The sequence below is a fragment of the Mauremys reevesii genome, linkage group 3 (genome assembly GCF_016161935.1).
Source record: "Mauremys reevesii isolate NIE-2019 linkage group 3, ASM1616193v1, whole genome shotgun sequence".
Taxonomy (NCBI): Eukaryota; Metazoa; Chordata; order Testudines; family Geoemydidae; genus Mauremys; species Mauremys reevesii.
Window position 1 is genome coordinate 184,592,068 of NC_052625.1, and position 72,089 is coordinate 184,664,156.

General features: G+C 40.8%; 1 long non-coding RNA gene across 2 annotated transcripts; it reads right to left on the bottom strand.

Moving 5' to 3' along the window:
* Positions 1 to 4,233: 4,233 nt before the first annotated feature.
* On the bottom strand, positions 4,234 to 60,489 carry LOC120401819. 2 transcript variants are annotated; one of them, XR_005596762.1, is made up of 4 exons: positions 60,282 to 60,489; positions 55,805 to 55,885; positions 22,422 to 22,633; positions 4,234 to 4,517 (listed from the first exon to the last, which is right to left on the bottom strand). It is a non-coding gene; the product is annotated as an uncharacterized LOC120401819 (long non-coding RNA). The 2 variants fall into 2 exon arrangements; XR_005596761.1 differs by lacking the exon at positions 4,234 to 4,517 and having other exon boundaries at positions 22,060 to 22,633.
* Positions 60,490 to 72,089: the final 11,600 nt, after the last annotated feature.

Below are 72,089 nucleotides of genomic sequence, written 5' to 3' on the forward strand. Positions count from 1 at the left end.
CAGATTCCTAGAAACTAGACTTCAAAGTCACCTTTTAGTCCCTTCTCCCACTACATCAGGACAGGATTATTTCCTACAGTATACTTTCCAGTGTGTTTCCCCATCCAGTTATAAATTACTGTCTCCATTGCTCCATCTTTTCTCGTACTCAGTGATATTAATTCAACCAAAAATACCGGGTTAATCATTTATGAAAATGATGCTGATTATTCCAGTGTAATCACCCAAATGTCAGGGATTAAGAACACAGTGTTTTTCTAAATTAAATTACATTTCATTCTATTATTTAGAAAAGTCTTCTGAATATTCACAATGAAATGTGTAAATTGGCTTGCAGAATTCAAGTACACATTTATTGACATGTAAATAAGGCACCTGAACACAAGAAGTTTTCATAAGAGTATTAGCTTCTTTCTAAATTCAAATTCATTTACAGTGCTCCATAGGTCAGTGACTGAAACAGCTTGAATTTTCACCTGTAGTTCATTTGCCTTGTTTCATTTTGGGTCTTTTTGAAGTAAATTCAAGTGCTCAGTAGAAATTTATATTGATAGAAATAAACTTGTGATTGCAGTAATCAAAGCTGCTTCTCAAGCAGGAGCAGTTTTGTCTATGGCATAAATGATAAAAATAGTGACAGATAGCACTACTTTGATTCAATGTGATTTCATTGACACTGGTGATCTTTTGAATGTAGAAATAGTTATATATTTTTATGCTGGGACTCAGTGACATGCAGCCATCCATAAGAAAGCTGTGGGGCTGGATTGGTGTTATGGAATGTTGATTTTTCTTGTTCAGCACGGGCAAATAAAAATATTTAATCCAACAAGATGTCAGTGACTGATAGTAGGACTCAGTCTGGAAAAAACCACACAAACTAATCAGCTAGATATTGGAGAAGGGAGGAATAGGTTAACTGGCTAAGGGTGCAAATCAGTGTAGCTGCATAAAATAGAAGAGGGGGTAGCCCAGTAGCTTGAGAAAAAACAGAGCCAGCATTTCAGAGAGGCTCTGTACTAGGGCCTGATCCAACTCCCATTAAAATCATGGAAAGTCCCCCATAGTTCAATTACACTTGGAATGGGCCTTAAATAAGGAAAAGTAAGCGTAAAATAACCCAGAATTCATGGTCAGCTCTAGTTAAAGGGATTATCATCATGAAAGAGAACGGTTAGAATCAAAGTCAGGATCATTAAAGTCTCCAAGTCCCCGGCGTGCCTAATGTATTGTTAGTGTTTTCTATGTATCAACCACCAGTTTTAAAGCCATCCAGTTTTACAATTAAATCCCCATATCTGCATACTTGTCTTGGTCTGTGTATGTGTTCATTTGTGAACTTTGGGTCACAAAATCACCGTTTGGATACACTGGAACCATACTGTACTTTCCCCTCTTATGTTTACACTGCACCATTCCTCAGCAATTGGCTCACGGGCCTGAACCATTTACAATAAATGAAATTAAAGGTCAGAGTTTTCACGCTTCACCAGTGATGATTCTGCAGGCAGCAGCCTACTATGTCTGGGTGAAATTCACCCCTTTGCGAGGACAAGGCCTATACCACTCTTAGCCCTATGTTGAGGTTTTAAAGGAGACTGAAGTGGTGCCTCACCCTTGTGTTGGCTGTCTGCACAGAGAGGGATTTCACCGTTATTGCATATAGGATGTATAAATAACTAGATTATTTGAAGGTCCGTACTTGCTTTCCAAACCCTTATTATCCATCCAATATTTTAGTTATATTCATGGCAGTTTTTTATTTAAAACACTGTTTTAAGTAGCCTGCCATTGACCTTATATTATATCTTGTTCTGAGCCTTCCTGGCCCCCCTGTATCAGACAAGTAAAGTAGGGCAATGTTTGCATGTTCAGAGCATGGGCTCAAACAGAACTAACTGAGCATTTCATTAAGTCTGAACACCAGGAGGTGAATCTGCTGTTAAGAGATGGCCTGAGGCTGACCCCAAAAAGTAAGAAACTCCTAACAAGATCTGGGAATTGAGATACCATGTGGCTCACTAGCTCACTTGTAAACCAACCTAAACTAAAATCTCTTTACGTGGTGTATTGCAGCATTTACTATAGCTCCCCTGATTTGGCTGTTCTTTTCTGACAATCAGTGGACCAGAATTGTCAAACCGAGTCCCTAAATCACTCTTTGTTGTAGAGAGGCCACACAAGTTCCACTTAAAACTCACATACCGTTATTTTGAAAGTCTGTGTCTATCTAAGGTCTCCATTATCATAGTACCTGAACACATCATACCCTAGCAAAGCAGGGAAGTGTTATTATCCCCATTTTGCAGATAAGAGGCTCAGAGAGATTAACTGACTTGCTGAAGGATACATGGGAAGTCTGGGGCATAATAGGGAATTGAAACCAGATCTCCAAGTCCCAGGCCATCTTCCCTACCCTGTGCCTTGCTCTTGTACATGTGCTCTCTGCAGATGCCTAAAGTTAGCCATTTAAATTTGAAAGTGTTGATGGAGGTCCTTATCTTAAGGACCTCTCTCTGTGTTCCATGTATTTAAACAACTAACACTAAATGAAGAACAGACTGGACAAGACAGAAAGCTTATGAACCCTGTGCTTACTCATAAGGGCCAAATTTGGCTCCTAACCTGATCGATCAATGTGTGTACCTTATAACAAATTCCAAAGAATCACATCAGCTACTCCAATAGCCTCTATTTTTATTTCTTTCATTTTACCACTCTTTTAAAATAAATATACACAAAAGAGGGGTATGTAGTCTGCACATACAACTATAGATATAAATATGAAGAAGCAAAAGAAAAGACACCATACTAAAGTAAAAGTTAACTCCCAATGTGAGCATATCCTTAAATGCTTTGCTGAATAGGATGGACTTTAGCATATACTTTAAAAATCTGGCCCTTAAGTATGTGTTTGAATTTAGGCACATATGTATGAATTTTATTCCACAAGAAAATCACATTGATATAAACTATAGTACATAACAAACTAGGGCATTTCAGATGCAGTATGTTAGACAAAAAGAAGGAAGGATATAAATATTGTGGAAGAAACAAAACTTCACTCTCAGGTTAGAAGCAACAAAATCAGAGACAGCTTTATTCAAGCAATTGCAAGGGAAGAATACAGCTGGCTGAGAGCATCTCTGCCTCAGTTTCTCCAAAGTACAAGAAAAATCACACAAGCATTTATACCTCTTTATGACATGCATTCATTAAAAAACATCTGCATTTTATTTAGACTACTTGCTATCTATTCCAGTATTTTCTCACTTTCTCTTCACAAAACATCATTATCTCAGGGCTAGGTCACACTGACTATTCTGCTGTTTTCCACTCGCTTCTGACGTGAGCCCTGCTTCTACAGGTCTCGCGATCTTAGGCTAAGACTTAGCTCAACAGTTGTTCTGTCTCTGACACTTAAATGGCTGCACTTAAACCCTCTCTTTCTTTCCCTGCTTCCACAATAGACAGAGTTAAGAAGTCCACTAACAGTGCCAAATATTTTGTGTGTGTTTGTATGCAACTGTGGCCCCAGTTTGACAAAGGACTTGTTTGGAGAAGGAAGTGATTTGGCTAGCGGAAGGGATTTGGCAATTTTTGTAGTTGTTCAGACATCCTGGGGCCTACACGTGTGGGATACATAAGACCTTGAACCCTGGCTAAATCTGGGAAGGTTTGAGGTTCAGCATGTGTGCTTCTAAGTTCCAATATTGGCCTTTAGAAAACAATGACAGTTTGTAAGCAGTTGTAATAATAGATTAACACTGGGTTACATGAAAGCTATTTTTTCTGATTGCTATTGTGTATTAGAAACAATGGGTTACTGGAGACTGAATTCACACTGTTTGAAACTTCAGACTGGAAGGTAAAACACATCAAATATTGACCATGCAATGATGATTTTATTCCTTTGGTAACTTTAATTTTACATGAATCTCTGTGTTTTTTTATTTCTTTTATGATCAAATTCATATGCAGATGCCATTTCCAGGCAGCACTTCTGAGAGCCATAGCCATCAATCTCCATTTTTACTGCATGTCACTATTAAAAACCATGGAGAGACATGACAAACGTCTGAACTAAACATCTGCTTAGTTTGGTTGTGCAAAATATTCTGCTACAAATTCATTTAAATCAGCCCACTTCTTCCTTGCACTATCTTGTATTACATTGCTATTACTGACTGAATAAAAACAAAGTGTACACACAGAGTGATTGCCACGAAAACTGTCAGCATTTGCCAGTTGGCACCCATTAGCCTCTGAAGTGCCACATTTATGCTTAGAACAGGTTATAGAACGAAAGTGATTGTGTGGTATCTTGGTAACTGCTGACTTTCTTGACAACCACTGCATAATCATTTCTAAGACAAGTCTGAGATGATTTACCTCTTTTTTGAGACGCTGTGCTCAATTTCTTGACATCAGGATGGATTGCTCATATTAATCAGTCTTTGCTTGTATTTTGTAAAAGCGTTTGAGCAGAGGAACAAGATTTCTGCTTGCTTGCATAGCTATGAAAAAAGAAAATAACATTTGATTAAATTAATGTAAGCATCCCCACAAACACACAATATTCTTTTAAATGGCTGTCTAACTCAGGGGAGGGCAAACTACAGCCCACAGGCTGAATCCAGCCCGTCAGGGTTTTCAATCCGGCCCACAGGACTCCTAGCCCAGTGGTGCAGCAGGATTAAGGCAGGTTCCCTGCCTGCCCTGGCCCTGTGCTGCTCCTGGAAGCAGACGGCACCACATCCTTGCACCCCCTTGGAGAGTGGGGGGCAGAGGGCTCCGTGCACTGAACTTGCCTGCAGGCACCGCCCCCTGCAGCTCCCATTGGCCAGGAATGGGGAACCGCAGCCAATGGGAGCTTCAGGGGTGGTAACCTCTGGCGAAGGCAGCACGCGGTGGAGCCACCTACCTCACCCCACCCCCAGGAACCACTGCCAAACATGTTGGCCACTTCTGGGAGCAGCATGGGGCCAGGGAAGGCAGGGAGCCTGCCTTAGACCTGTTTTGTGCTGCTGCCACCCCAGAGCCGCTTGAGGTAAGTGGCACCAGGCCAGAGCCCACACCCCAAACACCTCCTGCACCCCAGCCCTCTTCCCTGAGATCCCTGACCCCCTGCCCTGAGCCCCCTGCTGCACCCCAACCCCCTGCCCTGAGCTCCCAATCCTGTCCTGAGCCCCCTGCCACATCCCACACTTCTCCTTCACCCTAATCCCCTGCCCTGAGCCCCTTCCTGCACACTGCACTCCCTCCCACACCCCAATCCCCTGCCTCAGCCCTACATACAATTTCCCCACCCAGATGTGGCCCTCGGGCCAAAATGTTTGCCCACTTCTGGTCTAACTGGTATAATATCAAAATTTTTCAATTTTCTCCCATCAACCCCTCACAGTGTAGACCCCACAGTACCTTGACCTATGGTATGTTGACTCCAGCTACGTTATTCATGTAGTTGGAGTTGCGTAGCATAGGTCGACTTACCACGATAGTGTAGACATAGCCTCACTCTTCTATGCAGAAGTGAAAATGGAGAGAAATGAGAATAGGGAAAACCTTCCAAGAACTTGACATGATTCCAAAATGTAGTTGTGATCTTTGTATTCATGACTTTTGGATAATATTTCACACCCACTCTACTATCAGCCTCACTGCATTGCATTTTCAGGTGTATAGTATTTTTTACTCTGTAGTACCACAAAACAGAATTTTATGGAATTTAGCTGTGTAGTGAGGGAAGACTTTGATTTTCTAGATATTATTATAATTTGTATTGCAATAGAACCTAAGAACCTCAGCAATGGACCAGACTCCATTGTGCTAGTTACTGTTCAAATGCAGAACAACAATGGTCTCTGCCCCAAAGAGTCTTACACTTGTATTGAAAACAGGAGTCAAAATGTGGCGACAGATGGGGGAAGCACAAATTAAAATGTGATAATATTGTTCGGCATAATAGGGAGTGAGCTTAGTACACCATCTACTTAAGCATTGTCAACCTTTTTGTAAGCATTGTGGTGAAAGAGAGTTTTAAAAGAAGGATGTGCAAATGCTTTAGGAGAATTCTTTCCAAACATGAAGAGCAGCACTGGAGAAAGCACAGAAGTGCTTGTTTAAAATTTTAACAAGGGGTGATGAAGGTTGAATGAATCAAAGGGACATTTTTCATTTTAAATGGAGATGTGTCTAAGCTATAAAATTCAGAATGGAATGCAGAGTATCTCTTCCTAGCATTTGATCAGCATCTGGATACAAGCACTCCAATCTTAAAACTGAGTCTTGAGTCAACCTGACTGTATAGGGCCGTGGTCCTCAAACTTTTTACCTCATGCCCCTCCCCTCCCCTTCCCCTTACCACTATCCCCACCCCAACCAGCTGGGACCAGGAACGGGGTCACAGCTCTGGGAGGTGGGATGCAGAGAGGGGTAAGGGGGACAAGACTGGGGCCAAAGCTGGGGGCGGGGTGGGATGGGAGCAGGGCAAGGAGTGGAGCCTCGGCCAAGGGCCGAGCCTAGCAGCTGGGGCCCCAGGCCAGCATCAGGGGCCAGGAGCAGAGTTGGTGGGTGGTGTTCCCTCCCTGATCCTGTGTGGGCTGGCCTGGGTCCCAGTCACCCTGGTGGGGGGGGTGCACCCCACAGTTTGGGAACCTCTATCCAGTATTAATGCATGCAGATTTCTTTCTTAAAATATACAGTGAAAAGAATGGTATGTTTTAAAATATTGTCCTAAGCTTGATAATCAATATATACTTAATCATATTGATTTTTTTTTAATTAATCTAAATACCCAGGGAAGATATTGCCCTGTGGAGCTGCTCTAATAATAAAATCAAATGGCTAAGCATGAAGAGTTTTTTATAAGTGAACAAAATTGATTTAAGTTGAACTGGTAAGCTCAATGTCACTCAAAGTTTAACAGACTTTTATCACTTTTGGACTTGACAAATGAGACATTGTTTAGATTTCTCCAAGTTTATATGATATAGTTTGAAACTTCACTTGGAATCCTCTCAGAGTAAAAGGGATGCCCCAGGAATCTAATTTTGGGCCTAGTCCAGCACCCTTTGCTCAGGCAAAACTCCCATAAATTCAAGATTTCTCCCTTTCTTTGTATTGTGCTTTAATGTGAAAATCAATATGGTGGATTGATAGTAGGTCAGCAAAGATAATTAAATGAGCACCTCAGGATTTCCCCAGTAGCAGGAAAAATAGCTTGTGTGTTATATTGTTTTATTTCAAATCATCAGCCACAGCAAGGGTTCTCTACTCTGCCATTATTATTTTTGTGTTGTCAACATATGAGAGGAGGATTAGCAAGCATGCGTGAACAATACAAGGCAGGCAACATAATTGCAGTTTATAACATATAAGAGTCCCCCAGTAATAATATACAGTTATTGTAGCATTTTTTATGCCCTGTCTTTAAGACCTTGCAGCTAATTCTGCTCATCCTACTCTTTTGAAAAGGATGGGGCTATGCTACTGGTGTCTGAACCCCCAACCTCTCTGATATTGGGCTTGGTTCGAAGCCCAGTGAAATCAATACAAAACTCCTTGCTGACTTAAGTGGAATTTGGAGCAGGCCCATAATGACTTAAATGAGTCCCAGTTCAGTACTTAAGCATATGACTAACTTCAAATATGTGAGTAGCTCCCATAAAGGGAATAGGGCTACTTACACGCTTAAGTTAGGTACATGCCTGCTGATCTGGAGCACAGATTAGCATTTGCATTACTTTTATCTTCTCTGGTCCCCAATGACCCTTCGATAGCAAAACAAATGAAAAAAAAGAGTCTATTTCTCCTTATCAACCAATTCATCACAGGAGTACTATAAAGGCTGACTGTGCACAATATGTGAGATTGTAGAAAAAAATATATCGTGGCTCACAAAGCACTTCACTGAAATGCAGTATTCCTGCTGCAAGGGGCTGAAGGCACCTTTTTCAGAAGGACCCACAGCCCATAAGTTACATTGATCATGGTGTCAGAGTTGTTCAGCTAAACTAACATAACAGACTCCATAGAGGCAACATCTAGATGAAACAGGTACTTCATTTGTTCTTGGAGTCCTCAACCATGCTGGCTCAGTGTTGTCTAGGGGGCTGCAGTTCTCTGCCCATCTATTATTTTTCCATGACAAAGGATTGGTTGCGCACACATACCAGGAAAGATTTAGCACAGCTGTTAGTGTTCCTTTGTGTTGGGGAGATGCCTTTCCTGACAGCACATATTTATGACAAATAGCACTCTTGTATCCTAGCATTGTATTTATAGTGCAAGAGAAATGTCTTGCTATTTGAACAAAATGTGCTGTAAATCAGAGATTTTTGCAGTGACAGAGGTTGGTCTCTGCTGCCATTGAAGTCAATGGGAGCTTTCCAATTGACTTTAATGAATACAGGATTGGTCCCTATGTGGAGGTTAGTTATTCCATTTAAATCATGAATAAATTTGAAACACTAGTATTCTTTTGTGGTGCAGAGGTCAATTTGGGGGGGGATGGGTGAGGGGGATGCATGTCGCAATTATAAACACTAATCCTCTCAGACACCTATTACCAGAACCTTGGTTTTACTCTGTCATGTCTTTTCCTACGCTTTCACATGCTTCCTGTCCTCCATAGCTAAGTGTATACTCTGATTGCTGTCACTATGATATTTCTCTGATACAGAGGAGAGAGGTTGCATGAGACTGTTTTGAGACTCAACATTTCAGAAGAAAGAGCGATAATAAGCTCAAGGGTGGCCTTTGCTGGGTAAATATTATTAGAGGCCATACTGAGTCAGACCAATAGTCCATCTAGTTGGGTATCCTGTCTTCTGACAGTGGCTGATGCCAGATGCTTCAGAGGGAATGAACATAACAGGACAATTATCAAGTGAGCTATCGACTGTTGTCCACTTCCAGCTTCTGGCAATCAGAGGTTTAGGGACACTCATGGTGGACCTATCCTCCATGAACTTATCTAATTCATTTTTGAACCAAGTGATATTTTTGGTCTTCACAACATCTCCTGGCAACAAGTTCCACAGGTTGAAGAAATACTTCCTTATGTTTGTTTTAATTCTTCTGCCTATTAATTTCATTGGGTGACCCCTGGTTCTTGTGTTATGTGAAGGGGTAAATAACACTTCATTATTTACTTTCTCCACACCATTCGTGATTTTACAGACCTCTATCTTATCCCTCCTTAGTCATCTTTTTTCTAAGATGAACAGTCCCAGTCTTTTTAATCTCTCCTCAGATGGAAGCTATTCTATACGCCTAATCATTTTTGTTGCCCTTGTCTATATTTTTTCCCAATTCTAATATCTTTTTTGAGATGGGGCAACCAGAACTGCATAAATTATTTAAGGAGTCAGTGTACCATGGATTTATATAGTGGCATTGTGATGTTTTCTGCCTTATTATCTCTTTTCTAATGGTTCTTAACTGTCTGTTAGATTTTTTTGGCTGCTGCTGCACATTGAGCAGATGAATTCAGAGAACTATCCATAATGACTCCAAACTCTTTCTTGAGTAGTAACAAGTAATTTAGACCCTCTCATTTTGTATGTCTAGTTGGGTTATGTTTTCAATGTGCATTACTTTGTGTGATAGGTTCCCCTTAGGGTGCCATTTGGAACTGGGGTACCACTTGTTGCCCATTCTTGGAACCAGCCAAGAAATAACCACAGACAAAGGTCAAACTAGAGCAGAACTGAGAGTTGACTTATTGATTTCCTTATTTGTGCAATTATACTCACACACACACAACTCATTCATGCTGGCAGGCTGCAGGCATAGGTGTTGGTATCGATTTCACAGGTGGCTGAGGGTGATCAGATGACAGCTGCCCAGAGATCGGCCTATTAGGGAACGAGAGTCCCTGAAGTCCCTTTGGATCTGCAGAAGGGCTGTACTGCTTCTGATCTGGTCCTGAGTTCTTGCTGTCATTGGTTACATTTCTCGCTGGGTGCTACTGCCATATGTTTATATACAGTCCCATATACACCTTGATTATCCTTACATGATAATATTTTGGTTCAAGCCTTGTGATGGGTTTCTTACGCTATCTCACTCATTCCTTACATTAATCGATTACATTTTAATAAGCATGAATACAGTTGCTAATATAGAGCAATGTAGCTTTTAAGCAAGCATCTAATGTCTTTCCACTGCTTGTGGTTTTGTAACAGCATAACAGGAAACTGTACAGACTGCACTTGAAAGGGCAAATGCGTGGGGGGCGCATCTGGCTACATTTCCTGCCCCTTGATCAGTGGATCACAATAAGGATCGTCAGACAGCGGCCCCCCAGAATGGCTGGTGGAACTTGGTGACTCGCTGAACCAACGACCAAGTACAAAAATACAATGAAAAGTATACCAAGAATAATTAATAAGACAACAATGGGGTGCATTAAGACCATTTAGAATTCCCAAAGCTCTGGGGGACCAGCCCTTGAAAATGTACCACCACTGATGCTTGGTTAGGTTGACTATTTCTCCACACAGTTGTTCAATCTGGAAGCCTTTAGCTAAAACACGAATTTGGGTGGTAATCGCAGACTGGGCCACCAGTTGGGCCACGTTGGAACTCTTGTTTAAGAGCTTGGTCCCAATAGATCAGTTCTGGGAGGGGGGAACGGGCAGGTCGTGTGTGGGAGCCAAAACATCAATGGTTTGGGGTGGGGATGGCACCCAGGCACTATGATAGGTGCCATTGACTAAAACACCAGATACACTGTGGATACATTGAGTATGGTTATTTGTAAAATTACATTCTTGGCCGGAGGGCAACCAGTAGCAAGAAACATTTTTGCGTGAGGTTGTTACACACATAGATGAAGGTCCCGTGTTAAGAACAGATACCCTATTTTGCAATGGTAAGACCACACAGAGACCCGCCTTCTTGGGACCTGGCTCAGAGAAGCAGGTATCCTGGAGCACCATTCGCCACTGCAGCTATGTCAGAGGAGCTGTCAGGTGTCACCTTCGCCCATTCCCCTAGGCGTGACCCCATGGCTGCCAATTTGTTAGCGAGGACTTCTACCTCTATAGAATTGAGAATTCCAATTCCAGCTCCAGCTCGACCCAGGATTGTTTCTCTTAACCCTCGTTTGTATTGGGAAAAGGGGGATCTCCATTTTTGTAGATTTTTAACAGCTTGGGAGCAATTGGGATACAATTGGGATGCATTTAGAGCCTCCGCGCTAATCACAATAGTGAGTGGTATCATGTCGGGGGACAGCGCTACCTGCTCTGGAAATCCAGGATTGGTCTGGCACATTAATGGTGGTGGTAAGAATACCACGGGTGCTACTGAGACCTCCTGGGGATTCCCTCTGATCCGCATGAGAAAGTAATCCCCCAAAATCATTCCCCATCCCTGTGTGGGAGACACTAAGGATCTCCAGTGTCCTCAGCAATGGGCAGAAGGCATTCCCAGGGCATCCCATCCACGTGGTGATAGAAACAGGGAGGGGTATGCAGGCCACTATCCGGGACTGATTCCATGGATACAACATTGCATTGGTGATGTTAACTGATTCTACTTCTATAAGGTTTGTCAGAGTGCCCCACAAAGGGTTCTGTCCCCTGGTCTCCTGATGGGTCATGATATATATACATTCCATTTAATGCAGGGCTATCGAGGGGGGTCAACACCACTCCCACTGGGGTACTGCCATCGCAGCCGGATGGTAACATTTTGTACTGTTTCTGACCAGGGAACCTGGGGCGCACAGAGTGTGTGATGTTTTCCCCACCAGGTTAATCATAAATTACAAAGTATCCATGGGTCATCATCAGAATGTGGGGCCATCATATCGCATAGGTCATGGATCAGCAAGGGGTCTCCTCTGGGTGTAAGCAATTGGAAACGGAGGAAGGGGGCGTCTGGTTGTTTTGAATAGGATCTTGTGCCTTGACACATGAGAGACCTGTTGAGTTTAGGGTGGTAAATCCATTGACCAGTGGTCATATTAAACTATGGCATTCTCTAGTGAGGTGATGAGTACAGCTGGAGGGCTCACGCTGCCATGGTCAGTCCCAGAAGGCCTCTTACCAGTGACCTATGGAGGGGAGACTGAAAAGCGATATTTTAGTTCTCTCCCTTCCCCTTTCCCACTGGACTTCATTTATGGCAGCCCAGGTCCCCCCACCAAATCCTTAAGGAGGCTAACATGTGCCTTTAGATCCCTGTGTTTTTCCTGCAATTCCTAGATCTAACCTATCTTCCAATTTCACTGCTGATATGGCAGCGGAGGTAGAAGTCGCTGAGGCTGTCTGAGCCTGAGATTTCCATAGGTTGTACTTCGTGCGGGCCTCGGTTAAGTCCTGACGGGGAGCCTCTAGTTCCCTGGTGCACTCTGCTCTAGGGGCTTGCCAAGCTCAACATGTTTGCCACAGAAGCCACTTTCCCACAGTGGTCTGTCCCCTTTTATCAGGTTTGTACAATGCTAAATACTTCTCATAATTATTCTCCAGGTCCGGGATCGTGTCCTCTCTTGAGATCACCCCGGGACTCCAGGGATCTGTGCTTAAATTCTGCAGCGATGCCAAAAAGGGCGAGGGGCAGCTCACCATGCCCCACTCGCGTTTTTCCTGTCTTTTCCTTCTCACTCTTGTCCTTGCCAAACATCGGCATGGTGACCTCCTTTCCCCTCCCGCAGAGACTACCCGGGGTACATTGACCAACCAACCCACTGTGGTACTCAAGAGAGCAAGATGGGGAATGCCTGACACTATCTGGGACTCCTAGTCTACCTGTGTGATGGTCAGGTTCCAGGAAAACACCAAGCCTGTTCGTCAGATGCTGCTTGAGTTAAATTTAACCCTTTGCTGCCCTCATTCTCCACCACTGAATGTTGCCCATTCTTGGAACCAGCCAAGAAATAACCACAGACAAAGGTCAAACTAGAGCAGCACTTATTGCTTCCCTTATCTGTGCAATAATACTCAAACACACACACACACCTCATTCATGCTGGCAGGCTGCAGCCACGGGTGTTGGTTTTGATTTCACAGGTGGCTGTGGGTGATCAAGCGACAGTTGCCTGGAGATCAGCTCATTAGGCGACAAGAGTCACCAAAGTCCCTTTGGATCTGCGGGAGGACTCTACTGCTTCCAGTCCGGTCCTGAGTTCTCGCTGTCATGGGTTACATCTCTCTCTGGCCGCTACTGCTGTAGTTTATATAGAGTCCCATATACACCTTGATTATCCTTACACGGTAATATTTCAGTTCAAGTCTTGTGATTGGTTTCTCACACTATCCAACATTATACTGTCTTGCACTGCACAGGGAACTCAGCGTAAGCTCATAAAATTTGCTCACTCCCTACGGAGAGGCATATGCAACAGGTTTCTGCCCCAAGTTATGATTTCCACACATTGATTTTAGACAAAATAAACAAAAAAAGTTTAACTACAAAAGATAGCTTATAACCACTTAAAATCTAACAGATCAAAGTAGATTACTTTAGTACATAAACAAAACCGCAATCTGAACTTAATACACTAGATAGATAGGATATGAATTAGCACATTCTCACCTTGAGTGATAAACAGGCTAGCAGATTCTTAAGGCACAAGCTGCCTTGTCTTTCCCATGTTTTCACATACAGTCTAAAAATCCCTCTAATCTGGAACCATCACTTCCCACAGTTCAGTCCTTGCCTCTCAGATGTTTCCAGGTATGTTGTTGTAGGGGGAGTGAGGTACACACATGATGTCATTTTCCCCTTTTATACCTTCTTCCCACTTGCTGGAAAGCTCTTTTGCTGTGACCTGGGTAAAACCATTCCAATTGTGTAGTGCTATCTCTGAGAGGTTTCCATTGTACACAGTTCCTGTGGGTAATCCTTGTGCTTGTGCCAAACATACATAGCCAAACTTCATAACTTCCCATACGATGATAGCACATACGATCCAAGGAGATATTAATGTCTAGCAGATCAAGACTTTTAGAATGATACAGCATAAGGCATACTTTGTACAAAAGATATCCTAATTACAGGACAGTAGTGAATATTGAGATGCCAGGGTGTCACACTTTGCACTTACCAACATTAAATTTAATTTGCCATTTTGTTGCCCAGTCACCCAGCCACCCTTTGTAACTCTCTGCAATCTGCTTTGGACAGAACTATCTTCAGTAATTTAATATTGACTGCAAAACTTTGCCACCTCACTGTTCACCCATTTTCCAGACTATTTTTTAATATGTTGAACAGCAATGATTCCAGTACAGATCCTTGCAGGCCACCAAGATTTACCTCTTTCCATTGTAAAAACTGACCATTTATTCCTATTCTTTGTTTCCTATCTTTTAGTCAATTACTGAACCATGACAGGACCTTCCCTCTTATCCCATGACAGCTTACTTTGCTTTAGAGCCTTTGGTGAGAGACGTCATCAAAGGGTTTCTGAAAGGCCAGGTACACTATATCCTCTGGATCACTCTTGTCCACATGATTGTTGACACCTGCAAAGAATTCTAATAGGCTCTTCAATCTATCGAACAAAAGTCTCATTTCTCTAAGGGGGCCAGTCCTGAAATGGCTTAAAGAACAGTGGTCAGCATAGTTTTCCATAGTAGGGTACGTGGATATTCAGCAACCTTAATGCTGCATTCAGTTCAGAAGCCATGGCACTTTGCTACAATGAAAGCTTGAATTATATACCTATGCTGAAAGGAATTATAGTTTTCAACAAAAACAATGAATCTTTAGCACAGGAAACTCAGTTTTTTGAAATACTATTTAACATAAGCAACTGTTTCTTCTGACCTTTTGTACTCTGTAATGGGGCTCAGACTCACCACCCGCTGTGCCTCCTGCTGGCTTGCTTTGGGAATTAGCTCAGTCAGCTGTGGAGCGCCCTCTGCAGGTGGTGTCTTGCCAGTTGTTTGTTCAGCTGTGTTGTCTCTCCCACCAGGACATGCATCACTCTCTGGACCGTGGGGTCCTCTTCAGGACACTGTCCTCCGGCAGTGCCCACTACTCGATTCTCCCCCCTTCCGGGGGTATATCCGCAGTTCTAGTCCACACTTGCCTTCATGGCCACCTTCCACCCTGAAGTCTAGTCCCTTACCTCAGGGACAAGGTGCAGTCCATGGGCCCCACTCCCTCATGGCAAGGTGTGGTGCAAGGGCGGGGGGACCCAGACCCACCCACTACTCTGGGCCCTAGCCCAGGGACCTTTGAGCAGCAGCTGCTTGCTGCCTTCCTCCACTACCCATCACTGTCTGCCTTCCCTGGGCCACTTCATCATAGCCCTAGCACCCACTCAGCCCTTGTTTCAAGGCCTGCAGCCTGGCAGGGACAGCCACAGCTCCCACTGCCCTGCTACTCTGCCCAGCACTGCTCTGTCCAGCTTGCTGCTCCTAACAGGAGCCAGTCCTCCTCTCTTGCTGGTCTGGGGGAGACTGTTTTCTCCTCTGTGCTTCAGCCTTTATATAGGGCTCAACCTGGCCCTGATTGGCTACTGACAGGTCCTTTCTGATTGGCTGCCCATCTGTGCAGCCTTGCTGGCCTACTTTAACTCATTTTCTCCTGGAGTGGGGCAGCCACCACACTACATACTACCATTGAACAGAAATAGAACCTGGAGAAGTACTTCCTGTATTAATATGAAAATAACTCACTGAAACAAAGAGTTAACCTTGACTTTCTGAGCTTCAGTTTCTTTTCCCTTGTGAGCAAGTCACCAATGAAATTGTTTCATTTTCATTTTCAAAGGCAAGTATTTCACATCACCCAAAGATTGCAATCATAGGTGAAAAAAAACCCCACTAATCTATACAAAATACTATTTGAAATTGCCAATGGTGAGAGAATAAGAAATGAACTCAAACAATTTATTTTCTGATGCTAACAAGATAGCAAAGACTTTCAAGGCAATTAAAGGGGGCATATTTGTTTAGTTTTACCAAAAAAGTGGAGTTTCAGTTTTATTTTGTTTCAAAGCTAGAGAGAAAAGTTCCATCTTTGGAACTCGAGAGAGTGAAATTGTGTTTGTCTATCTCTGATTAGCTGTTTCTATATTTTAGTCTCCTCTTCCTCCTTCTGTTTAGTTTTTCACAAGAACTTAAAGCACAGAACATGTCACTTCTGTGACAGAAGTATTTACTAGTAGAGCCATATGGCAACTGGCCAGTGGCCAGATGTCTTCCACCCTGTCCAGTCTTTCCAGTTCACTTTAGGGCTGTCTTTGTTGTGCTTTACTAAGGGAGACAAAGTTGTGGCTGGCTTCTTTGCAAAAGGGAAAACGACATTGCTGCCTTGAAATGGATACTCTGAAAGAAAGCGAACAAAGCTGATAGAGCTGCATTGTGCTTTCTTTCTGAAGAATCAGAAGGGTAAAAAATAAATGTCATTTTTTAAAAAAATCCCTGTACTACAATGTGAGGGAGCAGAGAAACTGCTGCCTGGCACAGCAGAGGTTAAAGAAAACCTCTGGGTTCAGCTAGCCCCACCCTCTTATACCTGTAGCCAATGCCAGGCCTGGAGGGGGGAGAAAAGAAGGGAGCCTGGCTCAGTCAGGTGCTGACCGGTGAAGAGGCAGGAGCTCTCTGTTTGCCTGCTTGAAGGCACAGACAGGCAACCTGACAACCAATGCAACCACTGGAGGCAAGAAAGCCTTCCCCTGCTAAGGAGAGTCATCAGATACACCCCAATTGATGGATAACTGCCCGAGCAGGGCTACACACAAACTAAAAGGACTTTTGTAGGAAGCAGTTCAGGAAAACAGGTCCTGAACCACCACCCTCCCCGGCCAGAAGAAAGATCCATCTTCCCTGTTTATTAGCGGGTTGGACATCACAGGACTCTGGGCCAGGACCTGGTAGAGAGGGAGGGGTCGGGTCCCTCTACAGCCCCCCTAACCAATGATCTAGATACTAGGTCACTCAGGCACTGAAGGCTTATCACATACAGTTTTAGCCATCTACAGATAACACTGCTACTTTCACCATAGCTATTTTTAAAAAAGTAAAATCTAATGGATGACATAAAGACAGAGTTAAGTTGTACAGTGGGAAGCTAAAGACAGAGAGTTAGATTGAGTGCCTTTCATCTGTAGGCCACAGGTCTAAATCTAGATTGCTCTGGAAATAGCTATCTAATAACCCCCTGTTCCAATTAGTGATGGACAAACAAAGACCACTATCATTTGTTATACTGATAAAACAGAAGATTTCCTTACGGTTCTTAATCTATATCTTCACTTCAAGCAACTTTTAGACGTTCCCCAATCTTTTTATTAAAAATGAAGGGAAAACCATTATTTTCTGATTAATAGATTCTAAGGCCAGAAAGGACCACTGTGATCCTCTAGTCAGACTTCCTTGGAGAACACAGGCTATAAAATTTCCCCACAATAATTCCGTTTGAACTACAGCATATCTTTTAGAAAAAACATCCTGTTTTCATTTAAAAATTGCTCCTTTTGTTTTTTTCACCACAACCCTTGGTAAGTTGTACCAATGGTTGATTACCTCCACTGTTAAAAAGGTGCACCTTATTTTTAAACTGAATTTGTCTAGCTTCAACATCCAGCCTTTGGTGGTTCTTATACTTTTGTCTGCTAGACTAAAGAGCCCATTATCAAATATCTGTTTCCAATATAGTTACTTAAAGATTGCGATCAAAGCACCCCTTAGCCATCTTGTTATTACGCTATATAGATAGACTCAAGAGAATCAATCACTATAATTCATGTTTTCCAAACCTTTAATATTTTCATGGCATTTTTTGGAACCCTCTCCAATTTATCAACATATTTTGTAATTGTCACCAGAACTGGATGCTGTATTCCAGCAGTGGTAACACCACAGCCAAATACAGAAGTGATATAACCTCTCTACTTCTATTTGACATTCCCCTGTTTATAAATCCAAGGTTCATGTTCTCCCTTTTGTCCACAGCATTGCACTGGGATATCATGTTCATCTGATTATCCACTGTAACCCTCCCCTGCTTTTTTATTTTTTTTTCCAGAGTCACCATTTCCTAGGAGAGAGTCTCCCAACCTGTACATATGGTCTACATTGTATGTTCTTAGATGTATGCTTTTCTATTTGGCAGTATTAAAACACATGCTGTTGGCTTGCACCCATTTTACCAACCAATCCAGATCACTCAGTATCAGTGACCTGTCCTCTTCAGTAATTTACCACTCACCCAGACTTTGTGTCATCTGCAAACTTTATCAGTGATGATTTTATGTTTTCTTCCAGCTCAATGATAAAAAATGTTAAATAATGTAGAGCCACTCCTGGACCCCACTAAAATCACTTCCTTGATAATGATTCCTCATTTACAATTACATTTTGAGATCTGTCAGCTAGCCAGTTTTTAATCCATTTAATGTGTGCCATGTTGATTTTGTATCATTCAAGTTTCTCCATCAAAATGTCATATGGTAGCCAGGGCAAATGTTTTACAGAAGTCGAAGTATATTAAATCAACACTTTTACCTTAATCAGCCAGACTTGTAATCTCATCAGAAATATCAAGTCTGTTTAACAGGATCTATTTTTCATAAACCCATGTTGACTATTTTGAATTGTATTATGCTGTCAGGATTCTGGTCCTTTAGCAAAGCCCCTTCAGGGGTGTGGTGAGATTGGGCTCTAATTGCTCAAATGGGGATGCTCAGTAGTCCTGTGATGGGGATGCAGTCTCAGCCCTCCAGCTGAGTCCCTCTGAGTACTTATCCCTTCTGGGTCCAAGGAAAAAACAAACAAACTAGAAACAGGAAAATAGAAGAAGTAAGAGGAAACAGAGAGTCAGACCCAGCCAAGATGCTGACTTCTCTTCCTTCAGAGGAGCCTAGAACAAGTCTCAATCTGGTTAAAAGTCCTGTGGTTTACTGTCAGAGGAAATAGAAGCTTTGCCTCAGGGAACTTGGAGCTTCTTTAGACAAAGGAGCAGCCTCTGCCATCCACCAGAGCTGGTGAGATTAGCAGTCTACTCGCACAGAGAGCTGCCTGCTACCGAGTTGAGCTTTCCCCCTTTTGACTTCCACTCCAGATATGACTTGTAGGGACCACTCCAGCCCAGAGCAACTCTTTAACCCCTTCTTCTCTGTTGCGAGTTTACACACCCCATCACATGTCCCTCTTTTATTCTTTATTAATCAAGTCCTGTATCAGCTGCTCCATTATTTTGCCCAGATCAGTGTCAGGGTGGCATGCCAATAATTAGTTGGGTCATCCCACTTAATCTCTTTAAATATTGGCACAGCATTATCTTTCTTTCAGTTTTCTGGAACTTCCCCAGTGTTCCAAGAGCTCTTGAAAATTAACATTAATGCTCAAGAGAGCTCTTTGGAGGCAAGTTATATGAACCTGCTGATTTAAATATGTCTAACTCTAGTAGCTGCTGTTTAACATCATCTTGAGTTACTATTGAAATAAAGTGTTTCATCATCCTAAGAGCGGACAACATCCTGTTTTCCTCCCATATGCACAAAAGAAATATTGATTGATATGGGTTTTATGTTTATGAAGTAAACAAACCCTAAAATGTACTGTGCACTATGCAAAGGACAAATAAGGATAACTGTGGAGATGATCTACTTTGACTTCTGCAAGCCTTTGTACCATACAACATTCTGATTTTAAAAAGACCATATAAAATCAACAATGATATTCAATGTATCAGTTATTTGGAAGAAAAGAAGACAATTTCTGATAAAAGTTATAGATGGGACAAAGATTGGTGGAATGTAAGTAATGAAAAGAATAGAATTTGCACTCAACCCTGACCTATCAAACAGAACACTTTAATATAACCAAATGCATGAAAATGGATCTAGGAGCATGCAGGCTGAGAAGGTACACTTTATTACAGGATGCACAGGTGTATCCTGGAAAGCAGTGACTCTAAAAAGAATTTATGAGTCATGCTAGATAATCATCTGAACATGAGATCTTAGTGCAATGCTGTCACTGAATATTAACATGATCCTTGGACATAGTAGGGTTATGTTGATTAGTAATAAGGAAGTGATATTATCTCTATACAGCGCTGATCAGTCCACTATTAGACTACTGAGTCTAGTTCTAGTTTCCCCAACTTTGAAAATTTGGTGAGGGTTCAGAGAAAAATTAAAAGAATGAATTAAGCTCTGGAAAATTTGCATTATACCTCACAACTTAAGGAGCTAAATCTATTTTGCTTTATGTAATTAAGGTTAAGAGGCAACTTGATCATGGTCAGTATATCCCTACAAAGGGAGAAAATATTTGAGAGTACAGGGAGCTTTAATTTAAAAGAAAAAGGCATAACATGGTTCAATGGCTTAAACCTGAAACTAGAAAAATTCAAACTGGAGATTATATGCAAGTGTTTAACATTAAGGATAATCAACAACTGGAAAAGCTTACCAAAGAATATAGTAAGTTCTCTATCATTTAAAGTCTTTAAATTGAGATCAGATGTCCTTCTAAAAGATATGGTGTAGTTCAACCAGAAGTTATTTGGACTGAAGAAATTACATACTGAAATCATCACCACATACAGATCTGCACTTACACTCATTGTAAATCTGCGTTATTTGCTCCTGTTTTCTGCCAGTAGAACAGATCTGTTTTAAGGAGGGACTTGAAGGAGCAAAGGGAAGAGGCACTGTGTGCCAGACCAGGAAGAAAATTTCAGCTTTAGGCCTGTTAGTGAAAGAAGGAAGTAGTCTGTTATGTGGCCAACATGGAGCAGAGTGAAAATGAGATAGGTAGCAGGAACTGTACTCCGTAGTACTTTGTAAACAAAGACAAAAATATATACATAATGAGACAGGCAAGAAGAAGCCAATTAAGGGATTGAAGAGGACTGGACAAGCTGTAGCAACTGACAAACTTACATAAAAATGGCCACATCGGGTCAGATGGTCCATTTCTCCTAGTATCCTATCTCTGACAGCAGCCATTACCAGAGCATCATGGGGTGCATACAGAAGAGACCAGTTGGAGTGATCCACCCAGTCTTCCCCTCCCAGCTTCTGGGAGTCCATAGGTTAGGGTCTCCCCAAGCATAGGTTTGCATCCCTGAGCATCTTGGCTAATAGTCATCGATGGACCTATCCTCCATTAACTTATTTAGTTCTCTTTTAAACCATTATATTTTCGGCCATCACAGCATACCATGACATTGAATTCTACCATTAATTGTACATTGTGTGAAAAAATACTTCCTCTTGTTTGCATTAAACCTCCAGCCTTTTCATTTCATTGGGTGACTCTTGGTTTTTGTATTGTGGGAAAGGGTAAACAACACTTCTCTATTCATGCTTTCCACACCATTCATGATTCTACAGACCTCTATCATATCCCCCTTAGTTCTCTCTTTTCTAAGATCAACAGCCCTAATCTTTTTAGTCTCTCCTTGTGTGGAAGCCATTCCATATCCTTAATCATCTTTGTTGCCTTTCTCTGAATCTTTTCCAGTTCTAGTACAAACTTTTTGAGATGTGGTGACCAGAACTGGACATAGTATTCAAATTCTGGGCACATCATGAGTTTATTTAATGGGATTATGATATTTTTGGGCATATTTTCTATCCCTTTCCTAATAGTTCCTAACCTTTTTGACCACTGCTGTGCAGTGAGCTGAAGTTTTCAGATAACTATACACAGTGACTCCAGGATCTTTCTTGAGTGGTAAAATGCCACGGCTCTTGTCCACACAAAGACATTTTTGAAAGATTTCCCCTACCATTCCATTGAACTGATGTTACCAACATTAGAAGCCCTAGCACAGGCAGCACTGACCTCATGTCATCTCATCATACTGGGATCAATATCTTATGTACATCATTCCATTAACTGTCGGTGGCCTTTCATAGCAGAAACTTAATGTGCATGTTATATTTCATTGGCATGAAACAATGTATTGTTAGGAATATTTTTTAGTTACTATGGTTACACACTAACACATGAATAAGTGCTGGAATCCCCTATTTTTGGTCAAACCATATCCCATTTGAGAATAAATGAAGTCAAACATAGCTGTCATAGTACAATTTGTATCACTTTGCAGAAGATTTTCTGGTTTCAGGTGTAATCTGCTCTGCATCTCTCAGATGAAGAGATTATTCTGTTTGTGGAAATATACATTCCTAAACTTGGCCTCAGGATCAAACTCATACACAGAAGATCTTTTACCTCACGGAGGCAGGTCCCATTTTGTCATCAATAAATATCTGCAACATTAAATAGTAGTGCAAACAACCAGTGCTTACACTGTACAGCAAACAGTGTTTTAGAGACTAGGAATTAATCTGTGTACTGCCCACAACTAGCATGCTTTCTGAATCTTTAGTGCCTTTACTAGTACAGCATTTCCACACTTTTTGTGCCTGCTAGTGTCAACTAGAGACAATCTCTTTCATCAATTACAACGGTATATACAACATCTTTTCTCACCCTTACGTTGCCACACAGATGTTTTTTACTTTTGATTTCCAAGTCCCGGAATAACAGGAGGAAAAGAAGGTCATTTACATTTTCCTAGGTATGCAGTCAGATGTGATTTGCTTTTGCATTCACTTTCTATCCTTCCTTTTCTTCACAGTTGACAGCATAGACTTGAAGTGCATTGTCAGATGTAATGAACTGGATCAAAAAGGACAGAAAATCTGTGTGAAAAAAGGAGATAAAGAGATAAAAGGAGCTGCTACAGAGAAATATAGTGAGCAATTTCAAATGAGTATGTGAGGACTGCTTTGCCTTCATCCCCATTACCCCACCAAAATCATGGGTATCAAACATTATGTCAGACATTTAAATTATTTAAGTTAATTTAGGATTTTATATGCTCTTAATGGTTTCATACTGGGTGCAGCACTTTTCATGCCAAGAACGGGTTCCTGAAAAAATGCCCCCCTATTTCCTAGGTCAGAGGCTGCTGTTTGTATGGCTTTTTATTTATTTACTTAATTAACTAATTTCCAATTTTCATATTCAGCCTGATCCTGCTGGGCTTCCACAAACAGAATTTCCATTGACCTCAGTGGGAATTATATATGCAGAGGATTTGCAAGATTAGGACCATCACATTGCAAATGATGGAGGGAAAATTATTTTAAACAAAGCCAAATGCTGTAAATCTTTACCTACAAATTAAAGGGATCAATTTGGAAAGAAATAGCTAGTACTTAGTAGTACTGTAGTTAGTACTAGCTCCAAACAGCTCAAAGTACTAGCAAAGTGCTATGTCACATTAAGCAACTCAAACTCTTTGTTCCAGTCTACCTATTTCTAAAATGCATACTATAAAACCTGCTTGCCTCTGAGAGGGGTTGGGAGGCCCAGTTCCAAAGTGCTTTGGAATCCTCATATGAAAAAGTACTATAAGAGTGCAAGGCAGGATAAAGAACATATTATCACCTAAGTACCTAGTCACCTAACTTTTATTTTAATGTTAGGCACCTGAGTACTTCTGAAAATCCCACTAGGCACCTATCTATATCCTTAGAGATCTGGCACTTAACCACTGGGAACTGGATTGAGACCAGAAGAATCATCTCCACAGAGTCACCAAAAGTTGTGACAGGTTCTATCGTCTTGGACTGGAACCGGCACCATGGAGGTAGACAGCTCAGTATCCCAACAGAAATCCCCATAGCTAATCAGCATTTAATAAAGATGTGGTCTCACCTCCAAAGAATGTACATTTAGGCTCTGCAACTGGTGAATCAGAGCCACAGAGTTCTAGTCTCAGGAAGTTAACTGCAGGACCAGGCTCTAAATGATGTGCATATCTTAATGAGTCTGTTATTCTTGTATCAGAACATTTTCTTTATTACAAGTACTTCAAATTTAGGACCTGATGCTGAAGCCCTGATTCCCAGTGAAATCAATGGAAGTTTTCCCTGAGTAAAGACTATCAAATTGGGCCCATCACAATGAAAAACCCACAAGAGGACTCTTTTCCGGGGTATGAAAATGAACCTGAAACCATTAAGGGATTTATCTTTGTATGTCATATCAAGTGCATCCTGTTGTTATTCAACACTACAGACACAAAGCTGACTACATAGAGAAGATGTGAACAATTTTTCTTTCCAAAGCACAACATTACAAAACCAAATTATTCTCAGGTGCAGTTAGCTGATCCCATTTCATTGTGTAATGATATTGGGATTTTTACAGGCGTCTGGGGCATAGCACCTTGTTGTGAAGATAGAAGAAAGTGTATAAACAAATATATTTTAGACAGACACCAAACTAACAAAGAAAAATGTTGAGGTTTCCAGGAACAGACCCAGATTCTCAGCTCAACAATCAGTTGAAGAACTGACACAGAATTGTTATTTTTAACTAAACGAGTGCAGAGCTGTCAAAGATTTAGCATGTGCAGATTCTCTTTTTAAACTTTGTGATTATCTGATCCTGGAGTAAAAATAGGTTCTCTTTTATAGGGCAAGATATAATGTCTGAAAAGGGGCTACATTAGGAAAGACTTTTCCAGCCTATCAAGAAGAGATGTTGATTCAAATTCTTCTCTGATGTAAGTCTATTGAAATCAGGAATTACACTGTGGATAAATGTGCTACATTAGTGTTTTCTGCTAAATGATGGTTTTGATTGCCTGGCTCAGATAACTAACCGGCATCAGTTCAAGAAAATAGTTAAAATAGAACAATTGATCCAGAAAAGGCCACTTATTCTAATTTTTGATTTGATTTTTTTTAAGATCATTCCAGCCATGATGGAAAAACTTTATCAGAGGTGTGTGTTTTGTGGTATGTAATAAAATGTCTAATCTAATCGCCCTTGGCAGCTCATTTCACACCTTAGCCCTACTCAACCAAAACCAGCTTTAACACGTTTTACAGATTAAAATTTTCCAATCACACATTCTCACCAGTAAGATTTAAAGAGCTTTTTGTACCTAGAGGGAGGGTGGGCTTGTGGTTAAGGCACTGACCTCAGGCTGAGGAGATCTGCATTCAGGTCCTGCCTATGCAAAAGACTTCCTTTGTAACTTTGGGCAAGATGCTTAATCTTTGTCTCAGTTTCCCAGTTTATAGTGGAGATAATAGCAGTTCTTTTTTCTCTCTACCTCCCTATGCCTCTTAGTCCAATTAGAATCAAAGTTGTTTAGCACAGGGATGGTTTCATACAAGTTTTGTACATAACCTGGTACAATGGGGCCCCAAACACCATTGGGGTCTAGGTAGAACCATCACATAGACGACAACAATAAAAGCAACCACCACTATGTAGGACAGTGGGGGGAAAGCAGACAACTGCATTACATCCACTAGTGATGTCTCCGTGAAGATCTAATTTATGTTACAGCTCTTAAATATATGATTGAGTCTATATATGAATCCTAACATATGTTAGGTGAATAGGTTCATAAAATAGAGTTCATTCTTCCTTAATCATGACTGCACCAGGGCCCTACTTAGCTGCATCTCTTTATTTGGATTCAAGAAGGAAAAAAAATCACTCTCTCTAAGTCCTTCATATTCTGGAAAGCAGTCTCTTATTCTTATTTCAAATGACCTAGCTGTTGTGCTGCAGCAGCCATTGCAGAGTGCAGTGCCATGACACCACTGTCATCTATTACTTTACATCTCCTCCTCCACCACTCATCCATCTTCAATGGTCTTTAGACCTAGGCTGCATTCAAATTAGATGATCTAAGGACATTTCGAAAGAGTTTACTGTATGCAGTCAATAATAATGAAAAGATTTTTACAGTATCCAACAGCACAGGTGTTTAAACTCTATGGAATGTAACGTTTATTGCTACAAGTCAGACTTCAACTCATTGTTCCATTGTTATCACAGAAATCAAATTTCCATTTCCTGTTGTTAGCCTGAGATATCCCAGAAGCTTACATGCCTTTGCTAAAGCTTAGAAAGGTCACATTTTTCTTATTTTGTATGGTGAGTGGCTTACACTGACAGAAAAAGGGTAAGGCCCCTGCATTTTATTTTTACAGTGGATTTAGACAGCTAGTTCAAAAGCGAAGGCCCCAAAAGTTTGTAAAATATTTTGAAGAAGTGAAGTTCTGTCTCATGCAGTCTCTCTCTGTCAGTGCTAAGTTATTAAAAGTGAATATACACAAAGTTGTAAACTAGGGTTGTTGCCATGTTCCAACTTTGGACCTTGGTAAAGAATTTCATCAAATGTCCTGCAGTCTCCAACTTTTTCATATTTGAACTCTACCTGTTTGTAGGATACTAGAGGAAAGAGATTTTTTTTCTGTGTCACATTGGTATGATTGTACCAAGACCACCAATCAAGGAAGGCCCTGAAGTGGGACTACTACTTGTGTGATCTTGGCCAAGCCAGTTAGTCTATGTGCCTCAGTTCCCCAGGTGTAATAACCAGGGCCAGCTCCAGCTTTTTTGCTGCCCCAAGCAGTGAAGTGGGGGAAAATAAGCCACCATCGGTGGCGCTTCGGCGGTAGCTTAATTGTGCTGCTCCATTCTTTGGTGGCACTTTGGCGGCAGCTCAAAGAGGAAGAGAGGGACTGAGGGACCCACTGCCAAATTGCCGCTGAAGACCTGGACATGCAGCCCCTTTCCATTGGCCGCACCAAGCACCTGCTTCCTTTGCTGCTGCCTGGAGCCGGCCCAGGTAATAACAGGAATACAAAAGGTGGGAGAAAGGAAGTATGGGTCTGTCTTGTTCAGTTAAATTATAAATTCTTCTTGGCCATTCACTGGAGAAGTGAAAGGACAACACTAGTACCACAACTGTCATTCCTAAGAGCGACCAAGGAACAACTGTCTTCAAGGAATGACTTGAGTGAATCTCTCCATGTGGACACAGAAGCAGAGAAAACTGATGGTAACTGTGAAAGTTTAACCTGCATGCAAGCCTCAAAAGTTGGCAAAGGTGATGCCAGAAAAATACAGTAGTACAGGAATCCTCTAAATGTAAACAAGTAAGAGAAGGAAGTGGTTTAAAATAAAACTGCCTGCTGTGGAAGAGTAGAATGTTGCCTAATAATTTTCAAGACTACATAGTTACTTGAAATTAATTGGGGTTCATTATAGGAAGAGAGCTGTTACCAGAATGCTCTACATCTGTATTATCTAAATAGTTAATAGATAAAGGTGCCTGTAGAAGGGGCTCAGTAATATGTAGTATAGTTCCTGGGTTTGGCAGGACCTATACACTTGTGTATACACTGCAAATGGCTTTTTCCAAGCAGCTCTTTACACTATGTACAGTATCTAGCACAATGAGGCTCTGGCCTCAGTTGGGGTCTTTAGGGGCTGTTGTAAAACTCCTAAAAATATAATAGACTCTCCCAAAATCTGCAAGTCTTTTCCTGTATAGATGAAAAAAATGAAAGGGCAATTCTAAATTCTGGACATTGAAATGGATTTAAGGAAGCATTAAAAAACTGTCAAAGAATCTTCTCTTCCATCTAAGTAGTTCTTTGAGATCTAAAATGCTAGAAGCTATACAAATGCAATGCAAAGGCCTACAAATATTAATGAACTAAGCCTCCCAACACTCTGGTGAGGTAGATATAGATACCTGGAGTAGGGAGAGGGTGTTAAATTACTTGTCTGGTGTCACACAGCAAGTAGAGTTTTAAATTCAGAGATCACAGAATCATAGAATATCATGGTTGGAAGGGACCTCAGGAGGTCATCTAGTCCAACCCCCTTCTCAAAGCAGGACCAATCCCCAACTAAATCATCTCAAATGTCCTAAGGAACCTGGATACCACCATGAAGAGCAATATTTAATTGACAGGAGAGCAAATGAGAAATCTTGCTGGGTACCTGAATGACTACTATAGTATAGTATCTGAGCAATTAGGAACATACGTGGTAATATGCAGCTATATCATTGATTATAAATAGATGGTTCAATGTTGCAGAAGGAACCACTTCAGAGACTTTCCTGGGATGTAGAGTACCTAATGTCTGCGTGATGCCGTGGGACAATGAAGCTGGATGAATGGATAGCATATTGAACTAAACTTCCTGTGCAAGATTTAGATGGTGCAATCCTTGGAATAGGGACCATATCTTCCTTTGTTTGTACAGAATTAGTGTAACCTCAGTAACAATTTTGTAAAACTAATGTAAGTGTCAAGTAGAATTCAAATGCTCTCCTTGCAGAACTGTTGAAACATACCTGTTTATAGCAACACTCTGATCGGTGTAATTAATGTGAAGCTATGAAGACTTTCTGCTATTCTGTTCATCTATACAGAGTTTATTTCAAAGATGCATTTAAACGCATTCTTAATATATCATTTCCCCCAAAACACTGTTTTGTTTCAATAGGTGTTTTATTCTTAGTAACGACAGATGCCTAAGTGGTTTGTTGAGTAGGGAAGAGCCTATAAGATAAACACCTGTGAGGAAATCCTGGTCCTGCTGACCTCAATAGGAGTTTTGCCATTGACGTCAGTGGGGCCAGGATTTCACTCCTTGACCCTATGTGCCATAGCTGTCTTTTATGACTCAGGTAACATTACATATCAATTACAAATGTATTCAGAATCTTTCATCCAAAGATGACACAGTACATGCCGGACTTTGCAGCTACAGAGGAATTTTAAGTAGGCCAAACCTCATACATTGTTGGAATTCAGCTAGACAACCAGGCCTAACGTTCCATACACTTGTAAAAGTGCCATAAGAAGGCAAGACCTTGATTTTACATCTCTTCTTAAAGACAGCAACTCTAGCAGCACAGTGCCTCCTGACACCGGTACTTATCCACCATTGATTCCAGAACAATATTTATTAAATCACTAGCAGTAAAGAGTTTTTTTTCATGGAAGAATCTCATCCAAACATTGACCAAATTCAAACTGGCTCATTTGTGAGAGTGGAAAACAAAAACTAACATCACAAAGCTAAACCTAAACTAACATCACAGCTAAACAGAATGTATTTTGGAGGAAATAATTTGTGTATTATTTTTTAATTTCAGAAAAAATGCCATGTTATTTGATTAATATATTTTCAAACTATTTGACCATCTATGTAAGCCATGTACCTAACAGAAAAGTATTATATATAAAATAATTCATTCAGATAAATATTGCAACATTAACACAGTTCTGGTGTTATTATTTAACCAGTTCTAATCACTGTTCAGTCTATCATATTGCAGAAGAAGTGAGGTCAGTGCTGTGGGCTATATTTTTAAGTTATGTTGGTTTAATGATGCTCCAGTGACTAGGGCAGTAACCTGTGACTGAGGTTCAGGTTCTAATCCATGGTCTGTCTGATTTCCTGTTTGACTTTGAGCAAGTCACTTAGTTTCTCTGTATCTCGGTTCCCAATCAGAAAAGTAGGAATAATAGTAAACAGAGATGAGGGTCTACCTATCAAGGAAGGGAAGAGCATATTTGGATACTGACTGGCTAACCTAGTGAGGAGGGCTTTAAACTAGATTTGATGTAGGCAGGTGACAAAAGCCCACAGATAAGTCTAAAACATGGAGGCCTGGGAGAAGGGTCAGAGTCTGGGGCAGCAGGGGCCATTACAGCAGGAATAAGGGTGGGACAAGAGAGAACATGGGAGGAATGTATACTAATGCGAGAAGTATGGGGAATAAGCAGGAAGAACGTGAAATGCTAGTTAATAAACAGAACTATGACATAGGCCAATGGGGGCTGTGGGAAATGGTGCGGGCTGAGGGATGTGCTGGCCACCGCCTCCCACTGCCCCCATTGGCCTGGAGCGGCAAACTGTGGCCAGTGGGAGCCATGATTGGCTGAACCTGCAGACGCAGCAGTTAAACAAACCAGCCCGGCCCGCCAGGGTGCTTACCCTGGCAAGCCGTGGCCAAAGGTTGCCAATCCCTGATCTAGATAATACTTAGTCCTACCATGAGTGCAGGGGACTGGACAAGATGACCTCTCAAGGTCCCCTCCAATCCTACAATTCTATGATTTCCTAATTCACAGGGGTTTTGTGAGTGCTAAGATAACATGGTAAGGGGCAGGTGCATAAAAGTACTTAAGATTGACATAAATCTAGAGCAAAATCATTGTCTCAGTGTCATTGCCTTGATTCCAGATTGCTATAACAAAGACCAGAATCAAGTCCTGGGTTTTATTAAAATAGAGATGCCCATCAACAACTCTGTCTGTGTTGATGTATTGTTGGCCCATTGTCCCTGCCCTTCCCCATTGTTTAGAGCTGGCTTCCAAGACAATCTCTCCAAGATCCCTCTTTCAAAGGGTCCAATGAGGGAGCTGTTAAATCTTGCCCATATCCAGCAGTTCAGAAATCCAGGATATACCTCTGCTTAAAACCTTTTAAAACAGAAAGAATATTGGATAATAGGCAGGTCTCACATTTTGATGCCCTTCAGATTTAATTTAAAATGTCTCTAATTGTTCTCTTGGTCCATTGAAGGTAGGGCAAGGAGTAATTGGCTTAATCTGCAGCCAAGGAGATCTAGGTTAGATATTAGGAAAAACTTTCTAACTATACGGGCAGTTAAGATCTAGAATAGGCTTCCAAGGGAGATTGTGGACTCCCTGTCACTGGAGGATTTGTAGAACAATTTAGACAATTTAGGGATGGTCTAGGATTACTTGGCATGCCTCAGCACAGGGGGCTGGACTTGACTTTTCAAGATCCTTTCCAGTCCTGCATTTCTGTAATTCCAAGTCAGCTCTGCAAGGAATTAAAATTGAGCATTAACAGAAAAAAACAACAACATGATTTTCTCTGAATAGTCTACAAGAAAGTATTTGCTAAAGAAAAAAATAGTTCGAACATGAAGAGCTGCATGCATGACACTGAAGTAACGTGTGTTTTTATCTAATAGATCGGAGACACTGTTCAAGAACATCCCATCCTCAAACAAACATTAACCACATACGGTAATGCCAAGGTCAGTGTGACCATGATCTGATCATAAAAGGCCAGTCACATCATTTCATTTTAAACTGCTACTTAACTCAGTTGTTCCCACCCCGTTTCCATTGGACTGCACCCTGGCCCTATGCCCTATGTTCCCTGGAACCACGTCCTGACACAGCTGCCTCTGTGTCCACATTTTCTATCCAGTTTTCTCTCTCCTCTTCCATCTATAATTGTCCTTTTGTGTATTTTTCCTTGGTTTTTCTTTTTCCCCTCCCTCAACATGTTTTTTACTCTTGCCCTTCTCCCTCTCTCCCGCCTTCAATTCTGATAACCTCTCTCTTTCAGTTTGTTACATCTACTTTATTAATGAACCTCATCTGAAGACAATCAGCTGAGTAGTTTTGCTTGTAAATCCAGTCTTTAGCCATCTCACTATATTCAGTTTGCAAATGAAAGCTTGTAATGTGCAAAACTCAGCTTATCAAACAACACCAAACACAGAAGGAAGATGTGATCACGGTGAAATTGTAATTCTGGCATTAAAGGATGGGTTGGAAAATTTGGCTCTTTACCATGAGTTCAAAAAGTGATTATTGAAGAATCACAGTGAATGGATTTTACTGTTCATTATATATATTTATGCATGCCCCGGACCCGGACCCTGGAGTTCGCAGGACTGTCCAGCAGCCCCGGACTCCCAACTCCCCAGGGTCCGCTGGCATCCCTGACCCCAGACTCCAGCCACACAGGGCTGGCCGTCCAGCCCCACCCCTGCCACACTGGGTGGCGGGGCAGCCCAGCCAAATCCCTCTGCACCAGGCAGCTGGGAACCCAGCAGACCCCGGCACGCAGGCCAACCTTTAGCACACAGCTGAGCTGGGCCAGGACTGTATGCTAATTGGGCTGCGGGTTGAGAACTGCTGCTATACATATCAAAATTAGCAATTGTTTCAGTCAAAACAAAGAAAAAAAAAGAAAGTGTCAGAATGGTTCATTTTACAATTTTCAAATCAAAACATTTTGGTTTTTCAGGCTATATTCAGAAGGGGAGTTAGGCACCACTGACAAAACAGGAAAAAAACCTGGTGACAATACTGACCCCCATATCCAATAGCCCAGTGGTTAGGACACACACCTGGGATGTAGGAGACTGTGGTGGAGATGCCAATTCCAAATGCCCCCTCAGGTTTTTGTGTGGCACTGCAGCATCTCTGCCTCAGTTTCCCCCATGGAATCTTCAGCACACTTCAGTTATGGTTGTGACTTAGCCCTCCTGCCCAGTCACTGCGAAAATTCTCACACACACCCCTTCTGGGGTAATGGAGTCCCCAAGTCAAAGCTCAGCATAAACACTAACCAAGAATCTTCAGCCCCACTGGGCTCAACTTTCAGCTCCCTTCCTTTCAGGAGGTCCCCAGCTACAGCAGATTGCCTAATTCCGACCAACAGGGTACAGGTACCAAAAATAAATAAATAAATAAATAAAATAAAAAACTAATAGCTTGCATCAGGCCTACCTTCCTGCAGATAGGTCCTGGCAGATCAGTCTTCAGTCAGCTTCTGGCCCCAACTGGGCTTTTCACACAACATGGGAGCTGCCAGCCTGTTCGCCATCCCTATCATTCCCCAGCTGAGATGACTCTCTTTTACTTAACCACCCCTTCCAAACCTGACAAGTCCTGCTGGTGAAGCAGGGCAGGACTGATTAAACCCAGGGCAGCTTCCAAGACAGTTTGTGGTTTGTATATATACCATCACAGGGACCTAGATTTGAATCCCTGCTCTAAAGCAGGGATGGCAATATGGTTGTCCCTGAATGGCCCAACCATCAAACTATAGAGTTATTCTCACTTCTCTCTGGCCCAAAGAGTAATACTTTAAAACAGGGATCGGCAACCTTTGGCACGTGGCCCATCAGGGAAAGCATCTGGCAGGCTGGGCCGGTTTGTTTACCTGCCGTGTCCGCATGGTTAACCGATCGCAGCTCCCACTGGCTGCGGTTTGCCATCCCAGGCCAATGGGGGCTGCGGGAAGGGCATCCAGCACATCCCTCGGCCCATGTCGCTTCCCACAGTCCACATTGTCCTGGGACAGCGAACTGCCGCCAGTGGGAGCTACTATCGGCCAAACCTGCAGACGCAGCGGGTAAACAAACTGACCCAGCCTGCCAGGGGCTTTTTCTGACAGGCTGCATGCTGAAGGTTGCCGATCCCTGGTCAATGGAAAGACTCCCATTGACTTCAGTTGACTTTGGATCAGGCCTATGGTGATTGTCTACTATGGGGGAGAGATCATCAGATATTTTCCAATGAAATTTAATATTGCTGATTGATTGAAGAGAAGTGTTTAGGCAAATCTATTACAGTTTCAACACAACTTTTGTTGAAACACAGCCAGATTTGTTGGAGCCTGCCTTCCCTGGACCCCCAGCTGGAGCTGAGGTTCTCAAAGGTACTTGGCTTTCCAGCTTGACAGAAAGAGCCCTGGGAGCCCCAGCTACAGCCAGGTCTCTTGATACTGCTAAACTCTCCTCTCTGCTGTTCAGTGATCAGCAGCAGTAAAACCGACAAAAATGTCAATTTCACATATTTCTATTTGGGAACGCCATGCTATGATGTTTCCAAAACAATTTTTTTTTGGGGCGGGGAGGGTAGCTCAGTTTCAGAAAAGTTATAATTTTCTCTCATTCCAAATGGGAACAAAAGCAAATCTAAAATACCAAAATTACTTGCAACTCTCCCACCCCCTGCTCTACACAAGGGTTCTTAATTTTTTAGCATCAACTATATTTTAAGAGAGAAATCTTGTAGATGTCCTATTTGCGATCAAACAGACCATCTTCCATGCCCTCCCCCTCCATAGATCGAACCCTGTGCTCGCTGAGTGTGGATCAGAACTACAAGAATTATTTCAATATACAGGTATTATTAGGAAAGTATATCATGTATTTTAACAGATTCTTAATGAAATTTAGCATCTGGGTCAAACAACCAGCTTTCTCTCTGAAGACCACCAGTAGTCTACAAACCACACTTTGGGAACCTCTGCTGGACATGTATTTGAATTATTTAAGCAACACCAAGGAGGAAGTTGTTTAGGATAATCCAAGCAGCTGTGACTAGGAGTAATCAATGAAAGCGAAGAAAAGAAAAATGTAGTCTGAACAGAGTCAGAGTTCAAGGCCAGAAGGGACCACTAGATCATCTAGTCTGACCTCCTGTATATTACTGGCCACCAACACCACCCAGCAGTTGCACACTAAGCCCAACAGCTGAAATGAGACCAAAGCAAATAAGGCCCAGCGGAGACTAGAGTAGTACACGCCACAAGCAGAGAACAGGAGTGACCGAGCTGCACCAGTGCTAAAGGCCTCTGCAATGGCAGGGAAATGATTTAGGGCTAGTCTACACTTACCAGCCAGGTCGACGCGGTGAGTTTGACTTCTCGGAGTTTGAACTATCACGTCTAATGTGGACGCGATAGTTCGAACTCCAGAAGCGCCGCGGTCAACTCCGGTACTCCACCACTGCAAACGGCGGTGGCGGAGTCGACCTTGGAGCCGCGGACTTCGATTCCGCGGCGTCTGGACGGGTGAGTAGTTTGAACTAGGGTACTTCGAATTCAGCTACGCTATTCACGTAGCTGAATTTGCGTACCCTAGTTCGACCCCGCTTCTTAGTGTGGACCAGCCCTAAGTGAGATATACACAGATAATCCTGGCAAGTGACCTGCACCCATAAACTACAGAAGAAGGTAACCCACCCCCACTACCTACAACAGGAAACAGATGCTTGATTTCCCTGTCACTAACACCAGTGGAAATCAAGCTTTTCCAGTTTTTCCCCAAATCAGCAGAGTTTTGCCCATTGCTGCCTAGGATATTCCCTGAAAATTTGGAATTGAATAAATAAACGATGCCACAAACCTTCAGTCCAGAGCGTATGCGATTGCTAAGGAGCCAGCAGAATTATCTTTTTCAGGCAGGTGGTGAGAAAGGTAGGAACACAGTCTCTATCCTGAACCCAAACACCCTGCCCCCCTGACATGGCCCAGCTGAGGATCTTACAGCACTTTCCTGGCTTGAGGAAATTCATCCTGTCGTCCTCTTTGTCTAACAGGAGACAAAGGGAAAGAAAACTCATTACATCCAGTTCCTGCTGGCTTGATCCTCTTCTGCTCCCCCTCTTGGTCCCTGACCTCCGCACCACCCAGGCTTGCAATGTGCATATTGCCTTTTAATCCCCTGCCAGAGAGGAGCTGCTCTGGAATCTTCTCTGTTCTCCATCTCCACTCCTGCCCACTCCCATTAGCCCTGCTCCCTGCCTTGGTCAGCTCTCCCCTTGCTTCTCACAGTGGCCTCCTCTCTGGCCTTGTTGCCTCCCCTTCACTCCCCTTCAGCCCAGGCAAGGTGCTGCTGCTAACGTCACCTTCCCCCTTCTTCCTCCCCACTTCTGCCCCAGCACTGCTGTGCTCATGTCATCCACTTTTTCCACCCTCCCTGCACTGCCCTCCTGAGTCTCCTGCTACACGTTCAGATTTCTCCTCACCTGGCTTCTCCCTATCATCTTTTGGGCCCAGGGACAGTAGCTTCCCCTCACCCACTAACTGGACAGCATGGCACAACCTGGCCCCAGAGAGGAGAAGAGGAAAGAGTGACTAATTGCAATATGGCAACAGAGAGCTCAGGAAAGATAAAAATGGAGAAGCATCCCATAATAATGAAAGATTTATGGGATTCAAAGGATGCTTTTAAGTGATGAAGCAGAGACTAACACAATCATTACTCAGAAACAGCGAGGAATGAAAATCTACAACCACTTTATTCCACAAGGTTAGTAGAAAACATCTAGTTATACTGGCATTAGATGGTAAATAGCATATGTTGTAGCTCCATGCTATGATAATTATTTTAATTTTACTGAGTGACTAAAGCATTACTAATTAGCACGTACTATACTATTCAAGCTTGGGTTCCCAAGAGAGACAATACAATCAGAAGGTAGATACAGTAAAACCTATGAATGGAGGTAAGAAAATGTGGTCGTTGGTCACAGATGACAAGTTGTTACTCTTCACAGTTTCTTCACAGTAAATTATAGGGGAAAAAGTTCCATGGACTCTGCAAGTGGTCGCTCATGACAGGTGGTCCCTCTTCTATCACACTTACCACCGTAATATCCAAGTGCTTTCCAGTAGCAATGTGACTAACATCTGTCACATGTTTGTTCTCTTATCCTTTCCCCAGGTGGAGGAAGAACGTGAGCTATAGAGTGTTTTGTTATTAGTTTGCAAATGTCACAGCAGAAGTGGGTTCACCTAGACTTTCACTCAATGAGTCGTTCATGGTCGCTACATAAAAAAACATTCAGCAAGAGATGATAGTCAGCAGGTGGAGTTTATGAGGAGAAAAAGACTTACAACAGTGAAAGGTAATGAGCTAAAAAACAACAATGTGGCACATTAAAGACTAAGATTTATTTGAGCATAAGCTTTCATGGATAAAAAACCTCACTTCTTCAGATGCATGGAGTGAAAGTTACAGATGCAGGCATTATTATACTGACACACAAAGAGAAGGGAGTTACTTCCCAAGTGGAAAACCAGTGTTGACAGGGCCAATTTGATCAGGATGGATGTAGTCCACTCCCAATAATAGATGAGGAGGTGTCAATTTCAGCAGAGGCAAAGCTGCTTTTGTAATGAGCCATCCACTCCCAGTCCTTATTCAAGCCCAAATTAATGGTGTTAAATTTGCAAATGAATTTTAGTTCTGCTGTTTCTCTTTGAAGTCTGTTTCTGAAGTTTTTTTGATCAATAATAGTTACTTTTAAATTTGTTATAATGTCCAGGGAGATTGAAGTGTTCACCTACTGGCTTTTGTACATTACCATTCCTGATGTCCGATTTATGTCCATTTATTCTGCTACATAGGGACTGTCCAGTTTGGCCAATGTATATGGCAGAGGGGCATTGCTGGCACATGATGGCATATATCACATTAGTAGACGTGCAGGTGAAGCCCTTAATGGTGTGGCTGATGTGGTTGGGTCCTCTGATGGTGTCACTAGAGTAGATATGGGGAAAGAGTAGGCAACGAGGTTGCCATCATGTACCAGCAATGCCCCTCCGCCATGTACATTGGCACATGATGGCAACCTCATTGCCTACTCTTTCCCCATATCTACTCTAGCGACACCATCAGCATCCTGGTCCTGGGTCGTCGGGGGGGCTCCTCTGGTAGCTGCCTTCTCAGGACCAGCAGGGCAGCGTTCAGCACCCTGGTCCTGGGAAGTGGGAGAGGTTCTTAGGGGGGTCCTCCTCCTGAAGAGCTGGAAGGATGTTGTTGCTCCTGGATGTGAGGTCCCAAAGAGCCGTTCTTGTGGTGCTAGGTCTCCCTGCAGAGGTATCCACAGGGGTTTTCTTCAGCCAGGTGCTGATTTTTTCATCCTTGCTGGTGGTCTGTGTTTTCCGTGAGGCAGTAAGGGTGGTCTTTGAGATGGGTTTCCGCTGAGCTTTCCGAGAAGTAGAGGATGCAGGAGCAGCAGCAGCCACCAAGAGTGCAGCTGAGGGTATCTCAGAAGCAGAGAGAGGATTTTCTTCCAAAGTAGGAGCAGCGGAGTATATCTTCAAAGCAGCATCATTTTTTTCAAAAATGGCAGCAGGAGAATCCATCTTCAGAGCAGGTGTTACAGACATCCATCAAAAGAAATTAAACTGATAAGAACAGATATAACTTAGATTTTTTTTTCACATCTTAGCTCATAGAGCCAAGAAGCTTGATCTTAGCCTTGTGCTTCAGCCCCCTAAATAATTTTTGTTGCCCTACGCTGGACTCTTTCCAATTTTTCCGCATCCTTTTTGTAGTGTGGGGCCCAAAACTGAACACAGTACTCCAGATGAGCCTCACCAATGTTGAATAGAGGGGAATGATCACATCCCTCGATCTGCTGGCATTGTCCCTTCTTATACAGCCCAAAATGCCATTAGCCTTCTTGGCAACAAGGGCACACTGTTGACTCATATCCAGCTTCTCGTCCACTCTAACCCCTAGGTCCTTTTCTGCAGAAGTTAGTGTTTGGTCAATGTGTTGCGGATGGATCCCCGCTGACCCAGTGGCGGGACACCCCCACCCCTCCCTGCCACTGTCAGGGCCCTGAGCTTGAACGCAATGGAGTCAGGTGAGCCTGTGTTCCCATACCCCTGCCAACCTGCCTCGGGGTGGCAGAACCCCAATAAAGTTCTAAGGAACCTTCTTGGTGCTCCCCTGCCGGAGAGGCTTGTCATCGATTCCTACCGACACTCCCCTGCCTGAGGAGTGCATCACACACTCTTACCAACATTCCCTGGCCTGAGGGGCATGCCACGGACTCTTGCCGGCACTCCCCTTCCGGATGGGCGTGCCACGGACTCTTGCTGGTATTCCCGTGTCGTGCCAACTGTGTTGGCACACCTCCCTCTGCTAAGTCACCGTCGACAGAGAGGTGTGACCCAGGGCCTTTCAGTGAGGCAGTAGCTCCCCGCTGCCCCCCAGCAGCTCGGCGGACTGACTGAGACTTTGCTACAAAATACACAGTGTTGGTGTTGCCTCACCCACCTTGTCTCTCTAATAGTATGAAACAGTCCTAAAAATTGACAATATGTTTTAGAAAAGATTCTGACAGTTGTAATTCAGAATGGTTATACTGATGAATACTATATTTTCAAATCACCTCATGACAGATCACTAATAATGCAAGACATTTTACATAGGACAAAGTTATAAACATAAAACCATTTTTCTGCAATAAATCCTGATTTCTATTCAGATAAGTTCTTACTATCCTTATTTGTTTGTTCTGCCTTATGCTAATGCATCATAACCATTGCACATTTGAATGCACATTTATGTCCATAAGTATGTAATATTGAGAAAGTTAGTAGGAATTTTATTAAGGTTGCAGAAAGATAGATTCTTGTTTCATTCCTTAAATGTATTACACAACCAATTATGCACTGATTATTTGTTTTTAAATATATAAATGAATCTGATTTGCTGAACACATTTCTTGCTGTGCAGGATGAGTTTGATGTTCAGTACATTTTTTTTTCTTGAATACATTTGACTTTCCTCAAATTTGTCTGTTCTTATTGACTGCTTCTGGAGATTAGTTTTTGACTGATTGTTCACTCTCAATGAAATCTAAAATTGCATGGGGCAAATCCTGCACAGTAAATAAGGAACCCTATCATTCTGTGAAATTGTTATGAAAGAAAAAACAATCAGTTAATGGTATAGCTGGGAGTGCGTGAAATAGTGTTTGATGGGATAAATTTAATGACTGGAATATTGGTATAGAGGGGTATAGCTTGTTCAGAAACACAGGCAGGGGGAAAAGGGTGGAGATTACACATTTTACATCAAGCATATATACACTTGTTTTGAGGTACAGAAGAAGGTGAGCGGCAGACCAATTGAAACTCTCTGGGTAGAGATAAAATTGGAAAAAATAGGGGTGATATCATGGTAGGGGTCTATTACAGAGCACTAAATCAGGAAGAGGAAGTGTATGAGGCATTTTTAGAACCAATAACAAAAATATCTAAAACACAAGACCTGGTAGTAAAGAGGGACGTTAACTACCTAGGTGTTAGTTGGAAAAGTAATATGGAAAATACAGAATTTTCAATAAGTTCTTGTAATGTATTGGGAACAACTTTTTGTTTCAGAAAGTGGAAGAAATAACCAGGGGGACAGCCATTTCAGACTTGATTCTGACAAAAAGGGAGGAATTGGTTGCAATCTAAAGATGGAAAGTAATTTGGGTGAAAGTGATCATGAAATGACAGATTTTGTGATACTAAGGAGAAGAAAGGAACGAGAGCAGCAAAATAAGGACAATGGACTTCAAAAAAAGTCACACTTTAACAAATTCCAAGAACTGGTAGGTAAGGTCTCATGTGCAGAAAATCCAAAGAATAAAGGAAGTCAGGAGAGTTGGCAGTTCCCTAAGGAAATAATATTACATGTACAAACTATTCAGAGAAAAGGACAGATAAGAAGAATAGTAAAAGACCAATAAGGCTCCATCAGGAGCTACTTAATGGCCTGAAAATCAAAAAGGAATCCTATAGAAGTGGAAACATGGACTACTTGCTAAGGAGAAGTAAAAGAATAGCACAAGCATGCAAGGACAAAATCAGAAAGCCTAAGGCACACAATGAGTTACAGCTAGCAAGGCACATAAAAGGAAAAAAGAAGAGGTTCTTTAATTATATTAAGAGCAAGAGAGACTAGGGAAAGTACAGGTCCTCTACCTAGCAGGGGAGGAGAGCTAGTAACTGATGACATCAAGAAGGTTGAGATGTTCAATGCCTATTTTGCTTCAGACGTCACTAAAAAGGTTGATTGGGACCAGATAATCAACAAATAACAATTATGGGAGAAGGAACACAAGCCAGAATAGGGAAGGAATAGGTTAAAGAATATCTGGATAAGTTAGGTATATTCAAGGTGGCAGGACCTGATGAAATTTATCCTACAGTATTTAAGGAACTAGCTGAAGCAATCCCAGAACCATTAGCAATTATCTTTAAGAATTCATGGAGGACAGGTAAGGACCCAGAGGATAGTACTTATCTTTAAAAAGGAGAACAAGAGCACCTGGGGAATTATAGACTAGTTAGCCTAACTTTGATACTTGGAAAAATATTGGAACAAATTATTAAACAATCAAGAGGAATAGAAAGGAATAGTCAGCATGGATTTGTCAAGAACAAATCATGCCAAACTAATCTCATTTTATTTGTGACAGGCTTACAGGCCTAATGGATGGGGGGAAGGAGTAGACATAATATATCTTGATTTTTAATAAGGCTTTTGACACAGTCCCTCATGACATTCTCATAAGTAAACAGGGAAAGATGGTCTAGATGAAATTACTATCAGGTGGGTGCAAAACTGGTTGAAAGACCATAAATTAAGAGTAGTTATCAGTGGTTTGCTTTCAAACTGAGAGGGCAAATATTGTGGGGTCCTGCAGGGATTAGTCCTTGGTGCAATATTAGTCAATATTTTCATTTTTGACTTGGATAATACAGTAGAGAGTATGCTTATAAAATTTGCAGCTGACACCAAACTGGAAGGGGTTGCAAGCACTTCAGAGTACAGGAATAGACTTCAAAATGATGGACAAATTGGAGAATTTGTCTGAAATCAACAGGATGATATTCAAGGCAAAATATTTCTCTAAGGAAGGAAAAATCAAATGCACAACTACAAAATGGGGAATAACTGGCTAGGTGGTAATATTGCTGAAAAGGATCAGGGGTTATAATGGATCACAAACTGAATGAGTCAACAAAGTGATCCAGATGTAAAAAAAGTTAAAATTTGCTTCTCATGAATTTTCACACTAGCAGTGATTGAGCTTATGCACGGTACACATGAAAGAGTTGCAAACACAAAGAATAATTGAAATTAACTTTTTTATAATTATAGTAACACTTTACATTAAGTTTTCACTTATAAATGAGTAATAGAGGATTTAAACATGTTACAACATAAGTAGTATGTGTTATGGATGGCTATCAGCACATTGGTGGAAAGTGTTATACATGGTCATAAGCAACATACTGACCTGCTGAACTGTATAACAGTCTATAACAATAGATAAAAATATTGATGAATCATTTATTAATTCTTTATAAAGTATTTATAAATCTAACCTTAATATTAAATCTAATCTATCTATCAGATCCATAGTCCCCTTTTTGGAACTGATCAGTGTCATACTAGCCATTCTAGAGGAAGATATAGTCCCTATCCTAGAGAGCTTAAACTGTAGGAAAAAACTTGGACAAATATTTGAATAGTTAGCTCAGCTATATTTGGCACTTACATACCAACTTTAGATGGATTGAACACTGTAATCAATAGTATTTATACCATATTCAGAAATTGGAAGGTTATTAAGATGTTAGAAAATGCAATATTCTTTCCTGTAAATGTATTCTACAGTTTCAATACAGAGCAAATTATGTTTAGCTTTCTGTAAATATTTTTCATAAAATATTATATTTGTATCCAAAAGGGAGAAGGTTTTCTGAAAGCTGACATTTTGTCCTGTTTCTGACAAACTATGATTTAAGTAATGTGCTCTTAACTTGAATGAAACGCACTTTGATTTAATTTGCCTATTCTAATGTGCTGCTCTGGGAAATTAATTTCTGATTGATTGGTCCCTCACACTGATATATTAGTTAGCATGGGGAAAAGCTTGCAGAGCAAGTAAGGAATATTTTATATGGATCTTTAATTAAGGAGAAAGCAATTAATCCATGGAATCAACTAGAGATAGAATAGCCAGTTTTAAGATTGTAACACAGACAATGGGAAGAGTTTCTAAGTTAATACATTTTTGGCAATTAAGTGCCTAAACCCCTTCTGAAAATGAGATTTAGGCTGCTAAACCAGTTAAGCTTTGCAATGCCTAAATAGCTTTAAAAATCTGGGCCTTTGTATTGTTTGTCCAGCTTTTCATTTCACTGATTTGATTGTTAGTTATTATTATTACTGTAAATTTTATTTTCCCCGCCACACTCATCTTTTAATCGTAAAAGAAAACCCAAAACTTGGACTTACAAAACCAAAAATTGGACTTCTGAGGCAAAGGATGCAGTTTAAACATCTGGAATAAGTATATTGGACAGGGAAACCATATTAGAGATCAGTTAGGTAGCTCTCAGTCAGCTTAGCTGAATTTTATGGGTCAAAATCTGCCCTTCTTTATATCTATGTAAGCCACCGGCCAACCAAGCCATCTTCTAGTTCTATGGCTGACCAGTATAGATGTTAGTAAATTTTATACAGGTTTAATATTGCTGCATACTTTTTGAGGAATGAAGGAGCATTTTAAATGTCAATATTTCACATGTTCTTTTTCCTAAGGAGGAAAGGTCCACAAAGTCTCTTTCATAAAATATTCACAATTGTTGTATGAAGTGCATTGAAATTACAGATAACCTTTCTAAATGCTGGAAATAAATATTGGTTTTAACTTTCTTAACTACTTATCAAATTTGACACCACCCCCCAACTACTATTGTTAGGCCAGATTCTGCCTGCAAGTACACCGTGCATATGGGAGGAAAAGAGAAGATCATCTTACTCTCTCTTTCTTGCTCTCTCTCAGCCGCCCCGCCCCCCTTTTGTGGCCTACATAAGGACCAGCGGAAATAGCAGCTGCTGTGATTTAAGTACAAGGGTGGCTTTGTTCCTTTTCCCTTAGCACACAAGATGCCCAAATCGAGTAAACAGACAGAGAACCATAGTGATGCTCAACCTATGTACTAGTCAGCACAGCGGGCTCTCTGTGACGGGAGGAGAATAAACACTGTGGCGGGAGGGGAAATGGACATGATACCTTATGCATTGTTTCTGCCTTCCTGGGAAGCATCCTGCCATTCCAAGGCAGAAATCTTCCCAATGCTTCCTCTGGGGCAGTGCAAGTCTGCACTATCTTCACAGTGTGTGTGTGTTGTGTATGTCTAAAGGGGCCCATTGCCTTCTCTTGTCAGGCCTGCTCAAGTGTTTGCAGTTGTTATTCTCCAATGGCAGGGCTGTAAGGACAATGACCAAGATCCACAAAAGAAATTAGGCACCCAAGTCACAGTTTTAGGCACCCAGCTTGGCTGCCACCTAATCCTGTAGGCACTTAAAGTCATTCTACACCTACATTCTCACTGTAAAAATTGCCTTGGTGCCTACGTTTCTGCCTTTGGGCATGTGAATGGCAGCCTCACTCTAGGCATTTGGACTCCTATCTCCTGCCTAAGCCCGAGAGCAATCTACACACCAGGGAAAGTTTGGCATTCATCCATCTATCTTGCTTGTGGGGCCTATTCTAGTAGATGTGCTCAGAGGCTCAGTTCAGGTCAGTCACAGGGTGATATTGACCCTTTAAGAAAGGAGAAGAGCCAGTGCACCTGTGCCTGCTCAGCTGTCCCCAGTTAGATTTAAAAGAGGGCACTTCAAACCTTTTGTTACCCACACCAATTTAAAGCCCTGTCCTCTGCAATGACCCTTTAAGGGTTAACGGGACCTTTCCCCGTGAAAGAGCCTTCTCACAGTAAAACCCTCAATCTGTATTTATTAGCAATCAGCAATTCATCAACAGAATACCCACACCACTCCCAATAAAGCAGACAGACATCTCCCAAAGGCTAGTCAGGATTGTGTCATCTGGGACTCCAGCTCCCATATGGTATAATCATGCACAATATAAGAGTTCTGGCAGGTTTGATCTTGAGCTGTGTCCCAGAGGTAGGTTCCAATGAACTTCTCTTCTGACCCTGACCCTCATTATATAGTTAAAATGAGAGTTCTTTTTATCTATACCTTAACCAATTATTTTACTTAAAGCATAACGATATAATAAATCTAATCAATCACAACTGCCAATGGGCTAAAACAATTTTCCTAGCAACAGCAAAACCTCATAGTTTCTACTTATCAGCAAAAGCAAATTTAACAAGAAACTCGCACAGACACTCAGTAAGAAATTTGCAGAAACTCAAGGTTACCTTCTCTGTACTCCCTTCCATTCCCGTGAATCTGTGATTTTACTGTATCTATCTCTCTTAGTAATGCATCAGCTGCAGCTGGTATTTTCCCATCTGCCTGAGCCCAGGCCAAATTTTCCTGACTCTATAGTTTTGTTTCTAGCTTATGGTGGCTGAGCATACATGATGGCTATGGGTTATGCTAAGTCTATACACAGGATGGCTGCAGGTCATGTCAGGTCCAGGCTGACTTTGAAGGAGTGAGTGTGAGCCAGGGAGGTGCAAGAAGCAGGAGCAGTAAGGAGTTCCCTGGGAGAGGCTGCCAGATCCCTTAGGGTGCGGGGGAGGGGAATGGATGGGAGGACTATGCTGGGAGGAAAAGGGCCTCTAGGGACAATGCCCTGGGAGATGATGCTCAGCTAAAAGAGCATAGAAGAATCCTGCCATAGGAAAGAGGAGACATTGAAAGGAAAAGGGGAAAAATCCCTTGGAAGCTGTAGCCCAGGGTGGGCTGAGGGACTGTTTTGTTTTGGCTTAAATTTGGGAAATAAAGGTGCCTGGAAAGAGATGCTGAGTGTGGCAGTGGTTTCTTTGTGAGCTGGGGCGAAGGCCAATTTGTGACAGGGTCCCTCTGAAAATCTGGTTGGAGTAGGTGGTACCCACCTTGTAACTTTTAGCCCTATGGTTACAGTACTCACCTGGGAAGTGGGTGACAGGGTTCAATTCTCTCCTCAGCCTGATGGCAACAAACTATTTGAACAGGAATCTCCCAACTCTCAGGTAAGTGCTCCAATCACTGGGACATGGGATAGTCTGATATGTGGCTTCCTCTTTCTCTCCTGTTGAAACTGTTGATAAATAATGTCATTGAAGCAAGGGGATCTGGACGCTGGACCTCCCACATGGGTGCCCTAAACAACAGGTGAGAGAGTCACATGCTCCTTCTCTTTTCCCCATTGACTCTAAGGGCATGTCTACACTTACTTCTGGAGCGATCAATCCAGCAGAGGTCAATTTATTGCATCTAGTGAAGACACGATAAATTGACCGCTGAGCGCTCTCCCGTCGACTCTGGTACTCCACCAGAGTGAGAGGCACAGGCAGAATTGACGGGGGAGCATCATCAGTTGACTTCCCACAGTGAAGACACAGCGGTAAGTACATTTAAGTACATCGATTTCAGCTACATTATTCACATAGCTGAAGTTGCGTAACTTAGATAGATATCCCTGCGCCCCCCATCCCACCCAGTGTAGGCCAGGCCTAAGTATTTGCACAGAGTGGAAGAGCTTTAACAGGAGAGATTGAGGAAGACCCATGTCACATAGCATCCTCATGAAAGGTGAGAGACCTCTGTTTGAATCCTCTCTCTCTCATCAGGCAGAGGGAGTGGGTGCTCTAAGAGGCACTCTTCCTCCAGCTGTTGTGTGTGCAACTAGGCACGTGCCTTATTCTCACAGGAAATGCCATAGGCACCTAAGGTGCCTTTCTCCAAGAGAGGGGTTCCCAGTTCTGAATTGTAATTAAAGATACTGGGCTAGATGGACCTTTGGTCTGACCCATTAGGGCCATTCTTATGTTCTTATAGGTGTTGCAGTACATAAGTCCCTGTGTGGATATGGGCCAAGAAGTCTTGGTTGTTTCTACTGGTGCCCACCCCATGAGATATGCTAGGGAGGTCATTTTAAGCTTTATCTGAGGCTGCATAGAAGCACATATTCTAGGGTGTTTGCAGCGGTGAAACCCACTTTTGATGGTATTCTAACTGGTCTATAGCCCGCAACAAAGTGAGCATTGCTGGTATCTTGTGGTATTCCATTTTCATCCATTAGGGACCTGTAGCCCTGCATTATGCCAATGGAATGCAGTGAAACCCAGGTTTAATTCTAGTCCTTAGCTACCTGTGTTAGCAACAGCTATTTAAATTCAATCTTGCCCCTCAACCACCTTATTATTGCAAATATTGAATGAAAATTTAAGAATTCTCTAATTGAAGGAATAAATGTCCTAACTTCTTACAGTTAGAAATTCTGGTTTGCTAACCTAATATTTAATTCTTCTAATGTTTGTTAAACATTCAGGAGTATCAAGACTCAAGAGAGAAAGTACAGCACTCTTTAAAGTTAGCTGCATAAGCATTCAACTCAATCTCAGTCGTCTCAGGCTTCTGGAAAAATCTTGTTCACATTGCACATGCTTAAGGTCTAACCATATGCAATAGCCCAGTTATTCCCCCACTAACATCACAACATCTCTTTATCAGCATAGTCCCATGCAAGTACAATACCGAGCCTTGAAATGCTAATTTCCAAACATATTTAACAAACTTATTCATGTTGAGAATTTTATAAAACATCTATGAAAAATGTCACCGTACATAAATGAAATATGTTTAAAAATCCCATCCTATTTTCCTTGAAATACCATCCCATACTTCACTGCTTGCCAATACTTTTTAAGACATTCCAACTTCAGTGCGGAAGAACTTTTTCTTTGATAGTCAAGCAAAATCCTCTTTTCCAAAACTTTATCATATTTTAAATAACAGTGGATTTCCTTCTGGTATGATGTTGACTTAACTCAACATAGTTGCTCTGTCTATTGTTTTACCTTCCTTTACTCTATATACATACTAAGTATTAGTATATTAGGGAAGTTTGCATCACAACAAGATCTTTGTTTTTTTAATGCTTTTATTAGAGCAAGTTTAAAAAATTCAGATGCAGACTCGTTCATCAGAAAATAGGATTGGGTTCATAAAACATTTTGCAGAAACATTTAGTTTTTCCCACTTTGACCATTTACTAACTTTTGCCAGTTTGAAAACAGTAAAAAAGGTCTAAAAGGTGGGTTTTCTCCACTTTCCCCAGTTTTTATCTTTTCTTCCATTTTTCCAGAGGAAACATGGGGTAGAGGTGAGGGAAGAGGAGAGTAGAAAAGGCCAGGCAAAATAAAAGGGAACCCCACCCCCAAAAAAGATAAACCAAAGTAATATTGGTTTTCATTTAATTTTAAAATGTTGTTTGGAAACTTTTTAAAAAATGAAACATTGTTTTGACTCCTGCAGGAAATTTAAAAGTTTAAACCAACAAAGATTTTTTTTTCTGGTGGAAAATTCCATAGGGAAAAACAAATTTCATTTTTTTGACAAGCCTTATCTTTTCTCTACTTGTTTAAAACCTCTAACACAGATTCTAATCCTTACAGATTTAGTCAACCCTTCCTCCTTCTGAAATAGATAAATTGAGTGCCATGCAGTTTACAGCATGGATTTTTCATTGAGAACAGCTACAATTTAATTTGACGTCTATGTAAATATGAATAATCCCATGTAATCCCAATATTAATAATCCCAAGAATAAACTCTTGCATTGGTATCCTCTGCCAAATTTTATCTCCTACTGTTGTGTAGTACGCTATTATGATTCTAAGGAATGGTAGGAGGGAGAACAGCAAAACAAAGAATGGGATTCAAGAAGGCAGACTTTAGCAAACTCAAGAGTTGGTAGGTAAAATCCCATGGGAAGCAAGTCTAGGTGGAAAAACAACTGAAGACAACTGGCAGTTTTTCTAAGAGACATTATTAAGGGTACAAGAGCAAACTATCCCACTATGTAGGAAAGATAGGAAGTATGGCAAAAGACCACGCTGGCTTAATCAGGAGATCTTCAATGCTCTAAAAATCAAAAAAGAGTCCTACAAAAAGTGGAAACTAGGTCAAATAACACAAGTTGTAGGGACAAAATTAGAAAGGCCAAGGCACAAAATGAGATCAAACTAGCTAGAGACATAAAGGGTAACAAGAAAACATTCTACAAATACTTTAGAAGCAAGAGGAACACCAAGGACAGGGTAGGTCCATTACTTAATGAGGGGGAAAAACAATAACAGAAAATGTGGAAATGGCAGAGATGTTTAAATACTTCTTTGTTTTGATTTTAACCAAGAAGGTTGGTGGTAATTGGATGTCTAACATAGTAAATACTAATGCAAATGAGGTAGGATCAGAGGCTAAAATAGGGAAAGAACAAGTTAAAAATTACTTAGACAAATAAGTTGTCTTCAAGTCACCAGGGTCTGTTGAAATGCACCCTAGAATACTCAAGGAGCTAACTGAGGAGATATCTGAACCATTAGCGATTATCTTTGAAAAGTCGTGGAAGACAGGATAGATTCCAGAAGACTAGAAAAGAGCAAATATAGTGCCAATCTATAAAAAGGTGAGTAAGGACAACACAGGAAATTACAGACCAGTCAGCTTAACTTCTGTACCCGGAAAGATAATGGTGCAAATAATTAAGCAATTAATTTGCAAACATCTAGAAGATAATGGGATAAGTAACATTCAGCATGGATTTGCCAAGAACAAATCATGTCAAACCAACCTGATAGCCTTGTGGATGGGGGGAAGCGGCAGACATGGTATATCTTAACTTTAGTAAAGCTTTTGATACTGTCTTGCATGACCTTCTCATATACAAACTAGGGAAATGCAACCTAGGTGGGTGCATAACTGGTTGGAAAACCATTCTCAGAGAATAGTTATCAGTGGTTCACAGTCATACTGGAAGGACATAACGAGTGTGGTCCCGCAGGGATTAGTTCTGGGTCTGGTTCTGTTCAATATCTTCATCAATGATTTAGATAATGGCATAGAGAGTACACTTATAAAGTTTGTGGACAATACCAAGCTGGGATGGAGTGCAAGTGCTCTGGAGAATAGCATTAAAATTCTAAATGATCTTGAGAAATGGTCTGAAGTAAATAGGATGAAATTCAATAAGGACACATGCAAAGTACTCCACTTAGAAAGGAACACTCAGTTGCAAAAATACAAAATGCAAAATGACTGCCTAGGGAGCAATATTACGGAAAGGGATCTGAGGGTCTAAATATGAGACAACAGTGTAACAGTGTTGCAAAAAAGGCAATCATTCTAGGATGTATTAGCAGGAGTATTGTAAGAAAGACCCGAGAAGTAATTCTTCTGATTAGGCCTCAACTGGAGTATTATGTCCAGTTCTGGGCACCACATTTCAGGAAAGACGGGGACAAATTGGAGAAAGTCCAGAGAAGAGCAACAAATATTATTAAAGGTTTAGAAAACATGACCTATGAGAGAAGATTGAAAAAATTGGGTTTGTTTAGTCTGGAGAAGAGAAGACTGAGAGGGGACATGACAGCAGTTTTAAAGTACTGTTCATAAAAGGTTGTTACAAGGAGGAGGGAGAAGAATTGTTCTTCTTAACCTCTGAGGATCGGACTAGAAGCAATGGGCTTAAATTGCAGCAAGGGAGGTTTAGGTTGGACATTAGGAAAAAACTTCCTCACTGTCAGGGTGGTTAAGCACTAGAATAAGTTCCCCAGGGAGGTTGTGGAATCTCTATCATTGGAGATTTTTAAGAGCATGTTAGACAAACACCTGTCAGGGATGGTCTAGATAATACTTAGTCCTGCCATGAGTGTAGGGGACTGGACAAGAAGACCTCTCAAGGTCCCCCCCAGTTCTACAATTCTATGATTTCCTATTTCATGGGGGTTTTGTGAGTGTGAAGATAACATGGTAAGGGGCAGGTGCATAAAAGTATCTAAAATTCACCTCTCATAGTCCCCATAGTCCTATGATTCTATGATTAACATTTATCTTTATTTTTCCCCAATTTTAAAAATACATGTATCTTTATAGGCTTCTATCCCCAGAAGAAGGATTACGCTGTTCAACCTGAGTGCCTTACCTACTCCTCAGTCAATCACAACTAGATTTTAGTAAAGAAAAAAAAAAGAAACACTTTCTTCTATGGCTTCCTTCCAACTCACATGAACCACTCACTTCCTGGTAAAATCCTTGATGGGGTCCGGACAGGAAAATGAAGAACCCAGAAAACTCCTACTTCATTATCAAGAAACAATCCTTCAGCTCATACACAGGCAGCAACCTATCAAGAGTCACCTCAACCAAAACAACCAGTAACCTTAAATTGATCTTCCTGCTGTTCCCTTCCCAGATAGGTATTTTTGAGTGCTGCTAGACTTGTGTGAACTATTTCAGGTGCAAGTAAAATATGTTGAATATGTTGAATCCTATACACTTCATAAAATGTTAGGGAAAGTATCACATTTAATACATACTGTACCAGTTTATCTAGGAAATAATGGCTTTAAAATGAAGTTGACTAGTTGAAAAATGATAATTTCCTTTTAGTCAATTTGGTCCTATGCCAAAAGGACTCTGGCAACATTAACAGATTATTGCTCAAAACAGGGCAGCTTCTCTGAACAGTACAACCCAAATCAAGAACAGAAACCATAATAAAACCCACCAGACAAATAATTTGAAAGGCAAAGAAGCATGACACTTGTAAGGTAGGTGCACTAGAAGTGGAAAGAGAAGCAAATTCAACACTGAAGTAAGTGGGCTTAATGCTGTTGTATTCCTCTTACACCAGGCCATTTGTCCCAAAGCTGTTAAAGGTGGGCTCTTCCAATGGCTGATGAAATTGAGTGATCTAAAACCAACAGGAAGTAAATCAAAAGCTTTCTTGTAACACCTATTTTACAAAGAAACACGATTACTCTGAACCATTACCTGCAACTGAGAGAATTTCAATTCTCCAGTGTGCAGTGGGAAGCCCTTTAATTTTTGCCTTTCTAAATAAGCTACCCTAGAAACATTACAAAGATGTTTCAGAGAGAATCCATGTTAATAGCAAGGGGAGACTGAAAAGTTCAAAGACAGAATTGGAAAATTTAAAATGGTGATTCTTTGCTACCCACAAGTACCAAAAATTATTGCTTCCCTGCACACCCACCGTGTGAGCAGTTTGAGTGTTAATTGTTCCTACTCTAGTCTTCTGAAAAATCTATAGAGGAACCCTGTCTGGATAATGAAACAGTCCCTTCCAAATACACTCCTTTTCTTCCTTGGTAGATTTACAACTTCAGGAGTAGAGCTGTGTAAAAATGCCTAGTTTCAATTCTCCCTATTGCAAGGAGGCAAAGATCCTGCACTCTATGTGCTCTCATTTATTTGAAAATTTGAGTTCACCTGAAACTTCAAATTCACCTGAACAAATGCCTTGGTGGAACTCCACAATAAAACCAAAATTCACCCCACCTTACACACAGCCCTGCTTCCCTCAATAGCATCTGTCTTTGCCAACCACAGCCCACACAAATCCTTCTCTGCTTCTCTGTTCCCCTGCCTCTCAAGAGGTGCCCAGCTGACTTGCCTTCTTTGGATGGCAGGAACAGCAAGAAAGGCCTACACTGCTCACCCAAATCCCTGGTATCTGCTAGAAGTCAAGCAGATTGATAAGGTCCATTTCCATAGTACAATTCTGTAGCACAATGTTTGCTGAGACATCCCAAGGCACACTGGGCACAGGAATGTCTCAGCATGGGGATTTCTTAGGCCAGTGCAATACTACTTCTATATACTTTTAGAGGCAGTGCAAAAATCACCCATGAGGCCTGTTTCTTCCTCTAGCACCCCAGCACCCAGCCCACCACATGCAGCTGTTGCTGCTCACTCCTCTCATCTTGACAACCCTTTCCCTCATATCTTCCAGTTCTTCCTAGTTACAAAGAAAAATGTACTTTATCATCGCTACTACCAGCCTTGGAACTTCAGCTACTACAAGGTTTAGCATGTGCATGCTTAGCTACAGGGTTAATGGGCCAGTCCCTTAATCTTTTTTAAAAACAAAAAAATTCTTGCTGCAGTGGAAAGAAATAGGTAGATCCCACTCCTTCTGAATATACCTAGTATTCTGTGACAGGCGGAAGACCTATTTTGTTATGCTACCTCCTGTGCCAATGATACAGAAAAGGGAGAGCTTTCCAGCAACCCTGTAAAGAAGGTTTAAGTTGGGATGGGGTGGGATAGTTTTTACTTAAAATGTAGCAGGAGATCAGGGGAGACAGGGTGCCGAAAGGTTTTAGGCAGCTGCTCTGCAGTGAAGCAGCAGGACAGATAGAGTAGCTAGAGGGATGACACTGTTTTCCGTATTCTAATAAAGTTAGAAGAAAGTGACACTGAATCTTAACCATTGTCCCATGACAGATGCATGGTTAGGAGCGCTCATGCCAAGGCAAAGCTCCTGGTTTTCTTCAGATCTTCAAACAATGAAAATATAAGAGAATGTTAATGGTAACAGTCAAATTTCTGACTGTATGCTGTGAAGTAGCTGCTTCAGATGTATTTCAAAGTATAGCAGAATCAAATATTATTATGTAGCACTTACTGTTTTCTATAAATCGGTCAATTTTACCTTCTGTAATATATATGTATCTCATATATATTACAGATATAATATATATAACAGCAGGAAAAAATGCTTGTGTAGTTGTAGTGCAGATAGTGCAGGCAGAGTATAGAAAAAGTTCAGAAAACACATTTCTGTCCACAGAAAAGTGATGCTAGTTTTTATTGGAGGATATGAGCAAAATAATCTCTATTCATTTTGAAATTGCAAAACCAGAATAAGTATACTCTATACTGCCAAATTTCAGCGTGGTCCTGTACTTCTGCGGAGATGTACCATGGATGAATCTGAACCCACATCCTCTTATTAAAATCAGCTAACAAATATTCTGCTGACTGGACTGCCATCAGTGATAAAATGTGGTGAGGCTTTCCGGGACTTATAACTCAGGGTCCATAAAACATGCTGACAAATGTCTACATATTTCTACAGCGACACTACTGAGCGCAGCAGGATCCGCAAACCCCACTGTAGGGTGATCCAATGCTTTTGGAATTCAATGTGACTATGGACAGCTCTAAGTTATGCAATCTTCACTTTGTACTAGATGTTGCTAGAAGAATTTCTCTTTTGTTTAATATCAACTTTTTTTCTAGACTTCACTCAATTCAATCACATGCAATCTTGTCAACCATCAAATACATATCTCCAAACTAGCCCATGCATTCATCCACATAAATCATGCATTCATCGAGGTTACAAGAACTATTAAAAACATCAAAAACTTTGAAATATCTATATATTAAATCACATCTTTTTCATGAGATTTTGAATAAACGGCAATTGACATAAAAATTGTAACCTTCTTCTTTATCCTTTGCATTAAAAAAGAAAAAATAATGGCAAAATATTTCAATGCACTGTTGCAGACATATGTATGGTAGCACAGGATCTATATCTTCATCAACACACTATCAACAACATTTTGGTTTACTTTGTTTGCAGCCATGGTAACTTGTGGTCACAACAAATTCTCATGCCTAAATGGCATACTAGTTAGTACATGCAGCTTATTTTTGCAGAAAGTTGTTATATATCATAGCCCATGCTATGCCTTACTACAAAAGGTAGCATGTCACTTTAAAAAATATATTATGGTGACATATTTTGTGTGCATTTTTAAGTTACATTTCTCAAGTCAGTCATGTATACACTTGCTTAGTAAATGTAATAAGCCATGAAAGAGATAATTAGGTTGTTGATTGTTTATGGAAAAGAAACATTAATTTTCTTTAGTTTGAGTACTACTGTAATTTGTGGCTAACACTTGGTTTTTCCCCCCCATTAATATTGCAAAAGGCTATTTGCTGCAGGCAAAGATATTAATGTTACACTTTCAATGCAGTCTGCAATTTTCCTGTCAAAACATATTACAGGACAAATGAAATTCCAGAATAAATCAGATCTTGGCATATTGTTATCATTTATCTTTTAAGTTCCCTATATGGGGACACAGCAATTGAGTTGATATGATGCACAATTCTTATATAGGGAACAATCCCGCCAAACTGTGGGGGTCTTCAATTCCCATCAACACAGTACCTAGTAGTTTTAGGCCTGTAAATAATAGCTGCTGTATACTGAAAGCATGATGACGTTTTTATAAGTTAGTTCAAATGCAGTCAATTTTTAATCTTTATATAGACCTGTTCCTTAGAGTGTCAGTTTGGACTCTTTAGATTGGCCAGTTGGATGTTTTTAATGATGTCACACAGGAGCAGTGACTGGTCCAGAAAGGAAAAACAAAAGCAAAAACCACTCCTTTCCCCACCCCTTACATTCTAAGCCTTTGTCCATTTCTAGATCTGAAATCAAACAAGATCTAAAATATTTAGGTGTTTATTTCCATGTTCTGTCCATAATCACAAGGTGAAGGGGCTGAAGTAACAATACTTAACTTTTATATATGGGAGTATTTTATACCTTTGCAGTGTTTACAACCACTAATTCTCAGCATGCCTCAGAGGTAGTGTAGGTTAGTATTATACCCATTTTACAAATGGAAAAATTGAGGCAGAGAGGTTAAATGAGCTACCTAAGGCTACCCACTGAATCAGTAGGAGAGCCCCCATTACCTCTCATGAGGATCCTGGCTCGTGGACACATCTGACTCCACTAGAGCGTACTGTTTCTCTCACACAGGTTCCACTCCATCTTGCAGATTCAGGAGGTAAGGGTAATTCTAATAAGCATCTGAATTTCCAGGCAGATTGGACCATTTATGAGCCAAGTAATAATTACAGATGGGCTATTTCACCTACAGATTATTTGTTTGAATCAAGCCTTTGCCGATGGTTGTTCAGCAAGATACTGATAATCAGAATGTACATTCAGGCACACACATGCTATTACAGCTTTAATGTTGTTTTATTAAGAGAGCTGCAGCAGTTGATTGCTTACGTAGTCTTACCAATCTTGCCTACGTGCCAGGGACAAAATCCTGGTTCCATTAAAGTCAATAAGAATTTTGCCATTAACTATAGAGGGGCCAGGATTTCACCCCAGTAGTAGTATTTTTGAAGTTCTCAGGTTATGACAATATGTATCCTATATAACAGCATTCTGTAATGAGGGACTGATTTTGCCACAACCATAGTCCATTAAATGTCTCAAAGTCTGTCCAGAGTAAAATCTGACTGCTAAGAGCTCTTCTCCAGAACTTGTCTAAAGACCAATTTGCATCTTGACCTTATGATCTAAATATCAATAAACTGGCACGTGAAAGTCAATTGGGATAATCTGGCTTGAAAATTTTTCATTGTCTCATTTGATTCCTGTCTTCCTTACCTGAAGTTAAACACACAGATTCATTTAGGACATAAGTGATCAGTTAGAACTCTAGGATTTTTTTCTAAGAGGTTCTTGTCTCTATCAGGTGTTTGGTTGGATGGTGAACCATAAATATTCACTTCCCCATCCTGCAGAAATGCAATGTGTTATTTTGGACTTTCAAGTGCATCCAACAGATTTCTGCATCTACTTGTTCATTTCTGGTATCATTCAGTAAATGGTCCAACCTCAGGGATACTAAATGCTAGAAATTCATGCAGTGCAAAATTGAACTGCTCTGTACAGTTTCCCCTACTTGAAAAAAAATGGGGCTAAGACCTCTCTAGAGTGGTGTGAGCTTTGTAAACTGCTTTGACCATGAACAGTGCTGTGTGAATGCTAAACATTGTAACATACCCATGGCTGCTGAAGATCTTCACAGTTGTTACAAAGCAGAAGGCATAGAACTTATTCCTCTTGTTCCGAAATCCTAGAGTCCTATTGCTTGAAATAAAGGACAAAAATGTTGGTGTGTCAGCAATATATTGCCCCAGACATAGCATCATAACTGTTTAAGTATCCAGTACATGGCATGGATACTATGTAGTATCTCTTCATAGTATTATGTGGATGGCTGAAATAGTAGTTCAGTCTTTTGCTTTTTAATATTAAATGCTGCAAGAACAGCAAGAAGAATCCATAAAAAATACTTCTGTGATGAACTTCTAAAAGATAACAGCAAATACTAGGACACAAACATATGTTAGGGATCAGGGTAGTGCACTTAATGCTCTTTCCTTACAATGAATTGCTCATATTTGGTACAGTGAGAGCTTCCCAAGAAGCAGGACTTAATACCATTTTTTCCTGATTGGCAAAAGTTCCCTATTAAAAACAAGCTGAAATGACATTTAGTTAGGTGTTCAGTGAATGACAGCAGCTACTCCTCACTGCCAAATCTCCATCCAGCTAGCCTACAGACATGATGTTTTTTGGAATGTGCTTTGATGGTGATACAGACTGTCTGACTAGATCAACACAGACAGTTGAAGCAGATAGAATTCAAAAATCTACTTCTATTTTTAGTCAACTTCATGAAGTTTGAGAGGGGGAAAAAAGACAATAGTTGAATTATACCCTAAAGAACACTGATCAAAGAGGAGTTTGAATTCAAACATTGACTATTTTTAATAACTAGAAGGAAAGACATACATATTAAATAAAAGAACATTAGAAAGTAAATCATGTTAACTTCGAAGAATCACATCAGACACACCATCAGGGGCTCGTACACCTGCACATCTACCAACGTGATATATGCCATCATGTGCCAGCAATGCCCCTCTGCCATGTACATTGGCCAAACCGGACAGTCTCTACGCAAGAAAAAAATAAATGGACACAAATCTGACATATCAATCATAAACAAAAAAAACCAGTGGAACACAACAACCTTCCCTCTAACCACTTGAGAGACAACTTTGAGCAATTTTTAAAAAAAAAAAAAAAAAACAAAAAAGAAAGAGAGACTGCTGAACTAACTTGAATTAATATGCAGATATACAACACTTAACTGTGGTAAAAAAGAAAGGGGGGGGGTGGTCAATTTACACCAATTATTGATATTTTTTTCTATTTTTCCTTCTCCTCACACTCTCTATGGGCCATCTTAATTATCATTTAAAAAATTTTTTTTCCTGCTAACGATAGCTCATCAATTCATTAGATTAGACCTGTTGGTTGGCATGCATCCTTCCTTTCTTGTCTGTTCTGTGTATATATATCTCTCCTGTCTGTGTGTTCCATTCTATGCATCCGAAGAAGTGAGCTTTAGCTCTAAAAGCTAAAAAAATTAAATAAAATTGTTTTTTTTTTTTTTTAAGTTTTTTTTTTTTCTTTTTTAAAACAGCAAAGACATTAGAAATAGCAAACATACTATAAGAAGCTGCAGAAATATAGTAAAGGACAATAGCAATTTGCACTTCTACACTGCCTTTCATTCAAGTCCTCAAAGTGCTTAATAATAATTCTGTCCATTTTACAGAATGGCCAAGTGAAGCCCAGAGATATTACAGTCAAACTTTTCTAACTGGCTACTGTTTTGGAAGCCCAGCTTGAGACACTTGAAAACTACGCCCAGGAACACACCCCGGAAGTGCTACTACAATTCCTGCTAAACACAGTGGGACTTGTACTTCTCAGCACCTCTGGATAAACAAAAATAAATCAAGCAAACAAATATCAGAAACAAGGTATCCAAAGCTAGATATCCCAAACTATAAAAACTGTGGTTTTTGTCTCTTGCTGAATAGCACACTGTGAGTGAATACAGAGGCAAGAATAAAACTCAAGATTCTCTCTGTGTGTATTAAGAAGAGAAACGGAGAAAAAAACAGGTTATATAATTAAAGAACAAAATGAAAGCCAAGGCTTATACATTATTGATAAAACACTTCTGATCTAGCATCCTACTTAACAGTCCTCTAAGAAATTGGATACTTAAGGGACACTACTGTTAAAAGGACATTGAATTGTTCATTCAGTCCAAGAAGCAAATAAATATTAATATTTTTATTTCTACATAAATTCTGCTTAGGCATGCTATAAACCAAAACAAACAACAACTAAAACATACTGGGGTGGAAATTCTACAAATCAAGTTTAGTTTCCAATAGGCTTTAATTCCTCATGCCAGAAGGCCTTGCTCATATACTCAGGAGCATTTTTGTTTTGTTTTGTTTAACGGTGTTATTTTTAAACAAGGATTTTTGGTGCTCACAGACTTGGGGTCATCTTTGACTCCTCTCTTCTCCTCCAACAATGATGTCTCCACCTGCTGTAAGTTACTGTAGATTCACTGAAACTAATTGAGATACATCTGCTTACATCAGAAGCATGACCCAAAGTCTTCTGAAATCAATGGGAATTTTTCCATTGTCTTCAAAAGGCTTTGGATCAAGCCCAGTTGAGCTTTGATGTGACTAAATCTCTCCACGTTTTCCTCTATATTATCTCAAGAATCAATCATAGAGTCATAGAATCATAGAAGATTAGGGTTGGAAGAGACCTCAGGAGGTCATCTAGTCCAACCCCCTGCTCAATGCAGGACCAACACCAACTAAATCATCCCAGCCAGAGCTTTGTCAAGCCGGGTGTCAGGGTTCCCTTCCCACTCTGAACTTTGGGGTACAGACTTGGGGACCCGCATGAAGACCCTCTAAGCTTATTTCTACCAATTTGGGTTAAAAACTCCCCTATTCCTAGGATTAAGTAACACTGCCACCACCAAGTGATTTAAACATTTAGGGAGGACCACTTGTAGCCCAGCCTTCCCCAAATATCCCCCCAAACCCCTTTTCCTGGGCAGGCTTGAGTATAATCCCCCAAGCCCCTATACTCCCTTTCCTGGAAAGGCTTGAGAATAATTTCCTCACCAATTGGTACAGGTGAACACAGACCCAAATCCTTGGATCTCAAAACAATGAAAAAAATCAATCAGGTTCTTAAAATAAGAATTTTAATTAAAGAAAAGGTAAAAGAATTACCTCTGTAAAATCGGGATGGTAAGTACTTTACAGAATAACAAAAGACTCAAGAACATAGAGGATCTCCCCTCTAGGCAAAATCTTAAAGTTACAAATCCAGGGATAAACCTCCCTCTAGACAAAACCTCCCTCTAGACAAGGAAAATCACAAGCCAAAATAAAAGTAAGCTAATGCATTGCCTTATTATTACTTACTAATTCTAATTGAGTTGGATTGCTTGCCTTCTTGATCTGTCTCCAGCAAGCACACAGAACAGATAGACAAAGAACAGTCAAAACAAAGCCTTTTCCCCCTCCCCAGATTTGAAAGTATCTTGTCCCCTTATTGGTCCTTTTGGTCAGGTGCCAGCTAGGTTACCTGAGCTTCTTAACCCTTTACAGGTAAAATGATTTTGTGCCTCTGGCCAGGAGGGATTTTATAGTACTGTATACAGAAAGGAGGTTACCCTTCCCTTTATATTTATGACACCGGGCCTTAAAATCCTCTGAGGATGGAGATTCCACCATCTCCCTAGGTAATCCTTTGCTGCCCATCCCCACCAACAAAATCCTTGTCCAGATCTGTATCATTTTACACCATAAATATACAACATCCCTCTCTGTTGTTCCTGACCCTCAACTCACCCTGAGAATGCAGCTGCAACACTGATTTTTCCTGGCCAATGCAATCACCATCTCCTCGTTCTTCAAATTCTTTTGCTATCCTCCCCTTCACCCTCAAGCTCCTTGTGATTGTCTTTGAGGCCCTGAAACTTCACATTGTGAGGATAAACTATAAGAACTGTTGCAGAAATGCATATTATTTTTATGTTTTTATAAAGAAGAGACTCCGTTGCAATTTTAGTGGGAACTAGGTATCCAAATCCCTCAGCAATTTTGAAAATTTCAGGGCTTGATTCTCATCTACACTACTTTTTTTTAATGGTAAAGGGGCTTTAGTTTGGATGAAACTGTAATTTATAAGACATCTTTGAGCCTGAATATAATTTACACCCACTTTAGAACTCCTTTACAGTGACGAAGCAATGAAAAGTGGCTAGAGTGTACACGAGAACCAGGCTTTCTGTCTTAATGTAGATATTTTTCTTGGAAAATAAAATATAAGAAACTATGTGATCAGTACAAATGCATTTTCTGTGTGTGAGAGAATGGATATCAAGAATAAATTAAGGATTAGTTTGATGCTGATGTTTACATTGTATGAGACCATGGGAAGGAAAGAGGAGACGGAAAAGAAAAAACAACAGATGTAACGTGGCAACAAGAAAGGCAACACTATTCTACTGTATTTCAGTGGGAAGGCAAGTGAATACTATTCCATGCACTAGAGTATATGAAAGATTATTTACCTTCTGGATGTATGATAAACTAATTAAATCTTGCTAGGATGTAGCAGATGATTCATTAAAGAGATTTTCGTAGGCTTAGGGGAGATTCCATCCATATTTATCTGACAGCAAACCTTAGGTTGACAGAGAGTGAGCACCAGTTTGGATACAAAACATCCTGCTTCCCTGTTGCCAGCAGCTGCCAGATCTAGGTGAAGGTCAGAGCTCTCACCCGCTATTGTGTAGTAACGAAAGAGAAATAATTTAAGTTAACATCAACATGTTAAGAAAATTAATGAACATTGTCAATAGAGTTGATTGTCTTGTCAGACTGCTTCCCACCTAAAGGATCTTACAGAATACAGACTGTTTCAGGAAGCCCAAGGATTTGTCTAATGGAAATTATACCTAAGGGCCAAATTTCCTTTCACTAGGTTAATGTTCCTACCGGTCCAGGGAAGAAAAGACTGTTTATTTTTCTCATATACTTCCTGCAGTGTAAATTCTCTTAGCAGCAAAAGAATGCCTGGGAGGTGGGACGGACTAGAAACTATGTCCCTCAAAAAGAGCCTTTGGGAATTCTGAAAATCATGCACCCTGAAAATGGGGAGAGGGACTGATTCCCGGGCTTCCTATTTGTAATACATTTCCAAATATGGGGCTCAACAGTGAAAGTGGTGTGTGAAGAACTCCCACTGAAGTAAATTGCACCACAATGAGAGAAACCTGTATTTGGGACTGAATTTTCATGAATCCCAAAAGCCAGAGCCTCTACCAGGTAAGGAGGGAGGGCAAGGAGAAGTTGAGGGAATTCTCATAATTAAAATTTACCAGTCATTTGACACTGTAATTTACTAGCTATTTGGCTCTCTACATAATTTCATTTTACTAGTCACTTGGCTCCCTGCTTTATCTATTAACTATACTTTTTGTGCCAACTTGTTTAATCACTATGTCTTTCAGTCACTAATCCACCACTGCCATGCCTCAGCACTCCTCCTTCAGCACACCTACATGTCCTCTTCCATTCTTTCTTTCCCCTTCACTCTTATCAATTAGTCCTCCCTTCCTCACTGCCCCACCCACTTCTGCCCCTCGGCCTCCTCATTGTCCTTGCATCTTACAATATGTTCCTACCCATGGTCCTCCTGCTCTGGCTAACCTCACCAGGTCCCCCACTCTTTGAATCCATCCATCACCTCTCCCTCCTCCTTTGCATTAAATTTCAGCACCTTGTCATTGCATGCAAAGCCCTGAATGACTCTGTTCCAGCCATATACAGCCTTTTCACCCCTCGGCCCCTCCAATCCACCAATGATGCTACAGTCTATTATATGGATGCTATGTTCATTGTATATATATAATATAAACTAGCCTCTTCTGTATAAAAATACCTCCTAAAGACCCACTTCTTCCAGAAACCCACTTCTGAGGAATAATGTATATATCCTTTTCCCTTATCTTTTATCTGTCTCTTGTTAGATAGTTGAGGGGGGGCAAGGGCTGGCTCTTCTTTTCTGTCTGAAAGTTGCAAACCACATTAATAGAACTACCAGAAACAAATAATCACAGTGACTACATAAATAAATAATGGTAATAATAATTATTAATAGGTGGAATGAGAGATGAGGAGGTGGTGTTCTCAGATGACCTTGCTTCTGTGTCCCTTTCCTAAACCTTACAAGCTGTTACTACTTCCTGTTGTTTTCCATGACAAATAATTTTGAAAAAATATGTAGCTGTTTTTTAAAAATACTTTATATAGCAGAAAGAGTTAAAGGTCCCTTCCAATGATATTCCCATGGAACCACATCAGGGACTTAATCATAGAATCAAATGAGCTAGAGGGAAAAGTCTATTAGATCATCACTGTGCCAGTTCAAGGCTGTTCTCAACAGAACTGTTCTAGTCTAGATAATACTGATCGCAAAAGCATGTACTTTTGTTTACTTCACATTAATTGGAAAGCCTTTTTTTCCAGTTTCTGTGCTCAGTGCAATGAAGAACAAAAATTATGCCAATTAAGAAATTATATGTCTACCACAATGACTGTCTGATGTCAGTGATTAGCAGCCAACACATCTGTACATTTATATGTGTAATATTACCATTCTCCCTGGTTTGCTTCTGTCACCTCCCTATGTAATCTTGAGACACCTTTTCTCTCGTTAAACCCAGCCTCAGTGGTAGACATTTACTTGATCAGTAGAAGTTGCCTGGAGAGCATTAAATACATGTGAAAGCCTGTTTCCTTGGCTTTGGGTAATCATGAACCCCATGCAAAAGGAATGTAAAGTGCTACCAAATCAGAATATACATAGGTTAGTTGTTGGTTGGTTGCGTGTGTGTTCTGTGTGCTCTGTGTGTTCTGCGCAGACAGCTGACACAGCAGACTTTGATCGAACTGCCCAAAAGGCCACAGACTCATTTCAGTAGCAAAGGCACCCAGACAGATTTATTGTCAAAGTGAGGTCCTAGTGCCCTGGCTCAGTGATTCCAGGTACACTATCACATGCATGCCCGTTGCAATGGACTCAGCTCAGTGAATGGCAGGAATTTCCATTCCCCCCTTGGCTGGTGAAAGAACATAAGAACGGCGATACCGGGTCAGACCATAGGTCCATCTTGCCCAATATCCTGTCTTCCAACAGTGGCCAATGCCAGGTGCCCCAGAGGGAATGAACAGAACAGGCAATCATCAAGTGATTCATCTCCTGTCGCCCATTCCCAGCTTCTGGCAAACGGAGGTTAGGGACACCATGCCTCCCCATCCTGGCTAATAGCCATTGATGGGCCTATCCTCCATAAATCCTTTTTACACCACAAGTTATGTATTGCCCCTACTCAAGATTTCCCTGTTTATGCATCCCAGGATCGCATTAGCTTTTTTGGCCAGAGCATCTTGCTGGAAGCTCACATTCAGCTGATTATATACCATACTCCCCAAATCTTTTACAGAATCATCCTTATGAGAATCATTTCAAATTCTAAAAGAAACTCAATGCATACACTCACTTTTGTTTTAATGACAAAAACCTTGACATAGCTTAATGAGCAAAGAAAAAGTTTTCTAATGTTTACTTAAAAAGAGGAGGAAATGTTCAGAGACACGTAAGACCTGCAACGGACTAAGAATAATGTTCCAGTTGAACGCAACCTATCACATGCTTAAAGCTAAGTATGTTCTTAAGCACCTTGCTGATATGGGGAGCTAACATAACAAGGGAGTCTTGCACTACAACATGTGATTTTTGCCTTTTGAACAATAATTCCTGGAAGGGAATTCTGCAGCAGCTCCGTAGGGAAGCAGTGAGTCCCTATGATCCATCTGAATAATCTGTTAAAGTGTCAACCTTTATTGGCAGCCAAAAGAGAATATTTCCTGATTTATATAAGAGAATAGCAAATAGTATTTTTAAAAGGTACAGTAGCTCAACAGAAAGTGTATACAGTATGCCAGAGTACATCAGATTATAATGAGACAATTAATGTGACATGATTTGAAGTGACAATGCAAGCTAATGCTTGCTCTCTATTTCACATTAAGAAAATGCATGCTGCTTTCATCGAAATAGGTAATTATTTACAGAACATGGACATTTTAATCCTTATACATTAGTGGAAGGATGTGACAGTTATTGAGCATCTGCCACATTTATAATTTCAGGATTTAAAAAAGAATTCATCTCCCTTGAAGATTTAAGGTAATTGTTAAATTTTGTTCACAAAATAAATACTCTTATGAAAGGTTTATGATGGAAACACATTTTAGTGTGTGACATGCCCCAGGCATGTTCAAATGTTCTGTTTGTCATTCAAATGCATTATAATCTAACATGACTGACAAGTTGTACTGCAGTGGGTGGAGCTTTAAATAAAGCTATATTTTATAGCTACCATTATACATGAAATAGTTTGATTATGCTTCATCTCACCTAACTCACAAGCACCAGCTCTAATTAAAGTGTTAAAAGCCTGCGTGCATAGATAGACATTGCAATGTGCCCTGAAGGTCACCAGATTCAGAAATTTCCCTGGTTTATATTACAAGTTGCCTCACTATAACCAATATCCTTTTAAAATAAATTCCATTAAACAAGTGAAATCCCTTGTGTGAACATTGGCATCAATTTAAGCATAATTTGTGTCTATTTAGTTTATGAGGAAGATTTTCAAAGACCCAAGTCAGAGTTTGGTGCCTTACTCCCATTGCTTTCCACAGATAGATGCCTTTGTGCCTTTCAAGATCTCCCCTTAATTCAGAATTAATTTATATCAAAGTTTTAAAAAAAAGCAAGTTTAAATTGTTTTAATAATGTGTACACATGGGAGTGCACTAGCTTAACAAAATCAATTTAAATGCAGGGCTTGTCTAAATAAACACATTGCACCAGTTTAACTTAAATTGGTTAAAAAACAATTTTGTTAACCCAATTCAAAACACTGTGTGGACAATCAGTTTAATTCTGTTTTATATCATCTTGCACTCACAACACTAAACCACTATATTCCAGATTTAAAGAGATATGAGTGTCCATACACAAAGTTGCACCAGTTCATCTACATGCATTTTTTGGTAAGCCAGTGCAACTTGTAATATAGACATGGGCATATTCAAAAGTACCTAAGTGATTTCAGAGATTAAGGGTTTGTCAGTACAAACAGTTAATGTATGGCAAGCTGGCGGCTGCACTAGCGTGCCACGTAATAACTGTCCATATGGACCCTGCTACTGCACATGGTTCCATAGTGTGCATTGACCTATCCTTCTTTGAAATGGGAGTAGATCAAGCCCTGAGTCCCATTTTCTAATGTAATTTAGGTACTTAGGAGCCTAATCTCATTGAAAGTCAGTGGGACTTGAATTCTGTTGGGGAACACTGATTATTCAGGTCCTAAAATCAAGACACTCCTCAAACTACAACACAGGGAAAATTGCTAACATGTTTTTGTTAGTAACGATATTCAGACATGATATCGGACTTTGTGGAAAAGTCCCCTAAAAAAAGGTAAGAAATGTTGACATAAAAAGGTCATCAAACTTTCCATAACTCCCTTTGCCCCCACCCCATCCAAATAAAAATTAGGATGATATACATATGCTGACTTATAATATTGAAATGAAGAATTGCTAAATGGTAAGGTTAAGAGCTTTATTAGATATATTTTAATAGTTGGTAATTATGGATAGTGAGGTAACACTCAGGCCAAAGTCATGCTGCCATGAATGTGGTTTTGCTAATTTGCCTTGAATTACGGATTTGCATAAAATGATGACAGGTTTCAGAGTAGCAGTCGTGTTAGTGTCCGCAAAAAGAACAGGAGTACTTGTGGCACCTTAGAGACTAACAAATTTATTTGAGCATAAGCTTTCGTGGGCTACAGCCCACTTCTTCAGAGACATAGAATGGAACATATATTGAGGAGATATATCTACACATACAGAGAGCATGAAAAGGTGGGAGTGATGCTATTGCTAAAAGGACAAAGGCATGCGGTGCTGAAAATTTTAGGTAAAAAAATACACAAGCCTGTAATGAAAAGAAGCCCCCTTTCCTGGGAAAACCCAGAAGCAGGATGATACAGAAAGAGAATGACATAAAAAGCAAAAGTTGTGTAAATTAAAGCTTGTGTGTGCATATTGTCTGGCTTACCTAAAACAAATGCCTAACATGCTTAAAGGTTAAAAAAATATGTAATAAGAGAATTATAAAATGAATAAAACCCCTCAAATAAACAAGGCCCACATTGAAAAAAATCAAATAAACTAAAAAAATGGGACTAAAAGACTAAATCAAAGTTCATAGTCAGCAATGACCATCATAAAATTATAAAAAAAAATATTCCCAGTTCCCCGGAATGTGTTATGTTGGTCTCCCTACCAATTCCATTTTATCTGTTTAATGTCTGGCATAAATATGTGTTCAAATAATATAAGTAACAATAATTCAGTCTAAAAATTGTATAAATAAAGCTAATAAAATAATTAAATACAATAATTAAGCTTAAATTGGGTGAACTTGTAACTGTTTCCCAAATTAGACTCTCAACAGTTCCTAAGCTTCACAGGCATTTTTGGAAATGTTACCTCTAATCTACTTGCTCAAACAAAAAAAGTGTGTTGTAAAGTAGTATGTCCTTAGAGAAGGAGAACGAAGGTGAAACAAGCAGAAGCAACTAAGATGTTTGTACACCAATGCCAAGATCCTGGGTAACAAAATGGAGGAACTAGAACTATGGTGCAGGAAGTGAACCAGATATTACAGGATAACAGAAACATGGTGGAATGGTAGTCATGACTGGAGTACAGGGATTTAAGGGTATGGGCTGTTCAGGAAAGACAGAAATAAAGGTAAAGGTGGTGGAGTAGCATTGTATGTTAATGATGAGGTAGATAGTAAAGAAATGGAACATGATGGAATGCATAAAACAGAGTCTGTTTGGCTCAAAATCAGTTTGAGGAAGAAAGTTACCAGAGGTTCCCCAGGAATAGTGCTTGTGGTATGATACAGACCCCAAAGATCCAGTTATGGATAGAGACCTCATTAATGTTTTTAATTAAATAAATACTACTGGGGATTTTGTGATTATGAGAGACTTTAATTTTCCAGATATAGTTTGGAGGACAAATATTACTAATAATGGTAGGGCCCAGATTTTCCTGGATGTGATAGCCTACAGATTTCTTCACCAGTCACCAAACCAACAAGAGATGATGCCATTTTAGATTTCGTATTGGTGAGTATTGAGGATCTCATAGAAGAGCTGGTTGTAGGGGACAATCTCTGGTTGGAGTAATCATGAGCTAATTCAGTTTAAACTAAATGGAAGAATAAATAAAACTAGATCTGCAGCTAGGGTCCTTGATTTCAAAAGGGCAAACTAAAAAATTAAGGGAATTAGTTAAGGAAGTCGGGCAATGGATTTCATAATGCATCATTCCATCAGATCCATAGGCATTAAGATTGGTGATCTCTCACTCTCAGACCTTGACCATGTGGTTGATGATGTTCTTCTAATACAGAGTCCTGACAGGTTTTGCAAGGCACTCCAGCAAATGGAAGAGGAATTGGCTATGGTTGGCTTCTATATTTCATGGGCAAAGACAAAGCTTCAAAATCTAGGATCAGGTCCACACGCAACCCCTCTTTGAATAATTAAACTATTGAAACAGTGTCCAGCTTTTGCCATTTGGGTTCTATAGACACCAATTCTCACATGGAGGCTCTTCACCAGATTGTCATTGCAGCGTCTTCCATGGGTCATTTACAGTGAATATGAAAACAACATCATCTCAAAGCAACAACCAAGTTCAGGATCTATTTGAGCTGTATCCTCTCCTTACTGCTGTATGGTGGCGAAACATGGATGCTATGCTGCTCAGACTGGGCAAAGCTGGAGGCTTTCTACACAAAATGCCAATGTTTTATATCGGGCATAAAATGGAACGACTTCCATTTGTAATGCAGATGTTTATGGTCACTCTGGTCTACAGACTACAGGGGCCAATGTCTGCAGATAGCGTCTTGCACTTTTCGGACATGTCGTAAGAATGCCAAAAGACGTTCCGGTGAATGCCATTCTCCAAGTGGCTTGTAACATCTGGGATAAAATTCCACCAACCAAGGGGTGGGAGTGGCCCAAAGTCATACCCACTATTACATGGATGCATCAAGTCTCTTCCAATGTTGGACTCTTAGCTTGTCAACCTCTTGTGGCCTCACAGCAACAGACCAAATGGTGAATGATCAATATATGGCCAACCATTTAGCTAAGCATTGAAGAAGAGTTAAAGAGGTAGACTGGACTGAACAACTCAAAGATCTGAATGTGGAAGAAGCCAAAGCCTGCATCTCAAGCAAGGAGAAAAAAAGTCATGGGGAAGGGTTGCAGATCAAACTGGATGAGCAAGCATCCCAAACAATTTATGAAGAGAAAGCAGAAAGCTTACAAGGAATGGAAGATGGGATGGATCAGAAAGGAATGGTCCATCCTGAAGATCAGAAAGTATAGGGAACAAGTGAGAACTACCAAAAATGAAGCAGAGTTTGACCTTGCAAAGGGAATTAAAACCCATAGTAAAGGTTCTGTAGCAATATAAATAAAAGAAAACAAGAAAAGAAGAAGTGGGACCACTAAACTCTGTGGATGGGGTGAAGATTAAAGATAACCTAGGCACATCCTAACACCTAAATGAATACTTTGCCTCAGTTTTTAATAAAGGTAATGAGGAGCTTAGGGATCGAGGCAGGATGGCTAATGGAATAGACATAGAAATTATCACATCCGAAGTGGAAGTCAAATTCAAACAGCTTAATGGGACTAATATTCTCCATCCAAGAATATTAAAGCAACTGTCATATGAAATTGCAAACCCCAATAGCACGGATTTTTAATGAATCTGTAAACTCAGAGGCCATGCCCTATGACTGGAGAATTGCTAATACAGTACCTATTTTTAAGAAAGAGAAAAAAAGTGATCCAGGAAATGACAGGTCTCAATTGTATACCAAGTGTATGAACACATTGTGAAAGAGAAAGTAGTGGACATATAGGTGAATGGTAATTGGAATAAAATACAATATGATTTTACAAAAGGTAGATTGTGCCAGACCAACCAGATCTCTTTCTTTGAGAAGATAACTGTTTTTTTAGACAAAGGAAATGCAGTAGCTCTAATCTACCTGAATTTTAGTAACACATCTGATACAGTTCCACATAGGAAACTATTGGTTAAATTGGAGAAGATGGGGATTAATATGAGAACTGAAAGAATGATAAGGAACTGGTTAAAAGGAAGACTACAAGAGGTCATGCTAAAAGGTGAACTGTCAGGCTTGAGGTGTACGGGAAGATTTTGGCAAATCAGTAAAATGCCCGAAACCACTACTGCCTATTGCTAAAAGCAGCCAAGTCAGCAGGCTGTAAAGTGGCCATGCAACAGGCTCAGCTTGACCAAGGCAGGAGGGGAGGAGATTCTGGGTGTCACAGAAAGGGCAGCTTGACCCCACATCCTTCCTGATAAGAATTGTGTTGAAGTTGCTGATACATGCATTTTAGAAGAGCAGGATGTGCCCTCAGAAATGAGTCTGTTAGGGCCTCAAGGCTGCAAACTCTGGAAAAACCCAAACCCAGTTAATCAATAATCAGAAGAAAACCTCTTGCTTGACCATTGATACTGTTTGATTAACAAGGTTTTTTTTAAGGGACATGTAATTGTATTACTAATGAATAAAATAAGGGGGAAAGTTTGAGGTAGGGGGACTGTTCAAGTCTGGACTGGTCCCTCCCTCTGGATGCATCTTGTGTTTCCCACCGGGAGACGGGCTGCCACTGTGCCACTCGACGGCCACACGCAGCTTCGATAATTATTGAGGGTTGGCAGTGTTTTACTAACCTGTTGTGAACGTGTGTAAGTGCTTGAGACTAAGTAAAGTTTAGCTTTAAGTGAAAGCACTCTTGTGTTGTCCTGTTTGTGCCAGTCATCTATCGGTTGGACGGCCGTGTCTCCCCTGATTTATTTCCTGACACCACCTCGCACAGAGTAAAAGTTACCAAGAGCTTTGGGTTGAAAGAACTCCAGTTAACAGAGAGAGGTTACTAATGGAGTTCCTCAGGGACTGGTGTTGGGACCAATCTTATTTAACATTGTAATTAATGCCCTTGGCACAAAAAGTGGAAGTGTGTTAGTAAAATTTGTGGATGACACAAAGTTGAGAGGTATTGCCAATACAGAGGAGGACTGGAATATCATATAAGACCTGGACTACCTTGAAAACTGGAGTGATAGAAATTGAGTGAAATTTAATAGTGCAAAGTGGAAGGTCATGCACTTAGGGACTAACAACAAGAATTTTTGCTATAAGCTGGAGACTTATCAGTTGGAAGAGACAGAGGAGGAAACAGACCTGGGTGTATTGGTTGATCACAGGATGACTATGAGCCACCAATGTGATGCAACCATGAAAAAGGCTATTACAATCCTAGGATGCATCAGGTGAGGTATTTCTAGTAGAAATAGGGAAGTGTTAATACCATTATACAAGGCACCAGTGAGACCTCATCTGGAATACTGTGTGCAATTCTTGTTTCCCATGTTTAAGAAAGATTAATTCAAAGTGGAACAGATAGAGAAGGGCTAGTAGGATGATAAGAGGAATGGAAAATGTACCTTATGAGACAAGACTCAAAGAACTTGGCTTGTTTAGCCTAAACAAACGAAGGCTGAGTGGAGATATGATTGCTTTGTTTAAATGCTTCAGAGGGATAAATAGCAGGAAGAAGAGAGAAGAAGAGTAGTTATCTATCGTAAGCGCCAATGTTGACACTAGAACAGATGGATATGAACTGGCCATAAACAAGTTTAGACTTGAAATTAGCTGAAGGTTACTAACCATCAGAGAACTGAAGTTCTGGAAAAACCTTCCAAGGGGGAGCAGTTGGGTAAAAATCTAAGCCCTGGTCTACACTACGAGTTTAGGTCGAATTTAGCGGTGTTAGATCGATTTAACCCTGCACCTGTCCACACGATGAAGCCATTTTTGTTGACTTAAAGGGCTCATAAAATTGATTTCTGTAATCCTCCCTGATGAGGGGATTAGCACTGAAATTAACCCTGCTGGGTCAAATTTGAGGTAGTGTGGATGCAATTTGATGGTATTGGCCTCCAGGAGCTATCCCAGAGTGATCCATTGTGACCGCTATCGACTCAGATGCACTGGCCAGGTAGACAGGAAAAGCCCCACGAACTTTTGAATTTCATTTCCTGTTTGGCCAGCGTGGCGAGCTGATCAGCACAGGTGACCATGGGGGTCCCAGAATCACTAAAGAGCTCCAGCATGGACTGAAAGAGAGGTACTGCATCTGATCACTGTATAGGGAGACAAATCCATGCTATCCGAATTCCATTCCAAAAAATGAAATGCTGGAATATTTGAAAAAATCTCCAAGGGCATGAAGGACAGAGGTAATAACAGAGACCCACAGCAGTGCCACGAGAAACGTAAGGAGCTCAAGCAAGCCTACCAAAGAACCAGAGAGGCAAACGGCCACTCCGGGTCAGAGCCCCAGACATGCCGCTTCTATGATGAGCTGCATGCCATTCTAGGGGGTGCCCCTACAACTACCGCACCGCTGTGCTTCTCTCCTCCTCAACCCCTCCCAGGCTACCTTGGCAGTTATCTCCCCATTTGTGTGACGAATTAATAAAGAATGCATGAATTTGAAAAAAACAATGACTTTATTGCATCTGCAAGGGCAGATCAAAGAGGGGAGAGGAGGGCGGTTGGCTTACAGGGAAGTAGAGTGAACCAAGAGGGAGCGTTTTTTTCAAGAAGAAACAAACAGAACTTTCACACCGTAGCCTGGCCAGTCATGAAACTGGTTTTCAAAGCTTCTTTGATGCACAGCGTGCCCTGCTGTGCTCTTCTAACTTCCCTGGTGTCTGGCTACGCATAATCAGTGGCCAGGCGATTTGCCTCAACCTCCCGCCCCACCATAAATGTCTCCCCCTTACTCTCACAGATATTGTGGAGCACACAGCAAGCAGTAATAACAATGGGAATATTGGTTTCACTGAGGTCTAACCAAGTCAATAAACTGAATCAGTGAGCTTTTAAACATCCAAAGGCACATTCTACCACCTTTATGCACTTGCTCAGCGTATAGTTGAACTGCTCCTTACTACTGTCCGGGCTTCATGAGCCATGGGAGCAAGGGATAGGCTGGGGTAGGTGCGACTGTGCGGTGCTGCCGACTAGGAGAGCAGCCTGAGGCAGAAGCCTCCAGCTGGCATGATATTCCAGGCAGGACTGAATCTCCATTAGTCAA